This window comes from Canis lupus, chromosome 24 (assembly GCF_003254725.2).
Source record: "Canis lupus dingo isolate Sandy chromosome 24, ASM325472v2, whole genome shotgun sequence".
NCBI classification, from domain to species: domain Eukaryota; kingdom Metazoa; phylum Chordata; class Mammalia; order Carnivora; family Canidae; genus Canis; species Canis lupus.
In genome coordinates, this window is record NC_064266.1 from 165,593 (window position 1) to 237,681 (window position 72,089).

Consider the following 72,089-nt stretch of genomic DNA (forward strand, 5'->3'; position numbering starts at 1 on the left):
CAAAATGAGTGGGAAAAATTAGGATGACAATGCTTAAAAAACCCCTAACTCTGGGAAATGAACAAGGGGCAGTGGAAGTGGAGGTGGGTGAGGGGATGGTGACTGGGTGATGGGCACTGAGGAGGGCACTTGATGGGATGAGCACTGGGTGTTATACTATATACTGGCAAATCAAATTCCAATAAAAGAAATTTTTAAAAAAGTTCCAGGTTGTCAAATTAAAAAAAAAATACACTGCAGATCTACAAATGACCCAACCATCTTCCAGTTGGATTGATTATATAAAACTCTAAGGCATTTGGCTATGTCTTCCCCAGAGTCCTAGGCAGGAAGTTTTTTATGGAATTCCATGGAAGGAACACTCTCAAGGCAAGCCAGACCCTCAGAACCTTGAAGAAACAACCCACCAGCATGAAACAGTTGAGTGCTGAGTCCCCCAGTTAGTTCTCCAGAAATAGCTTCCAGTGAAAAGTAATTTGTGCTCATAGTTCAATGAGATATGGAAATGGGTTCACAATGTCTTCTATTTACTGGTAGGTAACACATTGTCCTGCTAGTAGATGTGTGAGTGAACTAGAAGTGGCTGACCAACACTAACAAGGCATCAAGTTCTCAGTACCAGCCCCTGAAAAGCACACAAAAGGCAAAAAGGCCACAGAAATAAAGTCAACGAATCAACTTATTTAAATGTTTTGCAAGTGTATTTGCTTCTTTAAATGGAAGTGAGAGCAGTTGAATATGCTAGAAGATAATTAGACCTCTTCACAGTGTTTCTTCAGCATAGTGAACTCAAATTTCCAAGGTTTGGTTGCAACAATAAAGGTGCAAAAAAACATCTAAAAGAGACAAAAAGAATAATTAGCTTGTAAGAAATAAAAAAGAAAAATAAATAAACGGAAGTTTCTATTTCTGGGTTTCTTATTTCTAAACCAAATTTCAGAATTTGGTTTCAGGCTGTCTAAAATCAGCCTAAGCCAGCCATACCCCTGCAGTCCCTGGAGCTACTGTATCTGAGACCAGATGGGAGTGGAGCCAGCCTCACTCACCAGAATGAACCCCTCCCAATTCACCTCCCTGTGATCTGAAGCCATCATGTATAGCAGGAGCCCAGAAAATTGTTCTCAGAAATTCTCATCTCCAGCTTGGGCCTTCATCCAGCCACGGTGATTTCTCTGCAGCCTACTGAGATTGCATGCTGCATGGAGGGCCCAATGAGTCCTTCCCAAGAGAAGCAACCCAACAGGAATAATACAGAGTCCTGCACATCTTGGTGGGGCAGCAGATCAAGGTTGGCCAGAGACAAGAAGCAAAACTTGAAGCCAGGGAACTGAGGTTTCCCAAGACATCCAGAATGAGCAGAGAGAGTTTCAGGCTCTTGTGTGGGATGAATTCACTTATGTCCCTCCTCTCACTCCTAAAATTTGTATTCACTTAGAATAAAAATACAAATGAGAAATCCCTCACTATATCAATGAAAACATGGATGCAACATTAAATAGAATTGAAGTTATAGAAGATACAAATATTGAGGATCAGCTTGAGGAAGAAAATAGGACCAAGCTACCAGCAGTCTAGTCAAACCCTTGGTGAGTAATTCAACATCCAGGAACTCTGTCTACAAGGAAACAATAATAAAACAAATAGAAATAAAGAATATTTATTAAATCAATGTTCATAATAGCTAAAAGTTAGAAAAACTTAACCAATGCTCAGGGATTTGCTAAGTGAAATGTGGAACACCATTAAATGAAATCACATAGTTCCACTATATGATGCTTTCCAATATTTTACAGTTTTATAAATTCTTAGTTATTATTAAATGAAAATCTGAATTATAGAATAGTATACAGTAGGATCCCAACTACACAAAACTGCAGATATAAAATATAGGAAAACTAGTATAAAAATATATGGACAGTGGTAAACTTTACATAAGGGTATTAATAACTGATTTTAAGTGGTTTAAATTTTTGAAAGTTCTAAATTTTCTACATGTATCAAGCTAATAACTTTAAAATCATGTCAAGTTTTAAATTTATATTTCAAGGATCTCAGATGTTTGCCTTTTATTCCTTTCTAAATCCCAATAAATAACTAAAGAAAGCAGATAAGGTCAAATCTGCAGAAGCTCTATGAAACAGGAGGGGACATTTTCCAAGGACAGAGACAGAGAGGATTCTCTGCGTGATAAGAAGTGGATGCAATCAGGGTGACCAAGTCTACTGAATGCCAGTTGCTCCATGTAGAGGATGAGAACATAAGAGGAAACCAAGAGAGCAAACTGCCTCCAAACTCCACAAACCTTGAAGTCATACTTAACTCTTTTTACTCTCCATGGCCAATCAATCAGCAAATTCCAAGCCTTTCACAGACATCTAAAACCGAGTACTTCCTCCATCCTAACCAACATCATCTCTCATCTGATCTATTCCATTAGACTCCTAACAGATTCCTATTAATCCACTCCTGCCCCTATGCCGTCTTTTCTCCATGTGTCTCTCAGTGTCTGTACTTCTTCTATTCATACCTGGTGTATCTTGAAAGACCAATGACTTTTATGGGCTGTGTCAATGGGCACTCTCACCCTATGACCTCAACTCTCTGTGACAATGGGAACCCTGCTCTCTGACCTCCATAGATCACATCACTGGGCACCCTCTGGCTTCCAGTTGGGTTTGGCCAAGGGGAGATAGAGGAAGGAAGTGGGAAGCATGAGGAGTTGAGGTCAGGGGGTTCCAGTGGGTTGGCTGTGGCTCCTGACAGGGACCCTCTGGTTGCTCCAGAAAAAAAAAATATTAAAAAGCAAAGCCTAGAAGTGAAAACTTGGATGATCAGTAGGAAGCAACCAAGTGAAGTGGTGGGGAGATCACCTTTCACATACATCAGAATGAAAACATTTTAAGATTCAACCCCAAGTGCTGAGGGAAAATGAACAACCACACACATCACTATGGAAGATGTGCTGGTCCAACCACTTTGGAGAGTAAAACTGAGGTTGCAAGTCACATGTAGTGGCCCCAGGAGCGCTGAAGCTGCATGTGTAGCAGTATGGCAGCCCTACTCTAGAGGGTGCCCCCGGGGATAGCCCCAAACCTGCTCAGTCAGCATGCATCCAAACTGTCACTGCTGCATTGTGGTTAAGAGTGAAATTTTAAGACAACCACAGTATCCAAAATAGTGAGATGGTCAAATACAACATAATACAGTCATATAAGAGCTTAATATGCAGTAACAAAAACAATTTTGGCTGATTTCTATACACCTTTAATGGCCCAAGAAATCACTTGGCATAAATAAATAATAACAGATTGTACCAACATAATAAATCTCATAACAAGAGAAAGTTCCAAAATGTACGTAAATTTTGAAAAACACACAAAACTCTGCATGCACAAATTTAAAAAAATTTTTAATGGGTAAGAACACATTTTTTTCAGTGTAGAGAATATTTACTATGGAGTATTTGGGGATCAACACTTGTGGAAAGTGGATGGGATATTCCACAGCTTGGTTTTACAAGTTATAGGCCTAATGGCAGAGGGAAGATGGGGGTAGTGACAGGTACAGGGAGAAGCTTTCGCATTTTCTTCAACAAGGAGTGATGGTAATGGAGGTGGGTGGGTAAGAACACTTCTCAACAATTTGAGTGTTTATATTTGAGAGGGAGAAGTGGAATGCATGTTTAACATTTTACTTGTTGAAATAAACATTTAAATTAATGTAATAAAATGATTACAGTTATAATATCAAGTTCATGGTTATTTGATATATCATTCTTAGTATCTACCAGAACTTTTAAAATATTACTTCATTAAAATCTAGTAATTTATAATAATAGCAATTTATAATAACAACTTACTCTCTAGATGTAGCCATCCATTCATGTTTGGTATTCTGCTGTGGTGCCTACTATTCATCAGAATATGAAGATGTATTTTATTTGCACATGTATGGGCAATTTTCAGGAACCACTAATCTGCCATTATTTTTGCTTAGCCAGTATCTCATGCCAGCCAGCCTTAGGTATTCACCAAACAGGTGAAGAAAATTCAAAAGACACAGAAATATACATACTTGTAAATGCAGTTTCAACTATGAAAGAGAAAAATTAGAAGTAACTTTATGAAAAGATCATAAAGACAAATTTGAACAAGGGAAAGGAAAATTACTTCTGTCTAGCCCAGATTGCAGGATAGTGAGAAACAATGAATGGGTGTTGCTTTAAGCCACTAAGTGTTATGTGTGTTTTGGCAGGGGTGAAGAGTACCAGCAAAAACTGATAGAAACAGTTTATGTCTGTGTCTGGAATCTGGCTATATGATCAGAATATGGTTTAAAAGGAGACAAGAAAATCAAAGCAGGATTGGTCCTATTGGTTTTCTCTGTCTAGTATGCAGATCTGACCAGGCCATCCACTGCCTCCACCTGAGGCACATACCTTTTGGATTTGGGGATCCTTTTGTAATAGGCAATATTCATTTTCTCCTGAAATTTTCTTGCACATTGTTCGGGCAATTTTGACCTCAAGAAAGTAGTCTAAACTCTCTGTGACCTGTCAAGGAGTAATTTAGAAATTAGATATCATAAACGAATGTATGATACCAACTGTCATCTCTGATAAATAAACATATCCTGCTTAGGGCAAAGAATGCCTCCCCATCTCCCTCCCTAGTTTCCTTGCCAGAAATTTTGAGGTAACAGGAGGGGATGAGTTCTTACCTTGATATCTCTCCCTCTATCTGCCTATTTGTCTCACATCATGGTATTGAATGTTGAATAGTGACAACTGTTCCCAAGATAAAGGAAGAAAAATCCCCAAATAATGTTTTCCTGTGAAAGGTAATGGTGTGCTTATAGAGCTTGGGAAATAAGCTGCAGAGTCTAAACATCTTCATACTTATTCAATAGATTTGGGAGAAGAAATGATATCTAATAACTGAAATTTGTTTGGAGGGTATTGCTTCTCTCTTTAGCTTCCCTCCTTGGCAATTTTAGCAATCCAACCCTATTCCACATGATCCACTCTCCTGAATCCCTGATTGCAGGGCCTCTTCCTTGCAGACCCCCCACTGGCCTCTGTATTTCAGAGGTTTCCTGGGGAAATAGAAATGCACAATGGCAAATAGAAACTATTAATTATTTAAAAATGAGAACAATATAAGATTTTGTAACTTAAGGGAGAGACGGTATTAAAATTACCAAGTTAAACACATTCACTGACCCTAGAAGAGTAAGACATCATCTCAAAAGCATAGTAAACATTTTGAACATCCTAGGGAAGTTGCCTGGGCATTAAACAAAATGGTCAGCAGAATTCTAAGTAGTTTTTTGAATATCATATATACTTAAAATTTTTTCAGTTATTTATGTAAGTGTATATAAAGTGTCTAGAATGACAGAGCCAACTGTTTCCAGGGTGCTCTCAGGAAGTGAAGAGTGAGATTGGAAATGCAGGAAATTGAGTCTTTGCTACCATTTTTCAGCTCAACAACTTCCAGACATACTCTTAGGAGTTTTTTTTATGACTAGATAACAAATTTCTCAAACTCAGCGCTATTGACATTTGGGGCTGGATCAGTCTTTGTGGTGAGGGCTGTCCTGGGTGCTATAGGGGATGCAGTAACAGTGTCCCTAGCCTCTGCCCACTAGGTGTGTATAGTGGCCTTCTCTGATTGTGATGACCAAAAATCCCTCCAATTATTGCCAAAAATTCCCTGCCAAGCAAAATCCATGCCCATTTGAGAACCATTGCTTTACATTTGAGTAATACTTCCAAGTTAAAATTATCATAAAAAGAATAATACTGAATCAGATTCAACCACCACCACTGACCACCAGCCCTAGCTTGATCCCGGATTGCCCAGAAAAGGGAAAGGAATGGGGATCCTGGCTGCTGAGGCAGCCATTCACTGCTTTCACAGACAGGCCCTTCTGACTCTCCTGACCTTCTGTGACCTCTTTAGTCTTTCTGCAATGTCCCACCACTTGCACTCCATCCATTCCACTCAGTTAAAATGTGTGCTCATTCACTGTAGGCAGCCTTAGCTCTTCTCCATACCAGTTGTGTGCTGTGGAAAAATTATTAAACCACTCTGGCCCCATTTCCTCTTTAAGGTGGAAGAAAATAGCTTCTACATAATGAGTTGTGAGATCTGAATGAGCATATGAAAAGCAACCAGGTCTGGCATAAAGTAGACTGTATATACAGCTGACCCTTGAACAATGTGTTCAAGGCAAAAAGTTCAAAGCAATGTGTAACAAGGAGTTACAGGCACAATCAAAGATCTAAGTGGAGCTTTTGACTATAAAAAACTTAACTACCAATAGCCTACTGTTGACCAGAAGTATGCATATATTCTTGAAATAAAGTAAACTAGAGAAAATAAATTTTTAAAGAAATTATAAGAGAAAATACATTTATAGTACTGCACTGTATTTCTTGAAAGAAATTAGCATATAGTCAGACCTACAGTTCTCATTTTTACCATCATTCACCTTGCACAAAATCTGCAGCAAAGACTTAGTCAACTATGAACTAAAGCAAGTAGCAAACATTTTCTTCAACGGGAGAGTATTTAGGCTCAGAACATATAATCTTGTTATTGCAGCACAAAGGTGGCCCTAGACTGCACTCATAACATAGGTGGCAATGTTCTAATAAAACTTTATTTATAGACATAGAAATTTAAATTGTATGTAATTTTCATGTTATGAAATATTCTTTTTTTTAAATTTCTTATAACCATTCTTAGTTCATGGTGCATACAAAATAAGCAGCAAGCCAGACTTGTCTGCAGGCTATAATTTTCTAACTCCTGATACAATCTTTGTATTTTAAGTTAAATCAACCAATAAGATATACCTATTCTCTTTATATAAAGCTTGTGTATGTGTTACTAAGTTTAATCTGAATTATCACCAAGCATTTTTCTTTTTCTTTTTGTTTTGTTTTCAGTTAATTTTGTTTGGAGGGGATGTTTCATTCTTCCTTACTCTTTTCTTCAGTGTGTTTTCCAGTGGTATGTAGATGGAATGTCAAGGAATTTTAAATACTTCTGTTTAGCCTCTTTTCAAACCTATTTCTACCTCATTCTTTTGAATGACACACTTTCTGGCCTGAGGTGTCCAGTACCCAAGAAACACAAACAACATAACCAAGATTAGAGGGACCCAAGGCCTGTGAGTGTGGAGGAGAGCCAAGAGGCCAAATGCCCCAGGGGATGAAGCGGTCAAATGAGCCTCCTCTCCTAACTCCTTAATTCCTAACTCAGGTTCCTGATGACATGGAGGAATGGAAAGCAAGGTGAAAGGGCAGACAGTAGAGAGGAGATGGTGGAAGGAGGAAGAGAAGCACAAGACTGTCCCTGTACTCCATGTCATTCTGATGTTGCACGGTAGCCTCCATTCTCCGTCAGCCCCCTCTCTTCCCTTCCTTAAATTCCAGCCAGACTGGCTGAATCCCTTTTCCTTCTGGGCACCTACTGATTCTTCTATGGGATCCCCCCAAACTACAGTCCCATCAACTTTCTTGGGAAACATAATTGGTGCAACACTATCTTCTACAACATGGTCCACATTCCAATTCCTCCAATTACCCCAATAATGTCATTGATAGTTTTCTTTTTAAATCCAGGAGATAATACAAAATCATATATTGGATTTAGTTGTCACATTTCATATCTGAGCTTTCTTTTTCTTTATTTATATTTATTTTTAATTTTTTATGATTTTGTATATTTTTTATTGGAGTTCGATTTGCCAACATATAACACCCAGTGCTCATCCCAGCAAGTGCCCCCCTCACTGCCCATCACCCAGTTACCCCATCCCCCTGCCCACCTCCCCTTTCACTACCCCTTGTTCATTTCCCAGTTAAGAGTCTCTCATTTCTGTCACCTCTAATATTTCGCACTCATTTTGTCTCCTTTCCCATATAATCCCTTTCACTATTTTTTATATTCCCCCTATGAATGAAACCATATAATGTTTGTCCTTCTCCAATTGACTTACTTCACTCAGCATAATACCCTCCAGTTCTATCCATGTCAAAGCAAATGCTGGGTATTAGTCCTTTCTAATGGCTGAATAATATTCCATTGTGTATATAGAACCACATCTTCTTTATCCATTCATCTTTCGATGGACACCGAGGCTTCTTCCACACTTTGGCTATCGTGGACATTGCTCCTAAAACTATTGAGGTACAGGCATCTCACCTTTTCACTGCATCTGTATCTTTGGGGTAAATCTCCGGTAGTGCAATTGCTGGGTTGCAGGGTAACTCTACTTTTAACTCTTTGAGGACCACCACACAGTTTTCCAGAGTGGCTGTACCAGGTCACATTCACACCAACAGTGCAAGAGTGCTCCCCTTTCTCCACATCCTATCCAACATTTATTGTTTCCTTTCTTGTTAATTTTCCCCATTCTCACTGGTGTGAGGTGGGATCTCATTGTGGTTTTGATTTGTATTTCCCTGAGGGCAAGTGATGCGGAGCATTTTCTCATGTGCTTGTTGGCCATGTTTATGTCTTCCTCTGTGAAATTTCTGTTCATGTCTTTTGCCCATTTCAGGACTGGATTGTTTGTTTCTTTGCTATTGAATTTGATAAGTTCTTTATAGATCTTGGAAACTAGCCCTTTATCTGATATGTGATTTGCAAATATCTTCTCCCATTCTGTAGGTTGTTTTTTAGTTTTGTTGACTGTTTCTTTTGCAGTGCAGAAGCTTTTTATCTTGATGAAGTCCCAATAATTCATTTTTGCTTATGTTTCCCTTGCCTTCATAGATGTATCTTGCAAGAAGTTGCTGATGTCAGATTGAAAAAGAGTGTTGCCTGTGTTCTCCTCCTGGATTTTGATGGATTCTTGACAAACATTTAGATCTTTCATCCATTTTGAGTTTATCTTTGTGTATGGTGTAAGAGAGCAATAAGTTAGGCAACCTAAAAGAAATGGATCCATATCTGGAAAATGACTAATTATGAAAACTGGAACAGGAAGAAATAGAAAACCTGAACAGGCCAAAAACCAGGGAGGAAATTGAAGCAGTCATCAAACACCTCCCAAGACACAAAAGTCCAGGGCCAGATGGCTTCCCAGGGGAATTCTATCAAATGTTTAAAGAAGAATTAATACCCATTCTACTAAAGCTGCTCCAAAAGATAGAAAGGGATGGAGTACTTCCAAACTTGTTTTATGAGGCCAGCATCACCTTAATTCCAAAATCAGACAAAGACACCACCAAAAAGGAAAATTATACACCAGTATTGCTGATGAACACAGACGCAAATATTCTCAACATGATACTAGCCAATAGGATCCAACAGTACATTAAGAAGATTAATCACCATGACCAAGTGGGGTTTATCCCCGGGATGCAAGTTTGGTTCAACACACAAAACAATCAATGTGATAGCTTCAGTATCTTCAAAGCCATCTATCAAAAGCTCAGAGCAAATATCATTCTCAATGGGGAGAAACTGAGAGCCTTTCCCCTAAGATCAGGAACAAGTCAGGGATGTCCACTTTCACCACTGTTATTCAACATGGTACTAGAAATCCTAGCCTCAGCAATCAGACAACAAAAAGAAATAAAAGACATTCAAATTGGCAAAAGAGAAGTCAAACTCTCCTTCACAAATGACATGATACTGTACATAGAAAACCCAAAAGACTCCACCCCAAGATGGCTAGAGCTCATACAGCATTTGGGCAGTGTGGCAGGATACAAAATAAATACCCAGAAACCAGTGGCATTTTTATCCACTAACAATGAGACTGAAGAAAGAGAAAGTAAGGAGTCAATCCCACTTACAATTGCACCCAAAAGCATAAGATACCTAGGAATGAACCTAACCAAAGAGGTAAAGGATCTATACCTTAAAAACCACAGAAAGACATTGATGAAGACATAAAGAGATGGAAAAACATTCCATGATGATGGACTGGAAGGAGTAATATTGTGAAAATGTCAGTGCTACACACGGCATTTTACACATTCAATGCAATCACTACCAAAATACCATGGACTTTCTTCAGATAATTGGAACAAATGCAAAATTCTCATCCTAAGATTTGTGTGGAATCAGAAAAGATCCCAAATAGCCAGGGGAATATTGAAAAAAGAAAACCAGAGCCAGGGGCATCACAATGCCAGATTTCAAGTTGTACTACAAAGCTGTGATCACCAAGACAGTGTGATGATACTGTCATAAAAACAGACCCATAGATCAATGGAACAGAACAAAGAACCCAGAAATGGGCCCTCAATTCTATTGTTCACTAATATTTGACAAAGCAGGAAAGCCAATCCACTGGAAAAAGGACAGTCTCTTCAATAAATGGTGCTGGGAAAATTGGACAGCCACATGCAGAAGAATGAAACTGGACCATTCTCTTACACGATACACAAAGATAAACTCAAAATGAATGAAAGGTCTTCTTTTAAAAATGTGAATGAAAGATCTAAATGTGAGACAGGATTCCATCAAAATCCAGGAGGAGAACACAGGCAACACCCTTTTTGAGCTTGGCCACAGCAACTTCTTACAAGATACATCTATGAAGGAAAGGGAAACAAAACAAAACAAAAAAGAACTATTGGCTCTTCATCAAGATAAAAAGCTTCTGCACAGCAAAAGAAACAGTCAACAAAACTAAAAGACAACCTACAGAATGGGAGAAGATATTTGCAAATGACGTATCAGATAAAGGGCTAGTCTCCAATATCTATAAAGAACTTATGAAACTCAACAGCAAAGAGACAAACAATCCAATCCTGAAATGGGCAAAAGACAGGAACAGAAATTTCACAGAGAATTGAGGAGGGGCAAGGTGGCGGAAGAGTGGGGTCTCCAAATCACCTGTCCCCACCAAATTACCTAGATAACCTTCAAATCTTCCTGAAAATCTACGAATTTGGCCTGAGATTTAAAGAGAGACCAGCTGGAACGCTACAGTGAGAAGAGTTCGCGCTTCTATCAAGGTAGGAAGACGGGGGGGAAAAAGAAATAAAGAAACAAAAGGCCTCCAGGGGGAGGGGCCCCGCGAGGAGCCGGGCTGAGGCCGGGGCGAGGGTCCCCAGGACAGGAGAGCCCCGTCCCGGAGGAGCAGGAGCTGCACCAACCTTCCCGGGCGGAAAGGGGCTCCCAGGGAGTTGGAGCAGGACCCAGGAGGAGAGGGGATGCCCTCGGGCTCCCTGGGACAGTAACAGACACCTGCGCCCCGGGAGAGTGCGCCGAGCTCCCTAAGGGCTGCAGCGCGCACAGAGGACCCGGAGCAGCTCGGAGGGGCTCGGGGGCTGCTCCGCGGAGGGGGCCGCGGCCCGGGAGCGCAAATCCAACAGCGCAGGCTCCGGAACACAGGGCGCCGGGACACAGCCCAGGATCCGGCCTCCCCCGGGACAGGCAGAGGCTGGGAGGGCCCAGGACCGCAAGGACGCTCCTGCCCCAGCTGAGCAGACCAGCAGCCCCGCCCCCCAGAGCCTCCAGGCCCTGCAAACAGAGATCTCGGTAGTTACTGAGGGGGCTGAATCCAGGTTTCCAGAGCTGGCCCCACCACTGTGGCTATTCCTCCAGGGGCCTCACGGGGTAAACAACCCCCACTGAGCCCTGCACCAGGCAGGGGGCAGAGCAGCTCCCCCAAGTGCTAACACCTGAAAATCAGCACAGCAGGCCCCTCCCCCAGAAGACCAGCTAGACGGATAAGTTCCAGGGGAAGTCAAGGGACTTAAAGTATACAGAAACAGAAGATACTCCCTCATGTTTTTTTTCTTTTTGATTTCTGTTTGCTTCCTCCATCCTTTTATTCCCTTTCTTTCTTTTTCTTTCTCATTTTCTTCTCTTTTTTTCTTTTTTTCTTTTGTCTTTTTCTATTTTCTGTCATTCTTTCTCTCCTCTCTTTTTCTCCTTTTCCCAATACAACTTGTTTTTGGCCACTCTGCACTGAGCAAAATGACTAGAAGGAAAACCTCACCGCAAAGGAAAGAATCAGAAACAGTCCTCTCTCCAACAGAGCTACAAAATCTGGATTACAATTCAATGTCAGAAAGCCAATTCAGAAGCACTATTATAAAGCCACTGGTGGCTCTAGAAAAAAGCATAAAGGACTCAAGAACTTCATGACTGCAGAATTTAGGTCCAATCATGAAGTAATTAAAAATCAATTGAATGAGATGAAATCCAAACTAGAAGTCCTAACGACGAGGATTAACGAGGTGGAAGAACGAGTGAGTGACATAGAAGACAAGTAGATGGCAAAGAGGGAAACTGAGGAAAAAAGACACAGACAATTAAAAGACCATGAAGATAGATTAAGGGAACTAAACGACAGCCTGAGGAATAAAAACCTACGTTTAATTGGGGTTCCCGAGGGCGCCAAAAAGGGACAGAGGGCAAGAATATGTATTTGAAAAAATCATAGCTGAACACTTTCCTAATCTGGGAAGGAAAACAGGCATTCAAATCCAGGAAATAGATCCCCCCCTAAAATCAATAAAAACCGTTCAACACCTCGACATTTAAAAGTGAAGCTTGCAAATTCCAAAGATAAAGAGAAGATCCTTAAAGCAGCAAGAGACAAGAAATCCCTGACTTTTGTGGGGAAGAATATTAGGGTAACAGCAGACCTCTCCACAGAGACCTGGCAGGCCAGAAAGGGCTGGCAGGATATATTCAGGGTCCTAAATGAGAAGAACATGCAACAAAGAATACTTTATCCAGCAAGGCTCTCATTCAAAATGGAAGGAGAGATAAAGAGCTTCCAAGACTGGCAGGAACTGAAAAATATGTGACCTCCAAACCTGCTCTGCAAGAAAATTTAAGGGGGACTCTTAAAATTCCCCTTTAAGAAGAAGTTCAGTGGAACAATCCACAAAAACAAGGACTGAATAGATATCATGATGACACTAAACTCATATCTGTCGATAGTAACTCTGAACGTGAACAGGCTTAATGACCCCATCAAAAGGCACAGGGTTTCAGACTGGATAAAAAAGCAGGACCCATCTATTTGCTGTCTACAAGAGACTCATTTTAGACAGAAGGACACCTACAGCCTAAAAATAAAAGGTTGGAGAACCATTTACCATTCAAATGATCCTCAAAAGAAAGCAGGGGTAGCCATCCTTATATCAGATAAACTAAAACTTACCCCCGAAGACTGTAGTGAGAGATGAAGAGGGACACTATATCATACTTAAAGGATCTATCCAACAAGAGGACTTAACAATCCTCAATATATATGCCCCGAATGTGGGAGCTCACAAATATATAAATCATTTAATAACCAAAGTGAAGAAATACTTAGATAATAATACACTTATACTTGGTGACTTCAATCTAGCTCTTTCTACCCTCGATAGGTCTTCTAAGCACAACATCTCCAAAGAAATGAGCTTTAAATGATACACTGGACCAGATGGATTTCACAGATATCTACAGAACTTTTCATGCAAACTCAACTGAATACACATTCTTCTCAAGTGCACATGGAACTTTCTCCAAAATAGACCACATACTGGGTCACAAATCAGGTCTGAACCGATACCAAAAGATTGGGATCGTCCCCTGCATATTCTCAGACCATAATGCCTTGAAATTAGAACTAAATCACAACAAGAAGTTTGGAAGGACCTCAAACACGTGCAGGTTAAGGCCCATCCTGCTAAAAGATGAAAGGGTCAACCAGGAAATTAGGAAAGAATTAAAAAGATTCATGGAAACTAATGAGAATGAAGATACAACCGTTCAAAATCTTTGGGATGCAACAAAAGCAGTCCTAAGGGGGAAATACATCGCAATACAAGCATCCATTCAAAAACTGGAAAGAACTCAAATACAAAAGCTAACCTTACACATAAAGGAGCTAGAGAAAAAACAGCAGATAGATCCTACACCCAGCAGAAGAAGAGAGCTAATTAATATTTTAGCAGAACTCAACAAAATCGAGACCAGAAGAACTGTGGAACAGATCAACAGAACCAGGAGTTCGTTCTTTGAAAGAATTAATAAGATAGATAAACCATTAGCCAGCCTTATAAAAAAGAAGAGGGAGAAGACTCAAATTAATAAAATCGTGAATGAGAAAGGAGAGATCACTACCAACACCAAGGAAATACAAGCGATTTTAAAAACATATTATGAACATGTATATGCCAATAAATTAGGCAATCTAAAAGAAATGGACGCATTCCTGGAAAGCCACAAACTACCAAAACTGGACCAGGAAGAAATAGAAAACCTGAATAGGCCAATAACCAGGGAGGAAATTGAAGCAGTCATCAAAAACCTCCCAAGACACAAGAGTCCAGGGTCAGATGGCTTCCCAGGGGAATTCTATCAAACATTTAAAGAAGAAATCATACCTATTCTACTAAAGCTGCTTGGAAAGATAGAAAGAGATGGAGTACTTCCAAATTCATGCTATGAGGCCAGCATCACCTTAATTCCAAAACCAGACAAAGACCCCAACATAAAGGAGAATTACAGACCAATATCCCTGATGAACATGGATGCAAAAATTCTCAACAAGATACTAGCCAATAGGATCCAATAGTACATTAAGAAAAGTATTCACCATGACCAAGTAGGATTTATCCCTGGGACACAAGGCTGGTTCAACACTTGTAAAACAATCAATGTGATTCATCATATCAGCAAGAGAAAAACCAAGAACCATATGATCCTCTCATTAGATGCAGAGAAAGCATTTGACAAAATACAGCATCCATTCCTGATCAAAACTCTTCACAGCGTAGGGATAAAGGGAACATTCCTCGACATCTTAAAAGTCATCTACGAAAAGCCCACAGCAAATATCATTTTCAACGGGGAAGCATTTTCAAAGGGGAGCCTTTCCCCTAAGATCAGGAACAAGACAGGGATGTCCACTCTCACCACTGCTATTCAACATAGTACTGGAAGTCCTAGCCTCAGCAATAAGGTAACAAAAAGACATTAAAGGCATTCAAATTGGCAAAGAAGTCAAACTCTCCCACTTTGCCGATGATATGATACTCTACATAGAAAACGCAAAAGCCTCCACCCCAAGATTGCTAGAACTCATACAGCAATTTGGTAGCGTGGCAGGATACAAAATCAATGCCCAGAAATCAATGGCATTTCTATACACTAACAATGAGACTGAAGAAAGAGAAATTAAGGAGTCAATCCCATTTACAATTGCACCCAAAAGCATAAGATACCTAGGAATAAACCTCACCAAAGAGGTAAAGGTTCTATACCCTAAAAACTATAGAACACTTCTGAAAGAAATTGATGAAGACACAAAGAGATGGAAAAATATTCCATGCTCATGGATTGGCAGAATTAATATTGTGAAAATGTCAATGTTACCCAGGGCAATTTACACGTTTAATGCAAAATATCAAAATAACATGGACTTTCTTCAGAGAGTTAGAACAAATTATTTTAAGATTTGTGTGGAATCAGAAAATACCCCGAATAGCCAGGGGAATATTAATAAAGGAAACCATATCTGGGGGCATCACAATGCCAGATTTCAGGTTGTACTACAAAGCTGTGGTCATCAAGACAGTGTGGTACTGGCACAAAAACAGACACATAGATCAATGGAACAGAATAGAGAACACAGAAGTGGACCCTGAACCCTGTGTTCAACTAATGTTCGACAAAGGAGGAAAGACTATCCACTGGAAGAAAGACACTCTTCAATAAATGGTGCTGGAAAATTGGACATCCACATGCAGACGAATGAAACTAGGCCACTCTCTTGCACCATACACAAAGATAAACTCAAAATGGATGAAAGATCTAAATGTGAGACAAGATTCCATCAAAATCCTAGAGGAGAACACAGGCAACACCCTTTTTGAACTTGGCTACAGTAACTTCTTGCAAGATACATCCACAAAGGCAAAAGAAACAAAAGCAAAAATGAACTATTGGGACTTCCTCAAGATAAGAAGCTTTTGCACAGCAAAGGATACAGTCAACAAAACTAAAGACAACCTACACAATGGGAGAAGATATTTGCAAATGATGTATCAGATAAAGGGCTAGTTTCCAAGATCTATAAAGAACTTATTAAACTCAAGAGCAAAGAAACAAACAATCCAGTCCTGAAATGGGCAAAAGACATGAAGAGAAATCTCACAGCGGAAGACATAGACATGGCCAACACGCACATGAGAAAATGCTCTGCATCACTTGCCATCAGGGAAATACAAATCAAAACCACAATGAGATACCACTGTCACACCAGTGAGAATGGGGAAAAGTAACAAGGCAGGAAACAACAAATGTTGGAGAGGATGCGGAGAAAAGGGAACCCTCTTACACTGTTGGTGGGAATGTTAACTCAAGCAGCCACTCTGGAAAAGTGTGTGGAGGTTCCTCAAAGAGTTAAAAATAGACCTGCCCTACGACCCAGCAATTGCACTGTTGGGGATTTACCCCAAAGATTGAGATGCAGTGAAACGCCGGGACACCTGCATCCCTGATGTTTCTAGCAGCAATGGCCACAATAGCCAAACTGTGGAAGGAGCCTCGGTGTCCATCGAAAGATGAATGGATAAAGAAGATGTGGTTTATGTATACAATGGAATATTCCTCAGCTATTAGAAATGACAAATACCCACCATTTGCTTCAACGTGGATGGAACTGGAGGGTATTATGCTGAGTGAAGTAAGTCAATCAGAGAAGGACAAACAGTGTATGTTCTCATTCATTTAGGGAATATAAACAGTGAAAGGTAATATAAGGGAAGGGAGACGAAATGTGTGGGAAATATCAAAAAGGGAGACAGAACATAAAGACTCCTAACTCTGGGAAATGAACTAGGGGTGCTGGAAGGGGAGGTGGGCGGGGGGTGGGGGTGAGTGGGTGACGGGCACTGAGGGGGCCACTTGACGGGATGAGCACTGGGTGTTATTCTGTATGTTGGCAAATTGAACACCAATAAAAATAAATTTATTAAAAAAAAGAAATTTCACAGAGGAATATATAGACGTGGCCAACAAGCACATGAGAAAATGCTCTGCATCACTGGCCATCAGGGAAATACAAATCAAAACCACAACGAGATACCACCTGACACCAGTGACAATGGGGAAATTAACAAGACAGGGAACAACAAATGTTGTAGAGGATGTGGAGAAAGGGGAGAATTCTTGCACTGTTGGTGTGAATGTGACCTGGTGCAGCCACTCTGGAAAACTGTGTGGAGGTTCCTCAAAGAGTTAAAATTAGATCTGCCCAGGAAAGGACTAATTAGAAAGGACTAATATCCAGCATTTGCTTCGACATGGATGGATCTGTAGGGTATTATGCTGAGTGAAATAAGTCATTTGGAGAAGGACAAACATTATATGGTCTCATTCTTTTGGGGAATATAAAAATTAGTGAAAGGGAATAGAAGGAGAGGAGAGAAAATGAGTGAAAATATCAGTGACGGTGCAAAACATGAGAGACACCTAACTCTGGCAAATGAACAAGGGGTAGTAGAAGGGAGGTGGGTGGGGGTTGGGGTGACTGGGTGATGAGCAGTGCGGGGGGCTCTTGGTGGGATGAGCACTGGATATTATGCTATATGTTGGCAAATTAAACTCCAATAAAAAAATTTTTTAAAAAGAAATCTGAGAAAAAAAATAATTGGAGTCAATCCCATTTACAATTGCACCCAAAAGCATAAGATACCTAGGAATAAACCTAATCAAAGAGGTAAAGGATCTATGCCCTAAAAACTGCAGTACACTTCTGAAGGACATTGAGGAAGACACAAAGAGATGGAAAAACATTCCATGCTCACGATTGGAAGTATTAATATTGTGAAAATGTCTATGCTCCCCAGGCAATTTACAAGTTCAATGCAATCCCTATAAAAATACCATGGACTTTCTGCAGAGAGTTGGAACAAATCATCCTCAGATTTGTATGGAATCAGAAAATATGCCAAATAGTCGGGAATATTGTAATAGTAAACCAGAGCCGGGGCATCACAATGCCAGATTTCAAGTTGTACTACAATTGTGGTCATCAAGACAGTGTGGTCCTGGCAGAAAAACAGACACACAGATCAATGGAGCAGAATAGAGAATTCTGAAATGGGCCCTCTATGGTCAACTAATATTTGACAAAGCAGAAAATACTATCCACTGGAAAAAGGACAGTCTCTTCAACAAATGGCCTGGGAAATTTGGACAGCCTCGTGTAGAAGAATCTTACATGTCTTTTAATCAGGCCATTTCCTTGCTTTTCCTCTTTCATGACACTGATAATTTTAAGAGGTCTTACAGAATGCTCCATAATATGGATATGTCTAACTGTTCCTTGTGATTACCTTTAAGGGATTGATTTCAGACAATGATACCATACACTAGTGACGCTGTGTCCTTTCTGTGACCTCACATCAGGGGCACATGATGTTAGTTTGTCCCAGTATTGTTCACAAACATTTAATGAACAAAGTCTTGGCCAGGTGTCCTGATCGTAAGGGTATCTTTTCCCTGTTGTAATTAATTAATGAAAGAATCCCTGCAAGCAATTTGTCCCCCACCACTTTCCCACCCCAGGGATTGTAGGATTCATTGATGATGTTTGCCTGAAGTAGTTATTGCCATGATGATTTACTCCTTACACAATCTTTTACATCTATAGGTAGCTGTTTTTTTCTGTAAAAAGCCTTCCATTTCTTTTTTCAGTGAAAGCTGGACTTGCACTTCCTTTGCTTTTTCATTGTGTCATAATCCATAACAGTAATGACTCATTTTGATATCAGCCCAAACTGTCCCAAATTTGTCCCTTTCAATAGCCCTTCTTGGGCTCTCACCTATGCTTTCTGATATGACTGTAATCAATATTAAGTTATTATGATCTTTATTTTATGTTTCATCCCAGAATAAGAAAGGATGAAGTGTAACTAATTTTCCTCCAGAAACCCCTAAAATAAAAGTAATATATATTTGGTTAAAGGCATCTCTTAGCTATTTTCCACTCCCTGGTGTCTGTGCCCTCCATGAATAATGGGCCCCTGTATGACTGCATCTTGAAGAGAAAGAAGAGAGAGCATGCTCACTGACCTGCTCCTGGGATTTCAAGACCTTTATGACCTTGAAGATGTACTTGTCTTTGCTGGCCTTGTTATACTCTTTCATGGCATACCATAGCGCCTGCTGCACATAGACATAAGTTTCAGGAATGTCTTGGAACGTCCTCACCACCTTTGACCTGCCCCAGGCATGGATACCTCTGGACACAAGGGTCACAGTGGCTACCAGGAGCAGCAGACTCAGGCAGGGTCTGGCCATGGCACCTCAGCCAAGGGGGTACAGGTCTTGTTCCTTCTGTCCTTACAGGACTATAGTAGGACATGGGCTGGTCTGGCTGTGCTGCTTCTGCACCCCCACGTCTTCCTGGCACTGCTAGGGATAAAAGGGGGAGAACTTCTGTTAGCTTTATGTCCTATGAGATTCTCTCTCTCCTTCCCCATAGAGAAGTGGAGTAATAAATCAGCAGTCACAATTCAGAGCATTTTCTCCTACTGGCTGTTCCTTTCTGGAAGGAATGCATGCCTCCACACACTCGCTGTCCTTTCCTTCCCCTTCCCTACCAAGTGACCCCAGCCTCCTTGTCTGCGAGGTCCCTCTCACATCCAGTGCAGGGGCCTATCTCTATCAGTTCTCAGTGCACAGAAAGGCACAAATTCTGCAACAGAAGCACGTCACAGGAAGAACACTGGTGTCAAAACTTCTTATTTGTTTCCTCTTCAGAAGCATGTATGAAAATCCTCAGCCAAGCCTTTGTCTGGCTTCAAAACTGCCCCCCTGTGTCTCCCCCATTTCCAGTCAGACTCATTAGCAATCACACTGGGATCTGTTTATGGAGTATTATTGAGTCTTGCCAGACCCTATAATAAGAATATCACATATTTCTCTTCTTTAATTATCCCCCTTGGGGCCACATAAGGAATAGCCCCTTTTACACAGGAGGAAGATAGGACTCACAAAGGGGTCAAGTAAAGCCTCAGGCTACCTGACTTAGTGTAGGAGCTTCACCTCATTTCCTGAAACACACCTTCAGACCTACCTCAATCTAACAGAGGAGTATGTGTAGATTACAGCTTGTAACAATTGCTTTTGAGGAGATTTGATTCTCTTATAGAAGGTGAATCAAGATGTAGCTCCTGAGACAGAGCCACAACAGTTAGTGTGTTAAGTATAGATAATGAAGAAGCAAATAGCCCGAGGGATGTAGGGGCCAAGGGCAGGCCACCTCAAAAGGAACTACTTTGGCATGAAGATTATTTTGATTTATTTTTTTTTAAAGATTTATTTATTTATTCATGATAGACAGAGAGAGAGAAAGAGGCAGAGACACAGGAGGAGGGAGAAGCAGGCTCCATGCACCGGGAGCCTGACGTGGGATTCGATCCCGGGTCTCCAGGATCGCGCCCTGGGCCAAAGGCAGGCGCCAAACCGCTGCGCCACCCAGGGATCCCCGATTATTTTGATTTAAAAAAAAAAAAATTGGGATCCCTGGGTGGCGCAGCGGTTTGGCGCCTGCCTTTGGCCCAGGGCATGATCCTGGAGACCCGAGATCGAATCCCACGTCGGGCTCCCGGTGCATGGAGCCTGCTTCTCCCTCTGCCTGTCTCTCTGCCTCATTCTCTCTCTCTCTCTGTGAGTATCACAAATAAATAAAAATTAAAAAAAATTAAAAAAAAAATCAAAACCCAGCAGATTCAGGAAAAGTTCTATACCTCTTCCCTTCCCCTAACCTAAAAAAATTTAGATAGAGAGCCTGCTCCAGGAAGATATCTATCACCACAGACAACCACATTATACTGTCAACAAAGTATAGTAGACAGGAGAAACCTAGCAAAGTCCCCTCTGGGTCCCATTGTTTCATTGGGGCCAATTTTTTTTTGTTTTGTTTTACTTTTATTTTTATTTTTTTTAAATAATAAATTTATTTTTTATTGGTGTTCAATTTGCCAACATACAGAATAACACCCAGTGCTCATCCCGTCAAGTGTACCCTTCAGTGCCCGTCACCCATTCTCCCCCACCCCCTGCCCTCCTCTCCTTCCACCACCCCTAGTTCGTTTTCCAGAGTTAGGAGTCTTTATGTTCTGTCTCCCTTTATATATACAATGGAATATTACTCAGCTATTAGAAATGACAAATACCCACCATTTGCTTCAACGTGGATGGAACTGGAGGGTATTATGCTGAGTGAAATAAGTCAATCGGAGAAGGACAAACATTCATTTGGGGAATATAAATAATAGTGAAAGGGGCCAATTTGTTTACCAAACATCAATTCTTTTTCTTTCTTCCTAAGGATTACATCCCTTCTCTTTGAAGTCTTAGACCACACCCTTCTCTTTAGTTCAGAGTGACATATATACCTCAGTTTACCTGAGTGCCTTTGGAATTTCAATGTCTTTATGGATTCCCCATATGTATGAAATTAAATTTGATTTTTTTCCTTGTTAACCTATTGCATGTCAATTTGATCCTTAGTGTGGCTAGAAGGCCTTTGAAGGAGACAAGAAATTTTTCCTTCCCAACAGAGACAAAGGCAAAGTCCACAAGTTGTGTTCATCACAGATAAGCAGTAAATATAGCTTGCCTAAGTTGAATAAGGACTGTGACAGCATAATCAAGAGACACCTGATATTCACCAGACACTAACTACACATGAGATACATGGAACACAGAATATTCATAAGGTATTACGTCAGCCACCCAGTGATGATGCCATCCTGGCTCCACGTGTCCTCACTCCAGAAACCGTCAACCAAATCCTCAACGTGTCCACCTATACCAGGCAGACTTGCCTGTGTGTCTCATCAAGGCCAGTGTGTGTTTCTGACCTGCCATATAGGCTTTGCTCAAACCCTTACTATGGGCCCCGTAACTCCATCAGCTTTGAGACTGAGGCAGCAGAGAGTATCACAGGCCCAGGGTCCAACCAACCTGGCCTTTGTGTCTCATGGCTTGCCCCCCACCATACCTGAAGTGTGTTAGCTTGTTCTCTTTCCCTGCCTAGCCTCTTGCTGGATGGTTTGAAAGTTTGCACTAACTTGATACACATGGGACATGCTCAAGCAGCTAACTTTGGCCTTCAAGCCTTTCTGTTCCATGATGTCAGAATGTGTTTCCCAGGGAACATTTGGAGGCCACCTTGGCATCATAATCCTTCCACACCTGATGCAGCTATACCCCAGACCCACCTCAGAACCAAGGTCTTCACCACACTCCTGCTTGATGAGCCTTCAGCTGGCTGTCTCACCCACAAGTGGTATCTGTCTCCTTCTTGAGGACTTGAGCTTTGACCAGCACGCCTTGTCAGCCACACTCAGTTCATGCCCCTGCATCTGGTCAGGGTGTTAGTCAGGCCTGAGTCAGGGGTGCTTTTGACCTCTGGCTGCACTCTCTGGCCAGGTGATCACATCTGGGGCCCCTTTGTGAGGTAAGCTCAGTCCCTCTGATGCTACTCAAGTGCAGTGCAAATCTGACAGATCCTTCAGCTCTGAGAGCTTCATGAACTCAGCAAGAGCCGGCAGTATCTGCCCCTAGTGCAGAAATCTGGCTTGTTTCACACCTTCTGGCTTTCTAAATACCTGGGCTTAGGACTGAAACCCTTAAAAATGAAAGCACCTCTTTGGTTCTTTCTGTCAGGGTCTTGTTATGTGACTCTATAGTTCTAGAGGCAGGATGAGGCATTAAACTGCCTGGGTCAGGGAATCTGGAACTGAGAGGCCCTTGGGGAGGTAGTACCTATGCCTGAGAAGAGCTGCCCCCAGGAACACCAAGTAGAAGGCATCATTTGGCAATGGTGGTGTTGATATGACATACCTCTGTGGGATGAACAAATTAGATCCCCACAGACCCACTTGCCATATGTCCCCCCTTTGTTAACCATGTCCCAGGTAAGAATTCCTGATTCTGCCTGCCTCCCCCATGTGGGAGTTCTCTCTCCTGGTGGTGATTCTCAGGCCACAAGCCAGGCTCCACTAAGGAGAAGACTCCATCCCACTCTGCAGTTAGAGCCTGGCAGTGACAAGCAGCTCCCAGGAACTCAAATGGTTGGGGATTAATATTTGTTTATCCAGAAGAAAATATATATCAGCATAAAGAGGATCATACCTGAGATACATAAGATAAAACTCCAAACAGGAAGTGAGACTCTTGAACCCTATAAAACCTGAGAATTGCCAGCTGAGGGTTCAGATGTTTTAGACAAAATTGTGTACTTGGCCCGAGGAGCAGTTTCTAAGCAGGTATAAAACACAGACACCAAAATGGAAAAAGATAGTTAATTTGTCCACACATTTTGTTGCACATACACATGTGCACATACACACAGAATAAAGAGATGAATGAGAACACAGATTAAGTTACTTGGAAGATATTTGGTCTTTGGCAAGGAACTAAATTCTCTCTTATGGAAAAAGCTCTTTAAAATTTAAAAGAGGGATGTCTGGTGGCTCAGCAGGGCGTGATCCTGGAGACCTGGATCGAGTCTCACATCCCGCTCCCTGTGTTGAGCCTGCCTCTCCCTCTGCCTATGTCTCTGCCTCTCTCTCTCTCTCTCTCTCTGTGTCTCTCATGAATAAATAAATAAAATATTTTTAAAAATAAAATAAAATTTAAAAGAAGGGAGAGGCGGAGCAAGATGGTGAAAGAGTAGGGGTCCTCAACTCACCTGGCCCGAGCAACTTACCTAGATAACTTTCAAATCTTCCTGAACACCTACGAATTTGACCTGAGATTTTTTTTAAAGATTTTTATTTATTTATTCATGACAGAGAGAGACACAGAGACATAGGCTGAGAGAGAAGCAGGCTCCATGCAAGGAGCCCTATGTGGGACTCGATCCTGGGACTCCAAGATCACACCCTGTGCTGATGGCAGGCGCTCAAATGCTGAGCCACCCTGGCATCCCTCGACCTGAGATTTAAAGAGAGAACAGCTGGAACACTACAGAGAGAAGTTTTTGCTTCTAACAAGGTAGGAAGGCAGCAAAAAGTAAAATAAAAAAGAATCAATTGGGGGAGGGGCCCTGCAAGGAGCCGGGCTAAGGAGGGCAGTGAGAGCCTTGGGGACAGGAAAGCTCAGCCCTGGAGAAGTGGGAACTTTAAAAATCCACACCGGATTCTTACCAGATGGAAAGGCACTGAGCAGGGAAATGGGGCAAAACCACAGGAGGGGCAGGGCAGCTTCCAGTCTCCCAGAATCACTAATAGAGGAAGTGCACCTGGAGGAGAGCACAATGCACACCATAGGTGGATCTCGGTAATGGGCTGGCGTGCAGGCCCAGCACAGCATCAGGGGGAAGCAAGTCGGTCAGGCAGGGGCTCGGGGCTCAGGGTCTGTACCCTGCTGCCTTTGGGAGCCGCGGCCCCAGGAGCATGATTCCAGCAGCACAGGCCCCAGATCCCAGGGTGCCAGGGAGACACAGCCCATGATCCTGCACTCCCAGCAGGGAGGCAGAGGCAGGAAGGGCACAGAACAGCGAGGACTCTCCTGATTCTGGGTGCCCCCAGGCTGTGGAGGTCAGCACCCTCCACTGCCCTGGGAGCATCAAGGCCAGTGCAGACTGGGAGACTGTGGTAGTTACTGTGGGAGCTGACTCCAGGGGTGGAAATCTGGCTGCCGCCAGCGTTGTTGTTCCTCCTTGTGTCACCCTGTGCCTGGGACGGAGCGGGGCCGCCAGGGGACAGAGGCCTCACAGGATAAACAGCTCATCTGAGCCCAGCACCTGGGGGCGGGGGCATCTCCCTCAGGTACATACACCTGAGAATCAGCACAGCAGGCCCCCCCCCCAGAAGACCAGGTGGAAGGACAGGGGAAGAGTAAGTTCCTGACCCAGCAGTGCTAGGAAGCTCCAGGAGAAGTCGAGGGATTATACAGTATATAGAAGTAGAGGGTACCCTCCCCTCTTTATACCCCTTTTCCATTACAACTCGTTTTTATATCAGATTTAAAATTTCCAATTCTTTTCTCTTTCCCCACCTTAACTACAATATTTTACCACCTCTTCATTTCTAGGTTTCTTCCTTTTTGACTTTCATATTTCTAAATTACATGTCTTAGATATATTTTCTGCTTCTAGAATCCCTTCAACATACTCAACTTAATTTTAGATATACGGGGTATTTTGTTGTTGTTGTTCTGTTTTGTGTTTTTTTTTTCTCTGCCTCATTTTGTTCTACAATGGCAAAAGTTAATACCTTCTAATCCATGACAAGCATGCACCCATAACCACGTGGTATACTGTGCTGGTTCACTCTATAAGATTATCTTCTCTCTTCATTCCCATTCTTCCCCCCTCTTTAAAGTCATTTATATGTTGGTGGTCAATGTTGGGGCTCTCTTCAATTATTGCTGGTTTATATAAATTTGAGACTGAGCATCTTCTAACACACAAAACTTAATACACTCAGAGCCAAAACGGTCACCCTCTAGGACCCCTCAGGTAGACTATATTCTCCCTCCACTAAAACTTCTTCACTACCATCATCTCGCAGTAGCACCTGCTTTTTTTTCTTCTCTTTTTTTCTTTTTTGCCCCTCTTTAATTTTGCTTTTTTTCTTTTCTTTTTTTCTCTTTTTTTTTCTTCTTCTTTGGGGTTTTGCCCTTTTGTATTTGTATTTATATTTTGTATTGAAATTTGACTTCACTTTAATGGTCCTTTTATTTTATTTTGCTCTGATCTTCATTTTCATTTTCTGGTCTCTGACCTTGTCAGAATCATCTAGGGTGGATTTTACATAGGTTGTGGTTGAGGTTGATATTTTTGACTCAACCCATTCATACAGCCACTCTCCACTGAGCCAAATGACTAGAAGGAAGAACTCACCACAAAAGAAAGAATCAGAAACAGTAATCCCTGCCACAGAGTTACAGAATATAGATTTCAATTCCATGTCAGAAATCCAATTCAGAAGCAAAATTATAAAGCTACTAGTGGCTCTGGAAAAAAAAAGCATAAGGGACTCTAGAGCCTTCATTACTGCAGAATTTAGATCTAATCAGGCAAAAACTAAAAATCAATTAAATGAGATTCAATCCAAACCAGATGTCCTAATGGCTAGGGTTAATGTGGTGGAAGAAAGAGTGAATGACATAGAAGGCAAGTTGATTGTAAGAAAGGAAGCTGAGAAATAAAGAGGAAAACAAGAGACCATGAGGAAACGCTTTGGGAAATAAATGATAGCCTAGGCAGGGAGAATCTGTGTAAATTTGGGGTTCCAGAAAACATTGGGAAGGAGAGAGGGCCAGAAAGTATATTTAAACAAATCATACTGAGAAATTCCCTAATTTGGGGAGGGAAACAGGCATTCAAATAGAGGTGATAGGAGGTCCCCTTCACACACAATCAAAAATCATTCAGCACCTCGACATTTAATAGTGGAACTGGCAAATTCCAAAGATAAAGAGAAAAATTGTAAAGCAGCAGGAGACAAGAGATGCTTAACTTATATGGGGAGAAATATCAGATTAACAGCACACCTCTCCACAGAGACTGGCAGGCCAGAAAGGGATGGAAGGATATAGTCAGGGTAATAAATGAGAAGGACATGCAGCCAAGAATACTTTATTCAGCAAGGATCTCATTCAGAATAGGACAGATAAACAGCTTCCAATATAGGCAGAAAGTGAAAGAATATGTGACCACCAAACCAGCTCTGCAAGAAATATTAAGGGGGACCCTGTAAAAGAAAGAGGAAGCCCAAAGAAATAATCCACAAAAACAGGGACTGAATAGGTATTACGATGACACTAAATTCATATCTTTTAATAGTTACTCTGAATGTGAATGGGCTACATGCTCCCATCAAAAGATGCAGGGTTTTGGACTGAATAAAAAAACCAAGACCCAACTATTTGCTGTCAACAAGAGGCTCATTTTAGACCTAAGGACACCTACAGCCTGAAAATGAAGGGGTAGAGAACCATTTACCATTTAAGTGGTTCTCAAAAGAAAGCAGGGGTAGCGATCCTCATATCAGATAAATTTGAGTTAATACCAAAGACTGTAATAATATATGAAGAAGGACACTATATCATACTTAAAGGGTCTGTCCAACTAGAAGATCTAACAATCATGAATATTTATGCCCCTAATATAGAAGGTGCCAAGTATATCATTCAATTAATAACCAAAGTAAAGATATATAAAAATACACTAATAGTAGGAGACTTCAACATAGCACTTATTGCAAATGACAGATTTTTCAACCACAAGATCAGCAGTAAAACAAGACCTTGGTGAGGCGGGGCAAGATGGTGGAAGAGTAGGGTCCCCAAGTCACCTGTCTCCACCAAATTACCTAGATAACCTTCAAATCATCCTGAAAATCTACAAATTCGGCCTGAGATTTAAAGAGAGAACAGCTGAAACGCTACAGTGAGAAGAGTTCGTGCTTCTATCAAGGTAGGAAGACGGGGGGAAAAGAAATAAAGAAACAAAAGGCCTCCAAGGGGGAGGGGCCCCGCGAGGAGCCGGGCTGAGGCTGGGGCGAGTGTCCCCAGGACAGGAGAGCCCCGTCCCCGAGGAGCAGGAGCTGCACCAACCTTCCCGGGGGAAAGGCGCTGGCAGGGAGTTCAGGCAGGATCCCGGGGCCGGGCGGGGGGGGGGAGCAGGGATGCCCTCAGGCTCCCGGGGGCACCAACTGAGGACCCGCACCCCAGGGAGAGCCGCCACACCCCCCGCCGAGCTCCCTAAAGGGCTGCAGCGCGGGACCCCAGACACAGCTCGGGTGGCTCAGGCGGTGGCTCCGCCTGGAGGGGGCTGCGCGGCCCCAGGAGCGCGATTCCAGCAGTGCAGGCCCTGGAGCCCAGGGCCCCGGGGGACACAGCCCAGGATCCGGCGCTCCCCCAGGGACAGGCAGAGGCCGGGAGGACACAGGACAGCGAGGACGCTCCTGCCCCGAGCTGAGCAGAGCAGCAGCCACGCCACTGCGGCTGTTCCTCCTGGGGACTCACGGGGTAAACAACCCCCACTGAGCCTTGCACCAGGCAGGGGCACAGCAGCTCCCCCAAGTGCTCACACCTGAAAATCAGCACAGCAGGCCCCTCCCCCAGAAGACCAGCTAGAGGGACAAGTTCCAGGGGAAGTCAAGGGACTTAAAGTATACAGAATCAGAAGATACTCCGCCATGGTTTTTTTCTTTTTGATTTCTGTTTGCTTCACCCACCCCTTTTTTTACCTTTCTTTTTCTTTCTCTTTTTCTTCTCTTTTTTCCTTTTTTTCTTCCTTTTTTCTTCTTTCTTTTTCTCTTTTCTTTCCTTCTCTCTCTCTTTTTCTTCTTCCCAATACAACTTGTTTTTTCGCCACTCTGCACTGAGCAAAATGACTAGAAGGAAAACCACACCTCAAAAGAAAGATTCACAAACAGTCCTCTCTCCCACAGAGCTACAAATTCTGGATTACAATTCAATGTCAGAAAGCCAATTCAGAAGCACTATTATACAGCTACTGGTGGCTCTAGAAAAAAGCTTTGGACTGAAGAGACTTCATGACTGCAGAATTTATATCCAGTCAGGGCGAAATTAAAAATCAATTGAATGAGATGCGATCCAAACTACAAGACCTAACGACAAGGGTTAATGAGGTGGAAGAATGAGTGAGTGACATAGAAGACAAGTTGATGGCAAAGAGGGAAACTGAGGAAAAAAGACACAGACAATTAAAAGACCATGAAGACAGATTAAGGGAAATAAACAACAGCCTGAGGAAGAAAAACCTATGTTTAATTGGGGTTCCCGAGGGCGCCAAAAAGGGCCAGAGGGCCAGAATATGTATTTGAACAAATTATAGCTGAAACTTTCCTAATCTGGGAAGGGAAACAGGCATGCAGATCCAGGAAATAGAGAGATCCGCCCCCCTAAAATCAATAAAAACCGTTCAAAACCTCGACATTTAATAGTGAAGCTTGCAAATTCCAAAGTAAAGAGAAGATCTTTAAAGCAGCAAGAGACAAGAAATCCCTGACTTTTATGGGGAAGAATATTAGGGTAACAGCAGACCTCTCCACAGAGACCTGGCAGGCCAGAAAGGGCTGGCAGGATGTATTCAGGGTCCGAAATGAGAAGAACATGCAACCAAGAATACTTTATCCATCAAGGCTCTCATTCAAAATAGAAGGAAATATAAAGAGCTTCCAAGACAGGCAGGAACTGAAAGAATATGTGACCTCCAAACCAGTTCTGCAAGAAATTTTAAGGGGGACTCTTAAAATTCCCCTTTAAGAAGAAGTTCAGTGGAACAATCCACAAAAAAAAGGACTGAATAGATAACATGATGACACTAAACTCATATCTTTCAATAGTAACTCTGAACGTGAACGGGCTTAATGACCCCATCAAAAGGCTCAGGGCTTCAGACTGGATAAAAAAGCAGGACCCATCTATTTGCTGTCTACAAGAGACTCATTTTAGACAGAAGGACACCTACAGCCTGAAAATAAAAGGTTGGAGAACCATTTACCATTCAAATGGTCCTCAAAAGAAAGCAGGGGTAGCCATCCTTATATCAGATAAACTAAAATTTACGCCGAAGACCGTAGTGAGAGATGAAGAGGGACACTATATCATACTTAAAGGATCTATCCAACAAGAGGACTTAACAATCCTCAATATATATGTCCCGAATGTGGGAGCTGCCAATATTTAAACCAATTAAAAACCAAAGTGAAGAAATACTTAGATAATAATACACTTATACTTGGTGTCTTCAATCTAGCTCTTTCTACCCTCAATAGGTCTACTAAACACAACATCTCCAAAGAAACGAGAGCTTTAAATGATACACTGGACCAGATGGATTTCACAGATATCTACAGAACTTTACATCCAAACTCAACTGAATACACATTCTTCTCAAATGCACATGGAACTTTCTCCAGAATAGACCACATACTGGGTTGCAAATCGGGTCTGAACTGATAGCAAAAGACTGGGATCGTCCCCTGCATACTCTCAGACGATAATGCCTTGAAATTAGAACTAAATCACAATAAGAAGTTTGGAAGGACCTCAAACACGTGCAGGTTAAGGACCATCCTGCTAAAAGATGAAAGGGTCAACCAGGAAATTAAGGAAGAATTAAAAAGATTCATGGAAACTAATGAGAATGAAGATACAACCGGTTCAAAATCTTTGGGATGCAGCAAAAGCAGTCCTAAGCGGGAAATACATCACAATAGAAGCATCCATTCAAACGCTGGAAAGAACTCAAATACAAAAGCTAACCTTACACATAAAGGAGCTAGAGAAAAAACAGCAGATAGATCCTACACCCAGCAGAAGAAGAGAGCTAATTAAGATACAGCAGAACTCAACGAAATCGAGACCAGAACGGTGGAACAGATCAACAGAACCAGGAGTTGGTTCTTTGAAAGAATTAATAAGATAAATAAACCATTAGCCAACCTTATTAAAAAGAAGAGAGAGAAGACTCAAACTAATAAAATCGTGAATGAGAAAGGAGAGATCACTACCAACACCAAGGAAATACAGACGATTTTAAAAACATATTATGAACATGTATATGCCAATAAATTAGGCAATCTAAAAGAAATGGATGCATTCCTGGAAAGCCACAAACTACCAAAACTGGAACAGGAAGAAATAGAAAACCTGAATAGGCCAATAACCAGGGAGGAAATTGAAGCAGTCATCAAAAACATCCCAAGACACAAGAGTCCAGGGCCAGATGGCTTCCCACGGGAATTCTATCAAACGTTTAAAGAAGAAATCATACCTACTCTACAAAAGCTGTTTGGAAAGATAGAAAGAGATGGAGTACTTCCAAATTCATTCTATGAGGCCAGCATCACCTTAATTCCAAAACCAGACAAAGACCCCACCAAAAAGGAGAATTAAGACCAATATCCCTGACGAACATGGATGCAAAAATTCTCAAGATACTAGCTAATAGGATCTAACAGTACATTAAGAAAAGTATTCACCATGCCCAAGTAGGATTTATCCCCGGGACACAAGGCTGGTTCAACACTCGTAAAACAATCAATGTGATTCATCATATCAGCAAGAGAAAAACCAAGAACCATATGATCCTCTCATTAGATGCAGAGAAAGCATTTGACAAAATACAGCATCCATTCCTGATCAAAACACTTCAGAGCATAAGGATAGAGGGAACATTCCTCAACATCTTAAAAGCCATCTACGAAAAGCCCACAGCAAATATCATTGTCAATGGGGAAGCACTGGGAGCCTTTCCCCTAAGATCAGGAACAAGACAGGGATGTCCACTCTCACCACTGCTATTCAACATAGTACTGGAAGTCCTAGCCTCAGCAATCAGACAACAAAAAGACATTAAAGGCATTCAAATTGGCAAAGAGAAGGCAAACTCTCCCTCTTCGCCGATGACATGATACTCTACATAGAAAATGCAAAAGTCTCCACCCCAATATGGCTAGAACTCATACAGTTATTTGGTAGCCTGGCAGGATACAAAATCAATGCCTAGAAATCAATGGCATTTCTATACACTAACAATGAGACTGAAGAAAGAGAAATTAAGGAGTCAATCCCATTTACAATTGCACCCAAAAGCATAAGATACCTAGGAATAAACCTCACCAAATACGTAATGGATCTATACCCTAAAAACTATAGAATACTTCTGAAAGAAATTGAGGAAGACACATAGTGATGGAAAAATATTCCATGCTCATGGATTGGCAGAATTAATATTGTGAAAATGTCAATGTTACCCAGGGCAATTTACACGTTTAATGCAGTCCCTATCAAAATACCATGGACTTTCTTCAGAGCGTTAGAACAAATTATTTTAAGATTTGTGTGGAAGCAGAAAAGACCCCGAATAGCCAGGGGAATTTTAAAAAAGAAAACCATATCTGGGGGCATCACAATGCCAGATTTCAGGTTGTACTACAAAGCTGTGGTCATCAAGACAGTGTGGTACTGGCACAAAAACAGATACATAGATCAATGGAACAGAATAGAGAACCCAGAAGTGGACCCTGAACTTTATGGTCAACTAATATTCGATAAAGGAGGAAAGACTATCCACTGGAAGAAAGACGGTCTCTTCAATAAATGGTGCTGGGAAAATTGGACATCCACATACAGAAGAATGAAACTAGACCACTGTCTTGCACCATACACAAAGAGCAACTCAAAATGGATGAAAGATCTAAATGTGAGACAAGTGTCCATCAAAATCCTAGAGGAGAACACAGGCAACACCCTTTTTGAACTTGGCCACCGTAACTTCTTGCAAGATACATCCACAAAGGCAAAAGAAACAAAAGCAAAAATGAACTATTGGGACTTCATCAAGGTAAGAAGCTTTTGCACAGCAAAGGATACAGTCAACAAAACTCAAAGACAACCTACAGAATGGGAGAAGATATTTGCAAATGACGTATCAGATAAAGGGCTAGTTTCCAAAATCTATAAAGAACTTATTAAACTCAACACCAAAGAAACAAACAATCCAATCATGAAATGGGCAAAAGACATGAAGAGAAATCTCACAGAGGAAGACATAGACATGGCCAACATGCACATGAGAAATGCTCTGCATCACTTGCCATCAGGGAAATACAAATCAAAACCATGATGAGGGGATCCCTGGGTGGCGCAGCGGTTTAGCGCCTGCCTTTGGCCCAGGGCGCGATCCTGGAGACCCGGGATCGAGTCCCACGTCGGGCTCCCGGTGCATGGAGCCTGCTTCTCCCTCTGCCTATGTCTCTTCCTCTCTCTCTCTCTCTCTCTCTGTGTGACTATCATAAATAAATAAAAATTTAAAAAAAAAACAAAACCACGATGAGATACCACCTCACATCAGTGAGAATGGGGAAAATCAACAAGGCAGGAAACCACACATGTTGGAGAGGATGCAGAGAAAAGGGAACCCTCTTACACTGTTGGTGGGAATGTGAACCGGTGCAGCCACTCTGGAAAACTGTGTGGAGGTTCCTCAAAGAGTTAAAAATAGACCTGCCCTACGACCCAGCAATTGCACTGTTAGGGATTTACCCCAAAGATTCAGATGCAATGAAACGCCAGGGACCTGCACCCCGATGTTTCTAGCAGCAATGTCCAAATAGCCAAACTGAGGAAGGATCCTCGGTGTCCATCGAAAGATGATAGGATAAAGAAGATGTGGTTTATGTATACAATGGAATATTCCTCAGCCATTAGAAACGACAAATACCCACCATTTGCTTCAAGGTGGATGGAACTGGTGGGTATTATGCTGAGTGAAGTAAGTCAACCGGAGAAGGACAAACTGTATGTTCTCATTCATTTGGGGAATATAAATAATAGTGAAAGGGAATATAAGGGAAGGGAGAAGAAATGTGTGGGAAATATCAGAAAGGGAGACATATCATAAAGACTCCTAACTCTGGGAAACGAACTAGGGGTGGTGGAAGGGGAGGAGGGCGGGGGGTGGGGGTGAGTGGGTGATGGGCACTGAGGGGGACACTTGATGGGATGAGCACTGGGTATTATTCTGTATGTTGGTAAATTGAACCCCAATAAAAAATTAATTTATTAAAAAAAGAAGATGTGATTTATGTATACAAAGGAATATTACTGAGCCATTAGAAATGATGAATGCCAACCATTTGCTTCAATGTGGATGGAACTGGAAGGCATTGTGCTGAATGAAATAAGTCAATCGGAGAAGGACAAACAGTGTATGTTGTCATTCATTTGGGGAATATAAATAATAGTGAAAGGGAATAGAAGGGAAGGGAGAAGAAATGGGTAGGAAATATGAAAAAGGGATACAGAATATGGAAGACTCCTAACTCTGGGAAACGAACTAGGGGTGGTGGAAGGGGAGGTGGGCGGCGGGTGGGGGTCACTGGCTGATGAGCACTGAGGTGGGCACTTGATGGGATGAGCACTGGGTGTTATTCTATATGTTGGCAAATTGAACACCAATAAAAATAAATTTGTAAAAAAAAAAAACAAGAGCCTTGATTGATATACTGGACCATATGGATTTCACAATATATACAAAACTTTCCTTCAGAATGCAACTGAATACACATTCTTGTAAAGTGCACATGGAACTTTCTGCAGAATAGAGGACATACTGGGTCACAAATCAGATCTCAACTGATACCAAAAGATTGAGATTGTCACCTGCATATTTTCAGACCACAATGTTTTGAAACTAGCACTCAATCACAACAAGAAAATTGGAAGAAACTCAATCACGTGTAGGTTACAAAGCATCCTGCTAAAAGATGAGTCAGTCAACCATGAAATTAGAGAAGAATTAAAAGAGTCATGGAAACTAATGAAAATGCAAATACAGTTGTTCAACATCTTTCGGATACCCAGAAAAGCAGTTAAGAGAGAAATACATCACAATACAAACCTCCCTCAAAAAATTGTAAAAAACTCAAATACACTAGCTAACCTGACACCTAATGGTACTGGAGAAAGAACAGCAAGCAAAGCCTACACCAAACAGAAGAAGAGAGATAAGAAAAATTTGAGTAGAACTCAATGAAATACAGACCAGAACTGTAGAACAGATCAACAAAACCAGGAGTGGTTTCTTTGAAAGAATTAATAAGATAAATAAACCATTAGCCAACCTTATTAAAAGGAAAGGGAAAAGACTCAAATTAATAAAATGATGAATGAAAGAGGAGAAAGCACAACCAAACCAAGGAAATACAAACAATTTTAAAAACGTATTATGGGCAGCTATATGCCAACAAATTAGGCAATCTAATAGAATGGACACATTTCTGGAAAACCACAAATTACCAAAACTGGAACAGGAAGAAATAGAAAACCTAAACAAGCCAATAACCAGGAGGGAATTCATACAGTCATCAGACACCTCCCAAGACACAAAAGTGCAGGGCAAGATGGCTTCCCAGGGGAATTCTATCAAACGTTTAAAGAAAAAACAATATCTATTCTAATAAAGCTGTTCCAAAAGATAGAAAGGGATGGGGTACTTCCAAACACCTTCTAGGAGGCCAGCATCACCTTAATTCCAAAACCAGACAAAGACCCCACCAAAGAGGAGAATTATAGACCAATATCCCTGATGAACACAGATGCAAAAATTTTCAACAAGATACTAGCCAACAGGATCCAACAGTACATAAGAAGATTTTTAACCATGACCAAGTGGGATTTATCCCCAGGATGCAAGGTTTGTTCAACACTCGTAAAACAATCAATGTGATAGATCATATCAACAAGATAAAAACCAAGAACCATACGATCCTTTCAATAGATATAGAGAAACAAATTGCCAAAATACAGCATTCCTGATGAAAACTCTTCAGAGTGTAGGGATGGAGGGAACATTCTTCAGCATCTTAAAAGCCATCTATGAAAAGCCCACAGCAAATATCATTCTCACTGGGGAAACACTGAGAGCCCTTCCCCTAGATCAGGAACACAACAGGGATATCCACTCTCACCACTGTTATTCAACATAGTACTAGAAGTCCTAGCTTCAGCAATCAGGCAACAAAAAGAAATAAAAGACATTCAAATTGGCAAAGAGGAAGTCAAACTCCTCCTCTTTGTAGATGACATGATACTGTACACATAGAAAACCCAAAAGACTCCACTCTGTTGATACAAAATCAATGCTCAGAAACCAGTGGCATTTCTATTCACTAACAATGAGACTGAAGAAAGAGAAATTAAGGAGTCAATCCCATTTACAATTGCACCCAAAAGCATAAGATACCTAGGAATAAACCTAATCAAAGAGGTAAAGTATTTATACCCTACAAACTATAGAACACTTCTGAAGGACATTGAGGAAGACACAAAGAGATGGAAAAACATTACATGCTCATGGATTGGAAGCATGATTATTGTGGAAATGTCTATGCTAACCAGGGCAATTTACACATTCAATGCAATATCTATAAAGATACCATGGACTTTCTTCAGAGAGTTGGAACAAATCATCTTAAGACTTGTGTGGAATCAGAAAAGACCTCAAATAGCCAGGGGAATTTTGAAAAAGAAAACCAGAGCCAGGGGCAACACAATGCCAGATTTCAAGTTGTACTACAAAGCTGTGATCATCAAGACAGTGTGGTACTTGCAGAAACACACACACACATAGATTAATGAACAGAATAGGGAACCCAGAAATGGGCCCACAACCCCATGGTCAACTAATACTAGACAAAGCAGGAAAAAAGGCAGTCTCTTCAATAAATGGTGCTAGGAAAATTGGACAGCCACATGCAGCAGAATGAAACTAGACCATTCTCTTACACCATACACAAAGATACACTCAAAATGGGTGAAAGATCTAAATGCGAGACAAGAATCCATCAAAACCCTAGAGGAGAACACAGGCAACACACTTTTTGAATGTGACATCAGTAACTTCTTGCAATATACATCTATGAAGGCCTGGGAAACAAAAGCAAAAATGAACTATTGGCACTTCATCAAGATAAAAAGCTTCTGCACAACAAAAGAAATAGTCAACAAAACTAAAAGACACCCTAAAGAATGGGAGAAGATATTTGCAAATGATATATCAGATAAAGGGCTAGTATCCAAGATCTTTAAAGAACTTATGAAACTCAACAGCAAAGAAACAAACAATCCAATCCTGAAATGGGCAAAAGACATGAACAGAAATCTCACAGAGGAAGACATTGACATGGCCAACAAGCATGAGAAAATGCTCTGCATCACTGGCCATCAGGGAAATACAAGTCAAAACCACAATGAGATACCACCTGACCTCAGTGAGAATGGGGCAAATTAACAAGAGAGGAAACAACAAGTGTTGGAGAGGATGTGTAGAAGGGGAGCCCTTTTGCACTTTTGGTGGGAATGTGAACTGGTACAGCCACTCTGGAAAACTGTGTGGAGGTTCCTCAAAGAGTTAAAAATAGACCTGCCCTACGACCCAGGAATTACACTGCTGGGGACTTACCCCAAAGTTACAGATGTAGTGAAAAGCCGAGATGCCTGTACCTCAATGTTTATAGCAGCAATGTCCACAATAGCCAACGTGTGGAAGGAGCCTCGGTGTCCATCGACAGATGAATGGATAAAGAAGATGTGGTTTATGTACACAATGGAATATTACTCAGCCATTAGAAATGACAAATACGGGGATCCCTGGGTGGCGCAGTGGTTTAGCGCCTGCCTTTGGCCAAGGGCGCGATCCTGGAGACCCGGGATCAAATCCCCCATCAGGCTCCCGGTGCATGGAGCCTGCTTCTCCCTCTGCCTATGTCTCTGCCTCTCTCTCTCTCTCTCTCTCTCTCTCTCTGTGACTATCATAAATTAAAAAAAATTTTTTTAAATGACAAATACCCACCATTTGCTTCAACATTGATAGAACTGGAGGATATTATGCTGAGTGAAATAAGTCAATCAGATAAGGACAATTATTATATGGTTTCACTCATATGGGGAATATACAAAATAGTGTAAGGGATTATAGGGGAAAGGAGACACAATGAGTGGGAAATATCAGAGATGGTGACAGAACATGAAGGACTCCTAACTCTGGGAAACAAACAAAGGGTAGGGAAAGGGGAGGTGTCTGGGGGCTGGGTTGACTGGGTGATTGGCACTGAGGGGAGCACTTAACAGGATGAGCCTTGGGTGTTAAACTATATGTTGATAAATCTAACTCCAAAATACACACACACACACTGTGTAAAGAAAACTGGGTTTTGTAGTCATCCCCCCAACCCCCCACAAAAGCTAATTTATCTTTTTTATTCTTCCTTTTAAGAAAACAATGTGTTCTTTTTTTAATGGGAGCCTTACTCTGGGTTGGTAAATTCTCCCTCATGAAAATGATAGCAATGACACTGAGTAGTTTCTTAGAATATACCTATTCCATCCTTTGTTTTCTTTAATTCTGTTTTTAAAATTGTAATGGCCTGTGTGATGGTGAAGTTCAATGTATGTACTCTGGTCAAATCTTCACCCTGGACCATTTTTCTAGAAATGTCCTGCTGGCTGTCAGACAGCTTTCGGAGATTTACTTGTGTGGTTTTATTCAAAACCAAAGTTAAGGGCTAATTTCATAGTCATACATGGCTTTTATGAGGCTGTGAGATTTTTGTTACCTTACCTCTGGCACAGGGAACTATTCCCTGAGTATTTGTCATACTTGGTATTTTATCAGCTGCTCCTGTGTGGTCTTCCTGCAGCCTTAATGCAGTTGACAAATCCCCAGGAATCTGGCTAGCCAGGCAGAAAGCTGGCTCTTCAGGTCAATAGGACCTACAGTCAATGTTCCTTGCTGTTCACTTAGAAAGTCTCTGTATTTTAGGATGCAGATGTTTAAAAAAAAACTCTGAAGAGTTTAGAACCAGAATACAGGAAAGTCTACTGCTCCTACAGCAGATTGCTCTTCTTATTGTCTCTTGGCATCATAAATTCATAACCAAAAAGTCATCATCTGGCAGTGGGTGGCAGTTGTCAGTTTAAGCCCTTATCTTCTCCTGGCAAGGGGCCAAGTATGGCATTCTTGGTGCCACTTTCTCTGGACTCCCAGCTGACTCGTGGGTGTTTTTGACAGCCTTCAATCCACTGAAAAAGGGGCCAGTGTTTCCATCCATCAAGGACAGTTTTTGACTCACTGATATTTTTATTTATCACTTGTGGTCTTGACCTCCTCTTCCCTCCACAACTGGTGACAAGTGTGTTAGAAAGTCCATCTCAGAATCTCCCTGAGTCAACCTGGTGAGGGATGGGATTCAAGAAAGGAGGGCAGCAGGTCCTGGATACCACCGGACATACCTGGTGTCTGATGTGTGGAGAACTTTGGGGGGGGGTCCACATGGAAGCATCAAAGGATAAGTTTCGGAAGGTTACAAATCTGGTCCACTTGCAAATATAGAATGTCAAGAGGGAATTCCTAGGTAAGTTACAAAATTGGCTTATTTTCCAGAAAGCAATAAAACCATACCTCCAGAATAACCTTTTTGATTAGATACTAATCATTTGCACCTCTCAAGGACAAAAAGACCCACAAGTAAACATTTGACTTCAGAGTCTGGCTTTTAATCAATAATGAAAAGAACATCAAACAGAGGTATATACCCTGGATGACTCAATAATCCTCATTAGACTCATTGAACAATATCCAAAATGGCAAGTCAACACATGTTGACTTCTCTGTGTCTTATTCCAAGTTTCTGGTAAATTTTTTTCTTAGCATAAACCCAGAGGAGAGCAAGAAGTGAAGAACGTGGCACTGGGGAAGAGTAAGTGGCACAGTCCCTTCTCTGAATCCTGGGTCCTATTTCCAGACCTCTGCCAGAGCCCACCTTCCAGGGAGGCCCCCATGTAGAGCATAGAGATGGAGGTGGTGGCCCCTCTACACTTACACTCTTACCAGCTTCTATCCTCCCTCAGGAGGAAGACGCCTCAGGCCAAAAAGGAGGCTTCCATAGGGAATCTGTTGAGGCAGCACCCATTGGCTCCAGACCTCTGGAAGGGGTTGTTAAACCCAATCATAAAGGAATCCCTCCTCAGATTTGCAGTAGGGAATGGAATCAGACCTCACCTCCATCGTTTGTACTCAGAGACTAACTGATTCCCTGGTAGTGGGTCACCAAGCTAGACAAAGTCAAAGGGGCTTCCACTTGAGGCCAAAAAAAAAAATTGGACATATTCATCTCTTACCACCACCTAATAAGAAACCAGGAAACAAAATAAGCAGAGAGGCATGCATGGGGAAACCACATTGGTAACACCAGCATGAGCCATTTATCTCTTCACAGAGAAAGGTGGCGATGATGGGGAGGGGGAGTACTCCAGAACCCCCTAAGCATCCACACACTGCTTCTTCATCATGATGAATTCACCATTCCAGGGGAGTGCTCCGACCAAAAAACTGCATATTACTTTCTGAAAAAGACCACAACCACAACAAAATCAGTAATCCCAGAAAATAGAGAGAAAAAAATGTCCTGTTGCTAGGTATCAGTTTAGGAATATGCTGGAGGATGAGTCATCATCCATCAGTGAGTGCTCCTAGGAATCTACTAGACCTTTAAAGCCATCAGCATATACCTGGAGGGGTGTCTATTCCCATAAGAACAAAGACAATCACCATGCTTTGCTGGGAGATCAGATGTAAACTTGATTTTATTAGTAATTCTCTTTGATGTTTTCTACAATGTAAATAAAGGAATTCTATGTCATATATAAGCTTATGTATGTTATCTTAATAATTAAATAATGCCTTTTGTTCTAATAGCAAGAGCAATTCAGTGGGTTCTAGGGTTCTACCATCTTTTATTTCAAAGAGTCCTTCTCTCCATTTCATTTTTTAAAATAATAAATTTATTTTTTATTGGTGTTCAATTTGCCATCATACAGAATAACACCCAGTGCTCATCCCATCAAGTGCCCCCCTCAGTGCCCATCACCCAGTCACCCCCACCACCCGCCCTCCTCCCCTTCCACCACCCCTAGTTCATTTCCCAGAGTTAGGAGTCTTTATGTTCTGTCTCCATTTCTGATATTTCCCACACATTTCTTCTCCCTTCCCTTATATTCCCTTTCACTATTATTTATAATCCCCAAATGAATGAGAACATACACTGTTTGTCCTTCTCCTATTGACTTATTTCACTCAGCATAATACCCTCCAGTTCCATCCACCTTGAAGCAAATGGTGGGTATTTGTCGTTTCTAATGGCTGAGGAATATTCCATTGTATACATAAACCACATCTTCTTTATCCATTCATCTTTCGATGCACACCGAGGCTCCTTCCACAGTTTGGCTATTGTGGACATTGCTGCTAGAAACATCAGGGTGCAGGCATCCCGACGTTTCATTGCATGTGCATCTTTGGGTAAATCCCCAACAGTGCAATTGCTGGGTCATAGGGCAGGTCTATTTTTAACTCTTTGAGGAACCTCCACACAGTTTTCCAGAGTGGCTGCACCGTTTCACATTCCCACCAACAGTGTAAGAGGGTTCCCTTTTCTCCGCATCCTCTCCAACATTTGTGGTTTCCTGCCTTGTGTCCCCATCCATTTCAAAATACTATTGAAATGGCAAATGAAATATTCTGTGTGTGTGATAGGTGGATGGATGGATTGTTAGATAGATAGGTAGCTAGATAGGCAGATTATACATTGATAGCAGTCCTGCCAAAACAACAAAAAGCATCTTAAATAATTGTTAACATTGAGGTACTCCCAGGAGCTATTAGGAGTCAGAGAAAAAGAAGCCTGGTCTCTGCTTAGTATTGGATACACACAAAAGAGGAATATGTAGGCCTCTTTCTCCCAGAAACCCACATAAAAAAACACCAAGTCAAGATGGTTTTATAGGCAAATTACACCAAACCTTGGGAACCCAAAGCTCCTGTGGTCTCTCAACTGATCCAGAGGACACACAAAAAAGATGGGAAGTCTTCATTCTCATTGTACCAGACTAGAAAAATCCTGAAACCAAAATACAACTGAGGGAGCACTTGATGGGATATATACACAAAAAAAGACTCCTAACTCTGGGAAACGAACTAGGGGTGGTGAAAGGGGAGGAGGGTGGGGGGTGGGGTGACTGGGTGGTGGGCACTGAGGGGGGCACTTGACAGGATGAGCACTGGGTGTTATTCTGTATGTTGGCAAATTGAACACCAATAAAAAATAAATTTATTAAAAAAATAAATTAAACTTACCTGAAACAAAAATCCTCAAAAAAAAAAAAAAAAAAAAAACACTAGCAAGTTAAAGGCGGTGGCACATTAAATAATTTCTGTCCCTATGGCAATGTTTCAGAGACATTCCTAGTGATCTGAAAAGTGTAGGGTGTCTGCACCTGGAAATTCACATGCGGTAGGTCTGGGATGAGGCCATGGAATGTGTGTGTGTGTGTGTGTGTGGTTTCACCACATGATCCAAATGATTCTTTTTTTCTTAAGATTTTATTTTTAAGTAATCTCTACACCCAACACAGGGCTTGAATCCACAACCTTGAGATCAAGTTATATGTTCCACCGACTAAGCCAGCAAGGTACCTCTGATTCATAAAATTAGGGAAGTTTAAGAGTGTTTAATGTAAATAAAATAAAAATTCCTAAATTTAAAAAGTGGCATATTGGATTTCACCATATTCTAAAAGACAAGGGCAGACATAATCCATTGTGCTCCTCCTTCCTACGCTGGGCTCAACACAATGGCTCCCACAAGGAAAACTGGAAAGAGAAGGGGCTATTCTGCCATTAGTGAGGTACCAGAGAATACACCATCTATGTTCACAGCACATCTGTGGAGGAGCCTTCAAGAAGTGTTCCCTGAGGGCACTCAGGGAGAACATGAAAGAGATGGATGTGCATGTTGACACCAGGCTCAACATTGCTATCTGGGTCAAAGGAGTCAGGAAAGTCCCATGCCATATCTGCGTGCAGTTGTCTCAAAGATGTAAAAGATGGTGATACATCTTGTACATTGGTTAACTGTGTACTTGTTGCCACTTTGAGCAGCTTGCCATCAGTCATTGTGGATGAGAACTACCTAGCCAGCAATCCAAGCAGTAAAATCCCCCTCAAAAAACAGACCATATTCCAGATACGTAAGAATGACACAATGTTAGTGAATGTCTTACTTTATTTCACTAATGAGTCAAAGCAGAACACTTATTCAAGTATCCTTGGTAGATGCTGAAAGAATAATTGGTAGGAGAAATGTTCTTAATTAAAAAAATAACTCTTGGGAAAAGGAATTGGAGGAATCCCAGAAATCAGCACTTGATATAATGTTTAATAATTGGTTATATGTATTGAAAACACTGTCGTCAAAGCTGAGAATAAGAAACATTGTCCAGCATTATTACTTTTCAGCTTTATTCTACAGATTTCAAAAGAAAAAGCAAAGCAGTTTTCATTATTGATAAGTGTGTAATTTAAAACATGCACCTTAAAATTTGGGATGGTCCATGGAAACCTTAGATGCAATATGTGAGCTCCTTGAGGACAATTCTCAATTCTCTTTAAGCTTTTCTACAGACAGGTAAAAAGTAACAACTTTTCTATAATCCCAGTGGGCCCAGTAGAAAATACAAATGTGAACCAACCATACTTCTACTAACAGTAAAAGATAAACAAAAGTAACATAAAAGCCATATAGCATGAAGACATGCTCTCTGCTTAAATGTCTGTCCTGAGGCATATCTGCTATTAACTAGACACAATCAGATTTGTAAAGTTTGAGCATACAGAGGCAGTTTTAGTGAAACATAATAGAAGTGCACTTTGTTAATTGGCCCTCACAATTTCCTGTGCCATGGCTACATGAAGCAGTGGTTCTTGAAGTATGATCCTACAGCCAGCAGCGAGAGCAGCAGCAATAGCTAGGAACTTGTTAAGAATGCAAATTTTTGGATCCTACTCCAGATCTACTGAATCCAAAGCTGTGCAGGTAGGATCTGGCCATCTGGGTTTATCAAGGCTTCCAGGTAATTCTGATGCTTGCTCACATAAAGAACCACTGGTGTAAAAAAAAGCAAAGACACACCTCTCAGGTAAACCTGCAGAAAGCCTTCACCTCAGATTAAACACTTCAATGAATCTGGGCTTCTCCCCACCTCTGAGACCAGAAATACAGGCTTGAGGCTAAAAGTCCCTGGGCCAGGTCAGCCCTTTGGTGGGGGACATTTGGGATCTTCCATGACCTTCCTGGAAATCATGGCCAAGCCTGGCAAAAATCAACTATAATTCTGGGGGATGGAAATACCCTCTGGCCTAGTCACTGCTTAATCTCAGCACCCAAAATACCACCTGGTGGTAAGTTTGGATGAGTTGCTGAGTGGATGGATAAGTTTCTGTTTGTGTCTTCACAAGGATGAGCAACTCTGGTGCCAGGAATGGCTGGGTTGTTTATTTGGATCCGAGAGAACAGACATATGTGTTGTCAAGTTTTCCTGCACCAAGAGGCCAGAGTTGATGAGAGTGATCCTGAAAGCATTCTGTCCCTAGGATGAGGGGTGGGGAAAGACTCAGAGGGGTTCAATGCATTCCATTGTTTTCTACCTTCTGCTCTAAAAGCCCATTTCTGGGGCAAATCTTTGGGAGTGATCAAAACTTCAGAGGAGGATACAGGCACCTCATGTTCTTTTTGAGGTTCAGAGTAGCCAAGACCATCACAGAATATTGGTCACCTACCTTTTCCAGTTTAGAGCTCTCTTGAATGACACAGTTTTCACTACTGTTTGAAAACTTTCTGCAATTGCTGCGGGCAATTTCAACATCAATAAAGTATTCCAAATGATCTGTGACCTGTCAATTAGCAATGGTACAATTTTATTCAAAACACTTTTATTTTACTTTTTTAAAGTTTTAGCCAAAAAAAAAACCCCTAAAAAACACTCACCCCTTCATCCTCTCTCCCTACCACCTACTCCCTATCCCCTCTCTCCAAAATATCTTTAGAGGAAGACCTACAACATCCTACCTGGTTCTCTCTGTATACTGATAATAGTAAGACCCTGGAAACTACTACCTGGAGCTGTATACTCAGGGAAAATTCTCCTTTCCAGTGTGAGGCTCCAGTGAAGGTGAGACTTTGTATTTCCATTTTTTTTCCCCAAAGTCCAGAGCATTCTGCATGCTCCATAAAAGATCAGAGGGGAAAAAAAGGATCAGAGGGAAGGATGAGGTCACCAGAACCATTGGCTCCCCTGGGCTGGAGATGTTATAGGTTCACATGGGTCAGAAGTGAGGACAGGCCCTGTGTCCACAATGGATGCTCCTTCCTTATTCCTTTCCCACTCTCTCTACACCTCAGAGTCTGTTATCTGGTGAAATCTCCTGCTTTGGAGGGCTTCCCCCACCAACTTAGCAAGCAGTTCTTAAAGGGGCCATGCTGGCTAAAATTTGTCTTGCTGTTCTCTGTTGAGTGTTTAGCAGTAGGTCTACAGCAAGGCTTTAGTAGTCCTGAACTCATGAATGGCTGAGTGTACTTAAGGCTACTCATGATGTCCATTTAAATGAGCTTTCATCTGGTTTTAATAGATTACAGCAGGAGACAAAAGGAGTATCTTTCCTCATTGCTATCTTCAAGGCTTTAATAAGATTGGATTATATTTTAGCTACATTCTAAGGAATTAACAAGGTGACTCTGACTTGCCATGGGGAGAAGCTGGTTGACATTAAGAAGGGATTGGCAGAGCTGGCCTTGGGTTTGAGAGTTAAGTTGGGAACCTGAAAAATTCCATAGAGGCAAACCCAGACAGCCACAGGACTTTGCATCAGTCCTAATACTTGCTAATGCTTACTGAGTGCTTGCTCTTTGCCTGACACTGTTCCTGGGGCTTGGCACACAATAACTTAACCCACACAGCAACCCTCTGCTGTGAGGCCATCACTCCCATTGTTTTTAGTAGGGAAATAGGGCAGAGGAACTAAGTGACCATCCATCTAGCAGGCAAGACCTGGAGTTCCAACAGAGGTGCCCAGCACTAAACTCGCATCCCAAAGCACCATGATCCACCCCTTCCACATGGCAGAAAAGGGCTACTATGTGTCATTTCCAGGGAAACACAAACCTGAACTGAGCGGAGCCAAGGCCATTGGTTCCATGGACACCTTCATGGAACCCTCACAATCCTTTCTAAAAATAACCAGAATGACAGTTTTAAAACCCCAATCCAATTACGTGGATCCCAAGAACTCCCTGACCTAATGTTTATCTGGCTTCTCAGTATTCCTTTTTTTTTTTTTTTTTTTGCTTCTCAGTATTCCTAACATAGAATAGAAAGTTTTGGGGCAGCCCGAGTGGCTCAGCAGTTTAGTGCTGCCTTCAGCCCAGGGTCTGACCCTAGAGACCCAGGATGGAGTCCCACGTCAGGCTCCCTACATGGAGCCTGCTTCTGTCTCTACCACTCTCTCTCTCTCTCTCTCTCTCTCTCTGTCTCTCTCTCTTATTAATAAATAAAATCTTTAAAAAAGAAAAAGAAAAAGTTTTGCCCACAATCTTCAAGGCCCTTCATGATCTGATCCATGAGCACCTCTCAAGCTAGTCACACAGCCTCCTTTGAGTTGCCAAATGGGCCATGCTTCTTCCCAGTGGCAGCTTGCTATACCCAGTTGCTCTTCCCAACCCCATGCAGCCCTCCCATCATCTTTTCCAGGAGATGCTGTGAGTGATACTCATGTCCTTTGCTCTTCCCAAACACACTGCCACTTCCTGGCTGTCCCTGCCTGGGGCTTCCTGACCAGCAGGAGCCAAGAGCAGCTCTTAGCCAACAATGGATGGGAGTTGATGGGTAAGCAACTGAGCTTCCCTCTTGCAGTGTGGCTAAACTCTGAGGAAGGCTATGTACCCTTTTCCTGAGGCTCCAGGGAGGCCCATAGTGGTCACCTGCACAGTAACTCACTGCCCTGCCCTGTCTCCCTTCTCTTCCAGCCCCCTGGTGCTTACTGGGATGGCCTCCCAAGTAAACTACTAGCACTAGGATCTGATGTGGGAAACCTAAACAAAAATACTTCCCACCAGCATCCATCACCTCCTAGTCTGCCTTCAGGTTTAGCCACCAACATTACTCCCTAGAGAGGTGGTTCTTACTCTTGACTCATATTGGGATCACCTAGAAAGCTTTAACACCTACTGAGACCTAGGTCCCATCTAGAGATCCTCATTTAATTGGTGCCAGTGAGACCAGTGCAGTAGGACATATACAAGCTCCTCAGGTGAGAGCCTGTCCGAAGAAGACTTTCCTGACCTCTGGGCCCCTAGGTACCATGCCAGCAGGCTAGAATCCCCAGTTCTCATTCTGGGTTTGGCACTATTTCTTTCTGATAAGACTGCTGGCTCCCTAGAAATGTGATTATTTCTGTCCATCTCACTGCCTCATCTGCAGCAGCCTGCATAGAAGCTGCTTGGGAGAAACTTGCTGAGTATGGTGCTACTTGGGTACCAAAGAATGACAACTACAAAGGGGTTGGGGGAAGGTACAAGAGCTGGAATCCATTCCCCTATTTCAAAGTGCTGTAGGAGTTCCCCAGGTGGATTGAACAGTATGCCCAGTCATAAACAGAGTGCCATCAGCACGATATACTGGAAATATGGACTGATGGCTCATAAGGTTCCAAAGGGACAAGGTCATAAGTGCCGACATGTGCATTGGCTCAGCTCCTTCAAATGGAACACTATATGGAGAAAATAAAAACTGAAGTAAATCCTGCTAAAAATGACCTCTCTGCTGAGTATCTTTACAATTCATTCCAAGTTTCATTGTGGAATTATAAGCCACACTACCAACCCGCCAACTGAGGATGGTACAGTCAGCTGAATTCCAGCTCTGGGGGCTTTTTCTCGACCATGACAGGCAGGGACACGTGTTGCAAGCTTCAGAGAGCATTATCCTCAATGGAATCCAACTAAGCAATGCTTCCTAGCATTGGGCCATGCTTGGGCTTGTGAGAAGGGATACATTTTTATGAACATAAAATCAGAATGTCTTCACTTCCACTAAATAAATGTTGGAGTCAAAGAATTATAGGCTAGGAGTAGGGACTTTATTACCTACACATTAAATAGCAACATGTCTCTTTTCAACCCCACAATCCACATTATGTGGATTTTCAGCCCCACAATCCACATTATGTGGCTAGATTGAAATGTTGCCCATGGCAGCATTATTGCAAAATATTCATGACACTCAATTTATCTCCCAATTATAGAAAATACAAATCATGAACGTTAGATTTACAGTTTGGAGTTTAAACAAGTTAATACACATAAAGAACTTAGAACAACAGTGCAAGAATATATAGAAAGTGCAGTGATGTCATAGTGACATGCAAGTGTGTAGGTCCTTAAGCACTCACATAATGGGTCTTTTGTATATCATTGTTTTTCTCCCATGCCCACTCTTTCAGTCCAGCTTCAATCTGTGCCACCATATGCACACATGCATAGTGAGAGAGAACACCTTTACCTGCATCTGGACTTGTATTGTCTTGACCACTTGGAAGAGGTACTTATCCTCACTCTCTTTGTTGTATTCTTGCATGGCAAACCACAGGCACTGCTTCACGTTGGCATTTGAGGCATTGATTACTTTTAATTCCCTCAACACCTTTGCTTTATTCTTGTTTAGGTCTGTGCTGGCCACCAGGGCCCCGAAAATGGTGAACAGAAGCAAGCAGGACCCCCAGGACCTAGTCATGGTCCCTCGGTCTGGGACACAAGTAATTCTCCTTGTCCTCCCAGGCTGGAGCTGCAGGTGGGGTGGGATATCTGTGGCCACTTCAGGTCCAAAGATCTTACAATAACATCAGCCCAGCTGGATTCAAGAAAGAGCCATTAGGTTCACTCCTTAGGACTACCCCTGTCTCTAAAGAAGTCAACCTGCAAGAAGCCAATTAAAGAGTCCTGCTACCAGCCTTCCACCCTCCATCTCCTCCCTCACCATGTGAAGTTCCAGGAAGAACACTTAGACCCAGGTATGCCAGCACCTACCCCACATACCTCACTATCCACTCCTATCTCTGCCCTTCAGGCCTATAAGATGTGACTCTGAAATGGTGCTGCCCCAAGTTTTCTTGGCTCTGGCTCCCTGGGGACTCTCCAACCTGAGGTACCTGCTGGCTGCCTCCACCTCTTATGCAGCTTACTGTGGCCCACACCCTAACCCGTGATTCTCCTGGGTCTCCAGCTCTCAGTTTGTGCCTAAGCCCTGGTAAGGGGCCTCCTTCACTCCTGACCTCTGCTCTCTGTCCATGCCCCTGCAAGGAGAGCATACTTTGTGATGTAATCCAGCCACTGTGACACAGCTTATAGTCAGCTCACACACAGCAGGCAAACTGTGAGGGCTGCCCAGAGGTCTCTTGCCCACCTGTGCAGTGACCCAGTTTCCTAAATGTTTGGCCTCTGTACCCCTTCTGTTTGGGCCGATAGCATTTCCCTCTGCTGTCCTGCCAGGGTAAGGGTCACCCAGCCAACCTGTTGCCCAAGCTTGTGCCTTAGTGGGAGGGGGCACATGCATCTCCTGAACTCTCAGAGATTCTACTTCTCTGTGAAAATTCCAAGTTGATGTCAAGCAAGTTCCCAAAGGGGCAGATAGATGGGCATTGGTTCTAGGGCCAGAAGACTGATGGACTCTTGACCATAACATGTGGCAATGTATAGGAAACAATATGCAGGCATAAATCTGCCTGGCAGGTTGTAAAACATTGCATTGTGAAACACCATATTGTATTTTGAGGGATGTTTTGTTTGCTTGTCATTTATAGCTATTACAAACAGTAGTGTAGTAGATAATATTTTTCCAATATCTTTGTGAAATTACACAGGTATTTCTGTATAGTAAAAGACTAGATGGAAAATTGATGCAAAAGCTTTACCCAAATTAAATTTATTATATATTGCCCAATTGTTAATTGTGTACTAATAATGTATTAACGATTTTCAGATTTTGCTACATTTTAAAGGCACTTGGGGAGTTTTAAGCCAAGTTTTAAGCCACTCCTAACTCTGGGAAACAAAGGGTTGCAGAAGGGAAGGTGGGCTGGGGGGTTGGGGTAACTGGGTGATGGGCACTGAGGAGGACACTTGATGGGATGAAGCACTGGGTTATACTATATGTTGGCAAATTGAACTTCAATTTTAAAAAAAAGAAGTACCTAGGCCACTCCCACTAATAAAATCAATGTTGGGGGCAGCCCGGGTGGCTCAGCAGTTTAGCACCGCCTTTTACCCATGGTGAGATCCTGGAGACCCCGGATCGAGTCCCCTGTCAGGCTCCCTGCATGGAGCCTGCTTCTCCCTCTGCCTGTGTCTTTGCCTCTCTCTTTCTTCTGTGTCTCTCATGAATAAATGAATAGAATCTTTTTTAAAAAATTAAAAGAAATTAAAAAAAATTAAAAGAAATAAAATCAATGTTGGAAGAAAGTCCAATGATGAGGAAGCCATTCCAGGCTTCCAGTACACAGCCAGGTCTGGGAACCAGTGTATTGTATTTGTGCCTCTGTGTATCCATGCACATGTGAGTCAAGAGGCAAAACACTAAATATTATTCTATTCTTCACAAATAAATATATTTATTAAAAAATGCAAAGGCATTTTGATCACACTTTGTGCGCACTCATATCTTCAACCATATCTCTAATAGCCTCTCCCACCTCACCAAAGACTAAGCAGTACCCTGCCTCCCCACCCAGGCCCAGCTTCCTTAGCAGGGCTTCATGACCCCTCACCTTCACCTCAGCCACCTGCAAGTCCCAATACAAAAGTCACTGCTTCCACCCAAGTCTAAGATGTCTCCACCACCCGTTCATAGTTACTACTAACTGCCCCCAGCTACTCCCACCTACCTCACCTACTTCTAGCTACTCACAGCTACTCTCACTTACTCCCATATACTCTTACCTACTCCCAGCTACTCCTGCATTCCCTCACCCATTCCCAATTACTGCTCTCTATTCAAGCTGCCCTACTGTCACCTACTCCCAGCTCTTCCTAGCTACACCTGCCTATTCTTACCTACTAAGAATTCCAGAATGGAAATAGATTCCAAATAGATCAGAATCGGGGGTCCTTGGCAAGATGGCGGAAGAGTAGGGTCCCCAAGTCACCTGTCCCCGCCAACTTACCTAGATAACTTTCAAAGCATCCTGAAAACCTATTAATTCAGTCTGAGATTTAAAGAGAGAACAGCTGTAATGCTACAGTGAGAAGATTTCGCACGTCTATCAAGGTAGGAAGATGGGGGAAAAATAAAGAACTAAAAAAGCATCCAAGGGGGAGGGACCCTGCGAGGAGCCAGGCTAAGGTCATGTGGTGAGTGCCCCCAGGACAGGAAAGCCCAAGCCCAGAGCAGCAGGAGCATTACCAACCTTCCCGGCAGAAAGGCGCTCACAGGGAGCTCAGGCAGGATCCCAGGAGGGGCAGAGATGCCCTCAAGCTCCCAGGGGCACTAACAGAGGAACTGTGCACCGGGGGAGAGCGTGCCATACACCTCGGGCCGAGCTCCCTAAAGGGCTGCAGCCCACGCCCTGCGGGGCCCAGGAGCAGCTTGGGGAGCTCAGGCGGTGGCTCCACCCGGAGGGGGCTGCGCAACTTCAGGAGCGCAATTCCAGCGGTGCAGGCCCCGGAGCCCATGGGGCTCAGGGACACAGCCCAAGATCCAGCACTCCCCTCGGGACACGCAGAGGTGGAGAGGGCACAGGACAGCAAGGACGCTCCTGCCACTGGGCAGCCCCGAGTTGTGCAGATCTGTGTCCCCGCGCCTGGAGCATCCAGGCCCCTGCAGACTGAGAGCTGCGGTAGTCACTGCGGGAGCTGACTCCAGAGTTGGAGAGCTGGCCGCTGCCACTGTTGATGTTCCTCCTGGTGTCACCTTGTACCTGGGACTGAGCAGGGGCCTCACAGGATAAACAGCTCCCACTGAGAGGTGCACCTGGTAGGGGGCTGGGCAGCTTCCCCAGGGCAACACACCTGAGAATCAACACAGAAGGACCTTCCCCCAGAAGACCAGCTAGAAGGACAGGGGAAAAGCAAGTTATTGACCAATCAGCACTGGAAAGTTCCAGGGGAAGACAAGGGATTTACAGTATACAGAATCAGAGGATATTCCCCCTTTTTTTTATTTTCTGTTTGCTCCCCCCTTCTTTTCTTTCTACTTCTTTTTATTTTCTCTTCTCTCTTTTTCTCCATTTTCCAGTACAACTAGTCTTTAGACACTCTGCACTGAAGAAAATGACTAGCAGGAAAAATTCACCTCAAAAGAAAGAAACAGTCCTCTCTCCCAGACTTACAAAATTTGGATTATACTTCAAGTCAGAAAGCCAATTCAGAAGCACAATTATAAAGCTACTGGGGCTCTAGAAAAAGTCATAAAAGACTCAAGATACTTTATGACTGCATAATTTAGATCTAATCAGGCAGAAATTAAAAGTCAATTAAATGAGATGCAATCCAAACTAGAGGTCCTAATGACGAGGGTTAATGAGGTAGAAGAATGAGTGACAAAGAACAACTTGAGGCAAGAAAGGAAACTGTGGTAAAAAGAGAAAAACAGGGTTAACGAGGTGGAAGAACAAGTGAGTGACATAGAAGACAAGTTGATGGCAAAGAGGGAAACTGAGGAAAAAAGAGACAATTAAAAGACCACGAGGATAGATTAAGGGAACTAAACAACAGCCTGAGGAAGAAAAACCTATGTTTAATTGGGGTTCCCGAGGGCGCCGAAAGGGACAGAGGGCCAGAATATGTATTTGAACAAATTATAGCTGAAACCTTTCCTAATCTGGGAAGGGAAACAGGCATTCAGATCCAGGAGAGAGAGATCCCCCCCTAAGACCAATAAAAAAACCGTTCAACACCTCGACATTTAATAGTAAAGCTTGCAAATTCCAAAGATAAAGAGAAGATCCTTAAAGCAGCAAGAGACAAGAAATCCTGACTTTTAGGGGAGAAGTATTAGGGTAACAGCAGACCTCTCCACAGAGACCTGGCAGGCCAGAAAGGGCTGGCAAGATATATTCAGGGTCCTAAATGAGAAAAACATGCAACCAAGAATACTTTATCCAGCAAGGCTCTCATTCAGAATGGAAGGAGAGATAAAGAGCTTCCAAGACAGGCAGGAACTGAAAGAATATGTCACCTCCAAACCAGCTCTGCAAGAAATTTTATGGGGGACTCTTAAAATTCCCCTTTAAGAAGAAGTTCAGTGGAACAATCCACAAAAACAAGGACTGAATAGATAACATGATGACACTAAACTCATATCTTTCAATAGTAACTCTGAACGTGAACGGGCTTAATGACCCCATCAAAAGGCTCAGGGTTACAGACTGGATAAGAAAGCAGGACCCATCCATTTGCTGTCTACAAGAGACTCATTTTAGACAAAAGGACACCTACAGCCTGAAAATAAAAGGTTGGAGAACCATTTACCATTCAAATGGTCCTCAAAAGAAAGCAGGGGTAGCCATCCTTATATCAGATAAACTAAAATTTACCCCGAAGACTGTAGTGAGAGATGAAGAGGGACACTATATCATACTTAAAGGATCTATCCAACAAGAGGACTTAACAATCCTCAATATATATGCCCTGAATGTGGGAGCTGCCAAATATATAAATCAATTAATAACCAAAGTAAAGAATACTTAGATAATAATACACTTCTACTTGGTGACTTCAATCTAGCTCTTTCTATACTCAAAAGGTCTTCTAAGCACAACATCTCCAAAGAAACGAGAGCTTTAAGTGATACACTGGACCGGATGGATTTCACAGATATCTACAGAACTCTACACTTTACATCCAAACTCAACTGAATACACATTCTTCTCAAGTGCACATGAAACTTTCTCCAGAATAGACCACATACTGGGGCACAAATCGGGTCTGAACCGATACCAAAAGATTGGGAATGTCCCCTTCATATTCTCAGACGATAATGCCTTGAAATTAGAACTAAATCACAACAAGAAGTTTGGAAGGACCTCAAACACGTGGAGGTTAAGGACCATCCTGCTACAAGATGAAAGGGTCAACCAGGAAATTAGGGAAGAATTAAAAAGATTCATGGAAACTAATGAGAATGAAGATACAACCGGTTCAAAATCTTTGGGATGCAGCAAAAGCAGTCCTAAGAGGGAAATACATCATAATACAAGCATCCATTCAAAAACTGGAAAGAACTCAAATACAAAAGCTAACTTTACACCTAAAGGAGCTAGAGAAAAAACAGCAAATAGATCCTACACCCAGCAGAAGAAGAGAGTTAATAAAGACTCGAGCAGAACTCAACTAAATCGAGATCAGAAGAACTGTGGAACAGATCAACAAAACCAGGAGTCGGTTCTTTGAAAGAATTAATAAGATAGATAAACCATTAGACAAAGTTATTAAAAACAAATGAGAAAAGACTCTAATTAATAAAATCACTAATGAGAAAGGAGAGATCACTACCAACACCAAGGGAATACAAATGATTTTAAAAACATATTATGAACAGCTATACGCCAACAAATTAGGCAATCTAGAAGAAATGGACACATTCCTGGAAAGCCACAAACTACCAAAACTGGAACAGGAAGAAATAGAAGACCTTAACATGCCAATAACCAGGGAGGAAATTGAAGCAGTCATGAAAAACCTCCCAAGACACAAAAGTCCAGGGCCAGATGGCTTCCCAGGGAATTCTATCAAACGTTTAAAGGAGAAATCATACCTATTCTCCTAAAGCTGTTTGGAAAGATAGAAAGAGATTGAGTACTTCCAAATTCGTTCTGTGAAGCCAGCATCACCTTAATTCCAAAACCAGACAAAGACCCCAACAAAAAGGAGAATTACAGACCAATATCCCTGATGAACATGGATGCAAACATTCCCAACAAGATACTAGCCAATAGAATGGGTAATGGGCACTGGGGGTTATTCTGTATGTTAGTAAATTGAACACCAATAAAAAATAAATTAAAAGAAAAAAGAAAAAAAAAAGATACTAGCCAATAGGATCCAACAGTACATTAAGAAAATTATTCACCATGACCAAGTAGGATTTATCCCTAGGACACAAGGCTGGTTCAACACTCGTAAAACAATCAATGTGATTCATCATATCAGCAAGAGAAAAACCAAGAACCATATGATCCTCTCATTAGACGCACAGAAAGCATTTGACAAAATACAGCATCCATTCCTGATCAAAACTTTTCAGAGTGTAGGGATAGATGGAACATTCCTCGACATCTTAAAAGCCATCTATGAAAAGCCCACAGCAAATATCATTCTCAATGGGGAAACACTGGGAGCCTTTCCCCTAAGATCAGGAACAAGACAGAGATGTCTGCTCTCACCACTGCTATTCAACATAGTACTGGAAGTCCTAGCCTCAGCATCAGACAACAAAAAGACATTAAAGGCATTCAAATTGGCAAAGAAGAAGTCAAACTCTCCCTCTTCTCTGATGACATGATACTCTACATAGAAAACCCAAAAGCCTCCACCCCAAGATTGCTAGAACTCATACAGCAATTTGGCAATGTGGCAGGATACAAAATCAATGCCCAGAAGTCAGTGGCATTTCTGTACACTAACAATGAGACTGAAGAAAGAGAAATTAAGGAGTCAATCCCATTTACAATTGCACCCAAAAGCATAAGATACCTAGGAATAAACCTCACCAAAGAGGTAAAGGATCTATACCCTAAAAACTATAGAACACTTCTGAAAGAAATTGAGGAAGACACAAAGAGATGGAAAAATATTCCATGCTCATGGATTGGCAGAATTAATATCGTGAAAATGTCAATGTTACCCTGGGCAATTTACACTTTCAATGCAATCCCTATCAAAATACCATGGACTTTCTTCAGAGAGTTGGAACAAATAATCTTAAGATTTGTGTGGAAGCAGAAAAGACTCCAAATAGCCAGGGAAATATTAAAAAGTGAAAACCATATCTGGGGGCATCACAATGCCACATTTCAGGTTGTGCTACAAAGCTGTGGGCATCAAGACAGTGTGGTCCTGGCACAAAAACAGACACATAGATCAATGGAACAGAATAGAGAATCCAGAAGTGGACCCTCAACTTTATGGTCAACTAATATCGACAAAGCAGGAAAGACTATCCACTGGAAAAAGGCAGTCTCTTCAATAAATGGTGCTGGGAAAATTGGACATCCACATGTACAAGTATGAAACTGGATCATTCTCTTACACCAAACACAAAGAGACACTCAAAATGGATGAAAGATCTAAATGTGATCTTGTGAGACATGTGATCTTGTGAGACACTCAAAATGGATGAAAGATCTAAATGTGATCTTATGAGACAAGATTCCATCAAAATCCTGGAGGATAACACAGGCAACAGCCTTTTGGAACTTGGCCACAGCAATTTCTTGCAAGATACATCCATTAAGGCAAGAGAAACAAAAGCAAAAATGAATTATTGGGACCTCATAAAGATAAGAAGCTTTTACACAGCAAAAGAAACAGTCAACAAAACTAAAAGACAACCTACAGAATTGGAGAAGATATTTGCAAATGACATATCAGATAGAGGGCTAGTAAGTTCATCTATAAAGAACTTATCAAACTCAACAGTAAAGAAACAAACAATCCAATCCTGAAATGGGCAAAAGAGATGAACAGAAATCTCAGAGGAAGACATACACATGGCCAACAAGCACATGAGAAAATGCCACACATCACTGGCTATCACAGAAATACAAATAAAAACTACAATGGGATACCACCTGACATCAGTGAAAATGGGGAAGATAACAAGACAGGAAACAACAAGTGTTGGAGAGGATGTGGAGAAAGGAGAACCCTCTTGCAGTGTTGGGAATGTGAACTGATGGAGCCACTCTGGAAAACTGTTTGGAGGTTTTTGAAAGAGTTAAAAATTGATCTGCCCTACGACCCAGGAATTGCACTGCTGGGGATTTACCCCAAAGATACAGATGCAGTGAAATGCCGGGACACCTGCACCCCGATGTTTCTAGTAGTAATGTCCACAATAGCCAAACTGTGGAAGGAGCCTCGGTGCTCATCAAAAGATGAATGAAATAAGAAGATGTGGTCTATGTATACAATGGAATATTAGCCCTTAGAAACGACAAATACCCACCATTTGCTTCGACGTGGATGGAACTGGAGGGTATTATGTTGAGTGAAATAAGTCAATCCGAGAAGGACAAACATTATATGTTGTCATTCATTTGGGGATTATAAAAAATAGTGAAATGGAATAAAGGGGAAAGGAGAAAAATGAGTGGGAAATATCAGAAAGGGAAACAGAACATGAAGGACTCTTAACTCTCAGAAACGAACTAGGGGTGGTGGAAGGGGAGGTCGGCGGGGGGTGGGGGTGACTCAGTGATGGGCACTGAGGTGGGCCCTTGACGGGATGAGCACTGGGTGTTATTCTATATATTGGTAAATTGAATACCAATAAAAAATAAATTTATAAAAAAAAGGAAATATAAGAGAGGGAGACAGAATATGAGAGACTCCTGACTCTGGGAAAGGAACAAGGAGTGGTGGAAAGGGAGGTGGGCAGGGGGTGGGGGTAACTGGGGTGATGGGCACTGACGGGGGCACTTGATGGGATGAACACTGGGTGTTATGGTATATGTTGGCAAATTGAATTCCAATAATAATAAAAAAAAGACCCTGGCTCCTAGAAGGAGATCAAGTTCTAAAGACTGCAGTAGTATCTTCTGTGGGTCCCCAGCACACCTCCAGGAATCAGGGCATATGTAACTCCTTTCCTCTTCTATTATAGCACTCGGTGTTATACTATATGTTGGCAAATTGAACATATATATGTGTATATATATATATTTCTATTATACCCAATGGTAGTCCTCAGGCCAAAGACCTAATGACTTGAAAGCCAACTTCCACATCTATAAAATGGAAACAAGCCTTCTCCCACCCTCCATGATTCCCATGACTCAGGGAAATGGGTGTGAGTAAGGCCTCTCAGGAGTGGAGCCCAAGCAAATTCAGAGAAAATCCAAGACCTTTACTGGGCTCCATTCTGCAAGAGTCATTCATCACTTCTTAAGCCAAGTAGTAGATCATCAAGGACCAACCTCCAAAACACAGCCCAACAAACAGGGAGCCCACTTCAGAGACTCTTTGGTACAGAGTCCCACCACCCCAGGGCCACAATGAACCTGGGATACTAGAGTAACTCCATAAATTGCCCTTTAGCCCTTTCCTAATTAGTTACTAAGTTCAAAATACCTGTTTGATTTTCTCTGGCCCTATGGTACATTTGAGTTTTTTGTTTTCTTATCTTTTTCTTTTCTTATGAACCTTTGTTGCCCAGAGTCTGCTTAACATCATCCTTGCCTTTGTTCATGACACACCTGGCATTGGTCCATGTGTGCTTGTATAAGACAATGAACAGCCCACAATCCATCACCTAAACCCAGGCTAGAATGTTGTCAGTATCTGACAATATGTGCTCTTTTGTTATACAGGACACCCTGTATCATCCCTGCCCTTACTTGATAGTTTAATCACCAGTGTCTACACACCTAACATGCTCAGTTTTGCTTGATTTTATACTTGATTTTATACTCACTGTGGTAGGATATCTACCACAGTGTGTGTAAAACTCCTGGAACTTAGATTTTTACATTCAGCATTATATAACCAAGTGTTGCACACTGAGTCATTGCTGTGCTCCTGTTTAAGAATAGTTCATCTGAGGAGTCTGGAAGATGGCAGAAGAGTAGGAGCCCTCAACTCACCTGGTCGACCAACTTACCTAGATAACTTTTAAAACACCCTTAACACCTATGAATTTGACCTGAGATTTAAAGAGACAACAGCTGGAATGCTAGAGAGAGAAAAGTTTTCGTTTCTAGAAAGGTAGGAAGGTGGAAAAAAACAAAGAAATAAAAAAGAATCAAGTGGGGGAGGGGCCCCACAAGGAGCTGGGCTAAAGCCAGGCAGTGAAAGCCTCTGGGAAAGGAAAGCCCAGCCCTGGAGAAGCGGGAACTTTAAAAATCCACACTCGATGTTTCCCATATGGAAAAGTGCTCAGCAGGGAAATCAGGCAGAATCACAGAAGGGGCAGTGAAGCCTCAATTTCCAGGAATCAATAATAGAGGAAGTGCCCCCCCAGAGGGAAAGCACACCACACACTGCAGGCTGATCTTGGTAAAGGGCTGGAGCATTGCAGCCCTCAGGGCATCTGGGAGAAGCCAGTCAGTGAGGCGGGCAGCTCAAGAGGAGGGGTCTGCGCCCTGCTGCCTTCAGGAGCCATGGCCCAGAGAGCACAATTCCAGCAGCACAGGGCTCCAGATCCCAGGGTGCCCAAGCAGAAAAAGCCAGCAATCCTGAGTTCCCCTGGGAAAGAGTGGAGCAGGGAGGGCACAGGACAGCAAGGACTCTCTTGCCGCTGGGTGCCCCCAAGCTGTGCTGATCAGTGCCCCAGCACCTGCCCCCCAGGGCAGATAGACCAGTGTGGACTGGGAGACTGTGGTTAGTTACTCATGGGGAGCTGACTCCAGAGCTAGAACTCTGGCCTTGACCATTGTTGTTTTTGTTTCACCATGTGCCTGAGAGGCAGGGCCGCCAAGGAACAGAGGATTCAGGGGGTAAATAAACAGCTCCCACTGAGCCTGGCACCCAGTGGGGAGAAGGGCATCTCCTGGTACACACACCTGAGAATCAGCACAGCAGGCCCCTCCCCCAGAAGACCAGCTGGAAGAACAGAAGAAGAGCAAGTTATTGACCAAGCACCCCTGGAAAACTCCAGAACCGAGAGAAATAGTATATAGAACTAGAGGGTCCCTCTCTTTTCCCCCCCTTTCCATTACAACTTGTTTTTATATCAGTCTAAAAACTTCCAGTATTTTTTCTCTTTTCCCACCTTAACAACAATATTTTACCACCTCTTCATTTTTAGGTTTCTTCCTTTTTGGCTTTCATATTCTACAATTACATGGCTTAGATATTTTCCACTTCTAGATTCCCTTCAACATAATCAACTTAATTTTGGAGATATATGAGATATGGGTTTGTGTTTTGTGTTTTTTGGGGTTTTTTTTTCAGCCTTATTTTGTTCTACAATGGCAGAAGTTAATACCTTCTAAAACATGACCAGCATGCACCCAGAACCAACTGGAAAACTGTGCTGGTTCATTCTGTGAGATTATTTTCCTCTTCCTTCCATTCTGCTCCCCTCTTTTATCTTGTTTATATTTTCATGGTCAATGTTGAGGCTCTCTACAAGTATTGCTAGTTTATATAAATTTGGGACTGAACATCTTCTAACATACAGAACTTAATACACTCAGAACCAAGAGGATCATCCTCTAAGACCCCTCAGGTAGACTACATTCTCCCTCCACTACAACTTCTTCACCACCACCATCTCCCAGCTGCCCCCCCTTTTTTAGTTTTCTCTATTTTCTCTTTTGTTTTTTCTCTTCTTTTTCCTTTTGCTTTTTTTTTCTTCGACTTTGGACTATTTGGCCCTTTTTTTACTACTTTGTTTTTAAAATTGTTTTTCATTTTAATGTTCCTTTTGTTTTATTTTCTTCTGACCCTTGTTTTCATTTTCTGGTCTCTGACCTCATCAGAATCATCTAGGGTGAAGTTTACTTAGGTTGTGATTTATATTCTTGACTAAGCCCACTCATATGACCATTCTGCACTGAACAAAATGACTGGAAGGAAGAATTCACCACAAAAGAATCAGAAACAGTAATCTCTGCCATGGAGTTACAGAATATGAATTTCAAATCAATGTCAGAAAGCTAATTCAGAAGCACAATTATAAAGCTACTTGTGGCTCTGGAAAAAAGCACAAAGGACTCTAGAGACTTCAGTATTACAGAATTGAGATCTAATCAGGCCAAAATTAAAAATAAATTAAATGATATGCAATCCAAACTAGATGTCTTAACAGCTAGAGTTAATGAGGTGGAAGAAGGAGTGAGCAAAAAGGAAGGCAGGTTGATGGGAAGGGAGGAAGTTGAGGAAAAAGGAGAAAAACACTTAAGAGGCCATGAGGAAAGGCTAAGAGAAATGAATGATACCCTCAGAAGGAAGAATCTACATATAATTTGGGTTCCAGAAAATGCCGAGAGGGCCAGAGGGCCAGAAAGTATATGTGAACAAATCATAGTTGAGAACTTCCCTAATCTGGGGAAGGAAACAGGCATTCAGATCCAGGAGATAGAGAGGTCCACTCACAGAATCAATAAAAACTGTTTAACACCCCTGACATTTAATAGTGAAACTTGCAAATTCCAAAGATAAAGAGAAAACCCTTAAAGCAACGAGAGAAAAGAGATTCTTAACTTATATAGGGAGAAATATCAGATTAACAGCAGATCTCTCCACAGAGGCCTGGCAAGCCAGAAAGGGATGGAAGGATATATTCAGGGTCCTAAATGAGAAGAACATGCAGCCAAGAATACTCTATCCAGCAAGGCTCTCATTCAGAATAGAAGGAGAGATAAAGAGCTTCCAAGATAGGCAGAAACTGAAAGAATATGTGACCACCAAACCAGCTCTGCAGGAAATATTAAGGGGGACTATGGAAAAGAAAGAGGACACACAAAGAATCCATAAAAAGGGGACCGAATGGGTATTATGATGACACTAAATTCATACCTTTCAATAGTTACTTTGAACATGAATGGGCTAAATTATCCCATCAAAAGATGCAGGGTTTCAGAATGAATAAAAAACAAGACTCTTCTTTTTCTGTCAATAAGAGATTCATTTTAGACCTAAGGACACCTATGCCTGAAAATGAAAGGTTGGAGGACCATTTATCATTCAAATGGTCCTCGAAAGAAAGCAGGGGTAGTAATCATCATATCAGATAAATTAAAGTTTATCCCAAAGACTGTAGTAAGAGATGAAGAGGACACTATATCATACTTAAAGGGTCTCTCCAACTAGAAGATCTAACAGTCATGAATATTTATGCCCCTAATGCGGAAGCTGCCAAGTATATCATTCAATTAATAACCAAAGTAAAGACATACTTAGATCATAATACACTAATAGAAGGAGACTTCAACATGGAACTTTCTGTAAATGACAGATCTCTAAGCACAACATCACCAAAGAAACAAGGGTCTTAAATGATACACTGGATTAGATGGATTTCACTGATATATACAAAACCTTCCCTCCAAACGCAACTGAATACACATTCCTCTCAAGTGCACATGGAACTTTCTCCAGAATAGACCATATACTGGATCACACATCAGGACTCAACTGATATCAAAATATTGGGATTGTCTCCTCCATATTTTAAAACCACAATATTTTGAAACTAGAACTCAAACACAACAAGAAATTTGGGATAAAGTCAAACATGTTGAGGTTAAAGAGCATTCTGCTAAAAGATGAATAGGTCAACCAGGAAATTAGAGAAGAATTAAAAAGAATCATGGAAACTAGTGAAAATGAAAATACAAAGTTAAAAATTTTGGGATACAGCACAGCAGTCCTAAGAAGAAAATACATCACAATACAAGCTTCCCTCAAAAAATTTGAAAAAACTCAAATACACAAGCTACCTTGACACCTAAAGGAACTGGAGAAAGAACAGCAAATAAAACCTACACCAAGCAGAAGAGAGGTGATAAAGATCCGACCAGAACTCAATGAAATACTGTAGAACAGATCAACAAAACCAGGAGTTGGTTCTTTGAAAGAATTAATAAGAGAGATATATACCATTAGCCAACATTATTTATTTATTTATTGTATATTTTTTATTGGAGTTTGATTTGTCGACATAAGTATATCGCCCAGTGCTCATCCCTTCAAGTGCCCTTCTCAGTGCCCATTACCAAGTCAGCCCGTCCCCTCACCCACCTACCTTTCCAATACCCCTTGTTCAGTTCCCAGAGTTAGGAGTTTCTCATGTTCTGTCACCTTCTCTGATTTCCCAGTCATTTTGTTTCCTTTCCCATAGGAGGAAAGGGATTACCCTTTAACTATTACTTATATTCCCCAAACGAATGAAACCATATAATGTTTGTACTTCTCTGATTGACTCACTTCACTCAACCCTCCAGTCTATGTTGAAGCAAATGGTGGGTATTCATCATTTCTAATGGCTGAGTAATACTCCAATGTATATATAGACGACATCTTCTGTATCCATTCATCTTTTGATGGACACCGAGGCTCCTTCCACAGTTTGTCTATTGTGGACATTTTATGAGGCCAGCATCACCTTAATTCCAAAACAGGACAAAGACCCCACCAAAAAAGAGAATTATACACCAATATCCCTGATGAAAACAGATGCAAAAATTCTTAACAAGATACTAGCCAATATATCAAACAATACATTAAGAAGTTTATTCACCATGACCAAGTGAGATTTATACCATGATGCAAGGTTGGTTCAGCACTCTTAAAACAAGAAACATGATAGGTTACATCAACAATAGAAAAAACAAGAACCACATGATCCTCTCAATAGATGCAGAGGAAGCATTTGACAAAATACAGCATGTTCCTGATCAACACTATTCAGAGTATAAGCACAGAGGGAATATTCCTCAGTATCTTAATAGCCATCTATGAGAAGCCCATAGCGAATATCATTCTCAATGGGGAAAAACTGAGAGACTTTCCCCTAAGATCAGGAACAAGACAGGGATGTCCACTCTCACCACTGCTATTCAACATAGTACTAGAAGTCCTAGCCTCAGCAATCAGACAACAAAAAGACATTAAAGGCATTCAAATTGGCAAAGAAGAAGTCAAACTCTCCCTCATCACCGATGACATGATACTCTACATAGAAAACCCAAAATCCTCCACCCCAAGATTGCTAGAACTCATACAGCAATTTGGTAGCATGGCAGGATACAAAATCAATGCCCAGAAATCAATGGCATTTCTATACACTAACAATGAGACTGAAGAAAGAGAAATTAAGGAGTCAATCCCATTTACAATTGCACCCAAAAGCATAAGATACCTAGGAATAAACCTCACCTAAGAGGTAAAGGATTTATACCCTAAAAACTACAGAACACTTCTGAAGGACATTGAGGAAGACACAAAGAGATGTAAATATTCCATGCTCATGGATTGGCAGAATTAATATTGTGAAAATGTCAATGTTACCAGGGCAATTTACATATTCAGTGCAATCCCTATCAAAATACCATGGACTTTCTTCAGAGAGTTGGAAAAAAATCATCTTAAGATTTGTGTGGAATCAGAAAATACCCCGGATAGCCAGGGGAGTATTGAAAAAGAAAACCAGAGCTGGAGACATCACAATGCCAGATTTCCAAGTGTACGACAAAGCTGTGGTCAAGACAGTGTGGTACTGGCAGAAAAACTGACACATAGATCGATGGAACAGAATAGGGAACCCAGAAATGTGCCCTCAACTCTATGGTCCAGTAATATTTGACAAAGCAGCATAGACTCTCCACTGGAAAAAGGACAGTCTCTTCAATAAATGGTGCTAGGAAAATTGGACAGCCACGTGCATAAGAATGAAACTAGACCATTTTCTTACACCATACACAAAGAGACACTCAAAATGGATGAAAGGTCTAAATGTGAGACAGGAATCCATCAAAATCCTAGAGGAGAACACAGGCAACACCCTTGTGGAACTTGGCCACAGCAACTTCTTGCAAGATACATCTATGAAGTCAAGGGAAACAAAAGCAAAAATGAACTAGTGGGACTTCATCAAGATAAAAAACTTCTGCACAGCAAAAGAAACAGTCAACAAAACTAAAAGACAACCTACAGAATGGGAGAAGATATTTGCAAATGACATATCAGATAAAGGGCTGGTATCCAACATCTATAAAGAACTTATCAAACTCAACACCTAAGAAACAAAGAATCCAATTCTGAAATAGGCAAAAGACATGAACAGAAATTTCACAGCAGAAGACATACACATGACCAACAAGCACATGAGAAAATGCTCTGCATCACTTGAAATCAGGGAAATACAAATCCAAACCACAATGAGATACCACCTGACACCAGTGAGAATGGGGAAGATAACAAGACAGGAAACAAGAAGTGTTGGAGAGGATGTGGAGAAAGGGGAACCCTCTTGCACTGTTGGTGGCAATGTGAACTGGTGCAGCCACTCCGGAAGTCTGTGTGGATGTTCCTCAAAGAGTTAAAAATAGAACTGCCCTATGACTCAGCAATTGCACTGCTGGGGATTTACCCCAAAGATACAATGTATTGAAATTAAGGGGCACCTACACCCTAATCTTCATAGCAACAATGCCCACAATAGGCACTCTATGGAAAGAATCAAGAGTCCATTGACAAATGAATGGTAAAGAATATGTGGTATATACATTGGAATATTACTCAGCCATTAGAAAGGATGAAATCTTGCCATTTCCACTTGAAGGGATGAGCACTGGGTGTTATACTATATGTTAGCAAATCGAACTCCAATAAGAAATTTTACAAAATTAAAAAAAAAGAAATCTTGCCATTTCATTTCTGTAGTCTTTCTAGCATTGATCGTGGGAGGGAGCCAGCAGCCAATGGTAATTCACCAGCTTGGAAAAAACTGGTAGTCAGAGGGAAAATAATCTTGAAAATGCCCTGAAGTTAAATAAGCAATAACCACAAGAATAAAAACAGAATGGAACCAGCAAGAGAAACTTAAATTTACCCACTGAAAAGGAGATTAGTAAGGCAAAAACACAAAATGAGACAATACAGTAAATGACAAGTGTTGAAAATGGCAGGGAAGATATGTAGTAATATAGTAATAAAAGTAGCTCACTAAATAAAATGCCAAAATTCACAGATTAGATTTTTTTAATAATAAATTTACTTTTTATTGGTGTTCAATTTGCCAACATACAGAATAACACCCAGTGCTCATCCCGTCAAGTGCCCCCCTCAGTGCCCGCCACCCATTCACCCCACCCCCCACCCTCCTCCCCTTCTACCACCCCTAGTTCGTTTCCCAGAGTTTAGGAGTCTTTATGTTCTGTCTCCCTTTCTGATATTTCCCACACATTTCTTCTCCCTTCCCTTTCACTATTATTTATATTCCCCAAATGAATGAGACCATATAATGTTTGTCCTTCTCTAATTGATTTATTTCACTCAGCATAATACCCTCCAGTTCCATCCATGTTGAAGCAAATGGTGGGTATTTGTCATTTCTAATGGCTGAGTAATATTCCATTGTATCATAGACCACATCTTCTTTATCCATTCATCTTTTGATGGACACCGAGGCTCCTTCCACAGTTTGGCTATTGTGGACATTGCTGCTAGATTAGATTTTTTTAAAGATTTTATTTATTTATTCATGAGAGACACAGCAAGAGAGAGAGAGAGAGAGAGAGAGAGAGGCAGAGTGAGAAGCAGACTCCATGCAGGGCGCCCAACGTGGGACTCGATCCTGCATCTCCAAGATCACACCCAGGGCTGCAGGCAGTGCTAAACCGCTGAGCTACTGGGGCTGCCCAGATTAGATTTTTTTAAAGGACCCATAGCATGGTGTCTATAAAAGATACATGTAAGACAAAGAGACACAAGAAAGATAAAAATAAAAGGATGGAAAAATCTTTAGGGAAATATGAAGCAAAAAAAAATTAGAGTATCAATGTTAATAAATCACAAAATAAGAATTAAGGAAAAAAGTCATAAGAAACTGATAGGCAGAACTCGAAGATGACCCCCAAGATATACTGTCTGTTATATATACCTAGTATAATCCCCTCCCATTGATTGTGGGTAGGACATGTAAATATAATTGGATACCAATCCTGTGATGAAGTTGGATTATATGGTAAAGAGGAAAACATTTTGCAGAAGTAATTAAGATCCCTTAATCAGTGATCTTCAAGATAATCGCAAGGGACATTTTCTGGGTAGAGCTGATCTAATCAAGAGTCCTTTAAAAAAAGGTCTAGAGAGGAATTTCACTTTCAGGATGGTAGAATAAAGAACTTCATGGATCCATTACTAATAAAATGTAGGAAATAAAAACTAGCCCAAAAAATCATGCAAAAAAAAAGACAAATTTGGAGAACTCACACTTTCCAATTTCCATTTTTTACACCAAAGCTACAGTAATCCTAACAATGTCCTGGTGTAAGGATTGACATATAGTTCAATGTAATGGAATTGAGAGTCCCAGAGTAAACTCTTATATTTGTAGTTACTGAGTTTTGACATGGGACCCAAGGCAATTCAATAGGAAGAGAAGAGTTTTTCAATAAGTAATGCTGGGGCAACTCAATAACCACATGAGTTAACTCATCCACAAAAATTAACTCAAAATGGATCAGACCCAAATGTTTTAGTCTGACCCAAATCAGACTAAAACAATAAAACCCTCAAGAGAAAACATCAGTGTATATGTTCGTGACCTTTGATTAGGCAATGCTTTCTGAAGCATGATACCAAAAGCACAGGCACCCAAATTAAAAATAGATAAAAAGAATCAAAACAAAAAACTTTTGTATTTTGAGAGACACTAAAGAAAGTTTAAAAACAATCCACATAATGGCAGATAATTTTTGAAAATCATCTATGGCTTAAGAGATCTAAATCTAGAATATATTTTTTAAAAACCTACTACAACTCAATAATAACAAAACAAATAGCCCAATTAAAAGATGGGCAAAATATCTGAATAGACATTTCTTCAAAAAAGATATGCAAGTGTCCAATAAACACATGAGAAAATATTCAACTTTATTAACCATTGGTAAAATGCAAATCAAAGCTGTAATGAGCTATCACTTCATACCACTGGGATGACTAGAATAAAAAATATGGATTATTTCAAGTGTTGGCAAGCATGTAGAGAAATTGGAATCCTCATACATTGTTAGTGAGAATATAAAGTGGTGCAACCTCTTTGGAAAATAATCTGGCAGTTCTTCAGATGATTAAAGAATAGAATTACCATATGTTCAAGCCATACTACTCCTAGGAATATACACAAGAGGGAAATTATGTCCACAAAAAAATGTATACACAATACTATTACTTATCACTGATGAAAAGTGGAAACAACCCATATATCCATCAAGTAAAGAATGGATACAATTTAATGTTGTATATCCATATAGTAGAATGCTATTAAACAATAAAAACGAAGTATTAATTACATACTTCATGATTACATGAATGAATCTTGGAAGCATTAGGTTAAGTGAAAGATGTTAAGTCATTAATATGGTATGAGTCCATTTATGTGAAAGGTTCAGAGTAGCCAAATCTATACAGACAGAAAATAAGTTGCTGATATGGCTGGGGCAGAGGGAGATTGGGAATTGGAGGGTGATACCAAAGGAATATGGCATTTCTTTTTGTGATAATGAAAATGTTCTAAGATTGATTCTGGTGATAGATACACAACTTTGCGAATATAGATAGTAACAGCCATTGAATTGCACATGTGAAGTGAGTGAATTGTATAGAATGTGGATTTTATCTCACAAAAGCTGGTTTTTTTGGGGGGAAAAAGGATGATCTAGAGGTAAGAGACAAGAAGCAGCAGAGACACTTGTCTATTGGCCTTGAAAGAGCAAATGCTCATTTGAACAGAAGACCATGTTGGCAGAGGACAGCAGCCTTTAACAGCTAAGAGCCTCAGTTCTATATCCACAGAAGCTGAATTCTGCCAACTACCACTTGAACCTTGAAGAAGATCCCATGTCGGGTGAATCCCCAGTCTCGGCCAACACTTGGATGCAGCATGGAGAGACCCTGCACAGAGGACCCAAGTAAGTATGACCCACAGACACTATGAGATAATAAATAGGTATTGTTTTAAGCTGTTAAATGTGTGGTTATTTGTTGCTTTGCATAGAAAAACTAATAAAGGAACAAAAATGGACAAAAGAAAAAATAGAACAAGAAGATATAGTCATCAAAAATATTTGTAGGCCTAGCAACAGCCTAACACACACCTAGCAAGAAATGAGACACCTACAGGGGAAAACAGGTAAGTGGTCAGCTTTTTATCTGATTTATCTGAAGCCAAAAATTGATAGAGAAGCCCCAAAACAAGCAGACAGTTAAAGGCCTGAAGAATACATTAACAAACTCTAATATGAAATGCCACCTTCCACATTAAAACTCACAAAATTTAGGATGTCGGATCAATAAAAGATGCTATTCACAAAAATCAATAAAGACATTTGCCAAATCTGAGACTAAGGAATGAGCTAATGTTGTGAGCCAGGCATTTTCGGGGGGGAAACCCAGCAGTCTAAACATATCAAAAGATATTCAAATCCACTGGTAACCAAAGAAGTGAAAATAGGTATTACCAGTGAAAAGAATTACTTCCTTTCACCTAATAGGCTATCAAAAATGAGAAAGCAAGATGAGATTGATCCAGGGGCAAAGGAGGGCTCCTGCACATCTGGGGAGCATGAGTACTGGTACCTCCGTCCTGGAGAATAAATTGAGGGTTTGCAAAGCCCAGGACACAGGAAGTCTATTCCTGAGTACCAGTCCAAAGAATTTCTCAGAATATCCATGAAGTACCAAAAAGAAACACTCACTGCAATAGATTTGATGAAGAGAGTCAAAAGCCATGTAAGGGTGGGGGAAAGGTGGGTAAAAGGGTGGACACCTCCCCACAAAGCATGATGCAGGGGTTGGAAGCTAGAATAGATTTATGGAGTGAAGCAAGAATGGATCTTTTAAAAGACAATGTTAACAGGAAAAAGTGAAATTCAAAATAAGATATATAACACAACCCAATTATGAACACAGAACAAAACTACCCACTCTTCAAGAAAATCAATGTAAAGGCACAGATTAAAGGCATGAGAATGGTTGCCTAAGAAGAGGGGCAAGATACTAGAGTAGGTGTGGAAAAAAATGAATGAATGGATGGCAAGCAGGCAAATCAGAGAGGACCCCAGGGTTCTGGAGAGGGTGAGGCAGCAGGGCACCAAATGGGAAAGTACTGAGAACTAAGAGCAGAGACCCATGTCAGGTGCCCCTCCTCCATGAAGAAATCTCCCTATGTAGTGTCTCTTGAGCACCTTCCCTATGGGAGGGAGGGGGATGTTAGTCACTGCCTGCAGTTCTCTCCAGAGAATGCAAAATGTGTGCTTGGGGCTGGTGGGCAAGACCAGCTTCAAGCTTGCCAAGGCAAACTTTTAATTACCTGCAACCTGAAAAGTTACTCATACCAGTTTGGCCTGGAGCTATCCTCCTCATTAGATTAACTTCACAAGACACACTTAGAGTTGTATCTACCTAGTACAAAAATTTCCATCAGTAAAACGTCCACCTTTATTTCAAGCACAGCTTCTTAAAATTTGTTTTATGGAGTCTTAGTATTCTTACACTAAACATTTTTTTTAGCACTGACAGTATACTTTAGTCCATTCTTACTGTTTTCCATATCCCTGTGTTCTTACATTTAAGATGCACTTCCATTTTGTTTTGACTTCTTGTATTTTTCCAGTAATCAATTAACTATGTCTTTTTTTTACATTGTATTTTTTAATAATAAATTTATTTTTTATTGGTGTTCAATTTACCAACATACAGAATAACACCCAGTGCTCATCCCGTCAAGTGCCCCCTTCAGTGCCCATCACCCATTCACCCCACCCCCCGCCCTCCTCCCCTTCCATCACCCCTAGTTCGTTTCCCAGAGTTAGGAGTCTTTATGTTCTGTCTCCCTTTCTGATACTTCCTACCCATTTCTTCTTCCTACCCTTCTATGCCTTTTCACTATTATTTATATTCCCCAAATGAATGAGAACATATGATGCTTGTCCTTCTCCAATTGACTTATTACACTCAACATAATACCCTCCAGTTCCATCCACAATGAAGCAAATGGTGGGTATTTGTTGTTTCTAATGGCTGAGTAATATTCCATTGTATACATAGACCACACGGACAGAGAAGCTCCTTCGGCAGTTTGGCTATTGTGGATATGGCTGCTATAAACATTGGGGTGCAGGTTTTCAGCGTTTCACTGCATCTGTATCTTTGGGGTAAATCCCCAACAGTGAAATTGCTGGGTCTTAGGGCAGGTGTATTTTTAACTCTTTGAGGAACCTCCACACAGTTTTCCAGAGTGGCTGCACCAGTTCACATTCACGCCAACAGTGCAAAAAGGTTCCCCTTTCTCCACATCCTCTCCAACATTTGTGGTTTCCTGCTTTGTTAATTTTCCCCATTCTCACTGATGTCAGGTGGTATCTCATTGTGGTTTGGATTTGTATTTTCCTGATGGCCACTGATGCCGAGCATTTTCTCATGTGCTTGTTGGCCATGTCTATGTCTTCCTCTGTGAAATGTCTGTTCATGTCTTTTGCCCATTTCAGAATTGGATTGTTTGTTTCTTTGCTGTTGAGTTTGATAAGTTCTTTATAGATGTTGGATACTAGCCCTCTATCTGATACGTCATTTGCAAATATCTTCTCCCATTCTGCAGGTTGTCTTTTAGTTTTGTTGACTGTTTCTTTTGCTGTGCAGAAGCTTTTTATCTTGATAAAGTGCCAATTGTTCATTTTTGCTTTTGTTTCTTTTGCCTTCATGGATGTATCTTGCAAGAAGTTACTGTGGCCGAGATCAAAAAGGGTGTTGCCTGTGTTCTCCTCTAGGATTTTGGTGGAATCTTGTATCACATTTAGATCTTTCATCCATTTGAGTTTATCTTTGTGTATGGTGAAAGAGAGTGGTCTAGTTTTGTACTTCTGCATGTAGATGTCCAATTTTCCTAGTACTAATTATTGCAGAGACTGTCCTTTTTCCAGTAGATAGTATATGCTGCTTTGGCGAAACTTAGTGGACCATAGAGTTGAGGGCCCAATTCTGGATTCTCTATTCTGTTCCGTTGACCTATATGTCTGTTTTTATGCCACTACCACACTGTCTTGATGACCACAGCTTTGTAGTACAACCTGAAATCTGGCATTGTGATGCCCCCAGATATGGTTTTCTTTTTTAAAATTCCCCTGGCTATTCGGGGTCTTTTCTGCTTCCACACAAATCTTAAAATAATTTGTTCTAACTCTCTGAAGAAAGTCCATGGTATTTTGATAGGGATTGCATTAAACATGTAAATTGCCCTGGGTAACATTGACATTTTCACAATATTAATTCTTCCAATCCATGAGCATGGAGTATTTTTCCATCTCTTTGTGTCTTCCTCAATTTCTTTCAGAAGTGTTCTATAGTTTTGAGGGTATAGATCCTTTACATCTTTGGTGAGGTTTATTCCTAGGTATCTTATGCTTTTGGGTGCAATTGTAAATGGGATTGACTCCTTAATTTCTCTTTCTTCAGTCTCATTGTGAGGGTATAGAAATGCCACTGATTTCTGGGCAGTTATTTGTATCTTGCCACACTGCTGAATTGCTGTATGAGTTCTAACAATACTGGCGTGGAATCTTTTGGGTTTTCTACGTACAATGTCATGTCATCTGCAATGGGGAGCGTTTGCCTTCTCTTTGCCAATTTGAATGCCTTTTATTTCTTTTTGTTGCCTGATTGTTGAGGCTAGGACTTCTACTACCATATTGAATAGCAGTGGTGAGAGTGGACATCCCTGTCTTGTTCCTGATCTTAGGGGAAAGGCTCCCAGTGTTTCCCCATTGAGAATGAT

The 72,089-nt window shown here is 41.4% G+C and overlaps 2 protein-coding genes and 1 long non-coding RNA gene across 8 annotated transcripts; 1 reads left to right on the top strand and 2 right to left on the bottom strand.

Annotated features, from left to right (window-relative positions):
- Positions 1–679: 679 nt before the first annotated feature.
- Positions 680–22,423, bottom strand: LOC112673465 (cystatin-13-like). Of its 4 annotated transcripts, none has more exons than XM_025469077.3 (4): positions 22,220–22,423; positions 19,062–19,400; positions 4,439–4,552; positions 680–836 (listed from the first exon to the last, which is right to left on the bottom strand). In XM_025469077.3, exons 2-4 carry the CDS (start codon positions 19,287–19,289, stop codon positions 753–755), a joined length of 426 nt encoding a protein of 141 aa, XP_025324862.1. In that variant the 5' UTR covers positions 19,290–19,400; positions 22,220–22,423; the 3' UTR covers positions 680–752. The 4 variants fall into 4 exon arrangements, with proteins under 4 accessions (XP_025324862.1, XP_025324861.1, XP_025324863.1 ...); XM_025469076.3 differs by having other exon boundaries at positions 19,062–19,403; XM_025469078.2 differs by lacking the exon at positions 22,220–22,423 and adding an exon at positions 22,000–22,143.
- Positions 22,027–40,297, top strand: LOC125753504 (uncharacterized). The gene is made up of 4 exons (XR_007405503.1): positions 22,027–22,458; positions 23,798–23,999; positions 27,330–27,429; positions 39,199–40,297. It is a non-coding gene; the product is annotated as an uncharacterized LOC125753504 (long non-coding RNA).
- Positions 39,699–48,740, bottom strand: CST8 (cystatin 8). 3 transcript variants are annotated; one of them, XM_025469082.3, is made up of 4 exons: positions 48,473–48,733; positions 47,940–48,287; positions 44,164–44,277; positions 39,699–39,893 (listed from the first exon to the last, which is right to left on the bottom strand). In XM_025469082.3, the coding sequence occupies exons 2-4, from the start codon at positions 48,168–48,170 to the stop codon at positions 39,810–39,812; spliced, it is 429 nt and encodes a 142-aa protein (XP_025324867.1). In that variant the 5' UTR covers positions 48,171–48,287; positions 48,473–48,733; the 3' UTR covers positions 39,699–39,809. The 3 variants fall into 3 exon arrangements, with proteins under 3 accessions (XP_025324867.1, XP_025324866.1, XP_025324865.1); XM_025469081.3 differs by lacking the exon at positions 39,699–39,893 and adding an exon at positions 40,016–40,159 and having other exon boundaries at positions 48,586–48,740; XM_025469080.3 differs by lacking the exon at positions 39,699–39,893 and adding an exon at positions 40,016–40,159 and having other exon boundaries at positions 48,473–48,736.
- Between the last annotated feature and the right edge of the window lie 23,349 nt (positions 48,741–72,089).

What these genes read in the sequence shown, in the direction of transcription:
- LOC112673465 (XM_025469077.3), bottom strand. Translation starts at nt 19,289, where the DNA reads ATGGCCAGACCCTGCCTGAGTCTGCTGCTCCTGGTAGCCACTGTGACC. An exon ending in TCTTGAAATCCCAGGAGCAG is followed by an intron (nt 4,553 to 19,061) that starts GTCAGTGAGCAT and finishes ACTCCTTGACAG; the next exon opens with GTCACAGAGAGTTTAGACTA. An exon ending in AGGATCCCCAAATCCAAAAG is followed by an intron (nt 837 to 4,438) that starts GTATGTGCCTCA and finishes TGTCTCTTTTAG; the next exon opens with ATGTTTTTTTGCACCTTTAT.
- CST8 (XM_025469081.3), bottom strand. Translation starts at nt 48,170, where the DNA reads ATGACTAGGTCCTGGGGGTCCTGCTTGCTTCTGTTCACCATTTTCGGG. An exon ending in CAATACAAGTCCAGATGCAG is followed by an intron (nt 44,278 to 47,939) that starts GTAAAGGTGTTC and finishes GCTAATTGACAG; the next exon opens with GTCACAGATCATTTGGAATA. An exon ending in AGAGCTCTAAACTGGAAAAG is followed by an intron (nt 40,160 to 44,163) that starts GTAGGTGACCAA and finishes TTTACATTGTAG; the next exon opens with AAAACATCAAAGAGAATTAC.